General features: G+C 45.2%; 2 protein-coding genes across 4 annotated transcripts; both read left to right on the top strand.

Moving 5' to 3' along the window:
* Nucleotides 1-20,432: 20,432 nt before the first annotated feature.
* On the top strand, nt 20,433-21,356 carry LOC124708802 (probable glutathione S-transferase GSTU6). Its single transcript, XM_047240461.1, has 2 exons — nt 20,433-20,795; nt 20,914-21,356. The coding sequence occupies exons 1-2, from the start codon at nt 20,469-20,471 to the stop codon at nt 21,295-21,297; spliced, it is 711 nt and encodes a 236-aa protein (XP_047096417.1). The 5' UTR covers nt 20,433-20,468; the 3' UTR covers nt 21,298-21,356.
* A 1,999-nt stretch (nt 21,357-23,355) lies between these two features.
* On the top strand, nt 23,356-43,295 carry LOC124706030 (probable glutathione S-transferase GSTU6). 3 transcript variants are annotated; one of them, XR_007004235.1, is made up of 4 exons: nt 23,356-23,847; nt 23,950-24,354; nt 42,256-42,599; nt 42,723-43,090. XR_007004235.1 is itself a non-coding variant. In XM_047237698.1 (3 exons), the coding sequence occupies exons 1-2, from the start codon at nt 23,524-23,526 to the stop codon at nt 24,334-24,336; spliced, it is 711 nt and encodes a 236-aa protein (XP_047093654.1). In that variant the 5' UTR covers nt 23,356-23,523; the 3' UTR covers nt 24,337-24,354; nt 42,256-43,295. The 3 variants fall into 3 exon arrangements, 1 of the variants encoding a protein (XP_047093654.1); XR_007004236.1 differs by having other exon boundaries at nt 42,256-42,651; XM_047237698.1 differs by having other exon boundaries at nt 42,256-43,295.
* The last annotated feature ends 22,926 nt before the right edge of the window (nt 43,296-66,221 follow it).

The raw sequence follows: 66,221 nt of genomic DNA, 5'->3' as shown, positions 1-66,221 counted from the left end.
GGCCTCTAGGGAATCTATCGGAAATTAAGGTGCTCCTTTTAATAGAGCACCGGAGCAAAGCATTAACACTCCGTGAAAACATGTGATCCTCATATCTAAGCCTTCCCCTCCAGTTGTCCCAATTTCTATCACTTTGGGGCCTTTGGTTCCGGACATAGACATGTGCAAACAACTTGTAGATACAATCTAAGCAATAAGTATAGAGCTTAAATCTAAGATCATGCCACTCGGGCCCTAGTGACAAGCATTAAGCATAACAAGATTGCAGCAACAATAACTTCACAAACTTCATAGATAGACTAATCATAATGTAACAATCCATCGGATCCCAACAAACACAACACTGATTACATCAGATGAATCTCAATCATGTAAGGCAGCTCATGAGATCATTGTATTGAAGTACATGGGGGAGAGAATACCAACTAGCTACAACTAGAACCCGTAGTCCATGGGGGAACTACTCACGGAGCATGATGGAGGCGATGGCGTTGATGGAGATGGCTTCCGGGGGCACTTCCCCGTCGCGGCAGGGTGCCGGAACAGAGACTTCTGTCCCCCGAAACGGAGTTTCGCGATGGTGGCAGCGCCCCTGGAGTCTTTCTGGAGTTTCGTCAATTGGTGTCGCGTTTTTAGGTCGGGACGACTTAAATAGGCGAAGACGCGGAGTCGGAGGGGCCTCGGGGGCTCCTCACACTAGGCCAGCGCGGCCAGGGTGGAGCCCGTGCGGCCCACACGTGTGGGGCCCCCAGGGCACCCCTCTGGTCCCCCTCTGACTTTCTGGAAGGTTCCGGGAAAAATAAGATGTTGGGTCTTCGTTTCGTCGAATTCCGAGAATATTGCCCGAACAGCCTTTCTGGGACCAAAAACAACACAAAACAACAACTGGCCCTTCGGCATCTCGTTAATAGGTTAGTTCCGGAAAATGCATAAAAAACATTGTAAAGTGCTAGCAAAACATGTAAGTATTGTCATAAAACAAGCATGGAACATCAGAAATTATAGGTACGTTGGAGACGTATCACCCCCTGCCCCCTCCCCTCTTTATATAAGTAGGAGTTCAGTTGGGGTGGCCCCCCAAGCCCATCTAGGGCTGGCCGGCGGCAAAAAGGGGGAGGGGGGAGTTTTCTTCCACCCCAAGTTGATCCCCCCCCTAGGGTTTTGGGGAAACCCTAAGGGGTCGACCGGCTAGGCCTTGGGGGGCATGTGCCCCTGGCCCATTAGGCTAGGGAGCATCCCCTCGGCCCATGATAGGCCTCCTAGGGTCGTGGGCCCACTGGTGGGACCCCCAGAACCTTCTAGAACCTTCCCAGTCTTCCACCGGAGCAATCCCAAACTTTTCCGAAACCTAGAAATCAACTTCCCTTATATGAATCTTATTCTCCGGACCATTCCGGACCTCCTCGTGATGTCCTGGATCCCATCCGAGACTCCGAACAAACTTCGGTCTCCATCTCATATTCTGAATCTACTTATGCGATATCGAACCTTAAGCGCGTCACCTTACGGTTCGTGAACTATGCAAACATGGTCGAGACTCCTCTCCGACCAATAACCAATAGCGGTATCTGGAGATCCATAATGGCTCACACACATTCAACGATAACTTAGTGATTGATAACCCACAAGTATAGGGGATCGCGGCAGTCTTCGAGGGTAGTAAAACCCAAATTTATTGATTCGACACAAGGGGAGGTAAAGAATACTTATAAGCCTTAACAACTGAGTTGTCAATTCAGCTGCACCTGGAAAAGCACTAGTAACAGGGGTGATCTGAAAGTAGCAGTGATATGAGAGCAGTAGTAACAGTAACACAGCAGCAGTAATAGTAATATGAGAGCAATGGCACCAGAAAACTACTTCCGATGACATGTAGAACGAGTATATAATGATGAAAGATGGACCGGGGTTCCCAACTATCTACACTAGTGGTAACTCTCCAATAACAAGTGTTGGGTGAACAAATTACAGTCGGGCAATTGATAGGATTGAAATAGCATTAAGACAGAACATCAAGATCATTAATCATGTAGGCATGTTTCCCATATATAGTCATACGTGCTCGCAATGAGAAACTTGTACAACATCTTTTGTCCTACCAGCCGGTGGCAGCCGGGCCTCAAGGGAATCTACTGGATATTAAGGTACTCCTTTTAATAGAGTACCGGAGCAAAGCATTAACACTCCGTGAAAACACGTGATCCTCACATCACTACCATCCCCTCCGGTTGTCCCGATTTCTGTCACTTCGGGGCCATTGGTTCCGGACAGCGACATGTGCATACAACTTGTAGATACAATCTAAGCAATAAGTATAGAGCTTAAATCTAAGATCATGCCACTCGGGCCCTAGTGACAAGCATTAAACACAACAAGATTGCAGCAACAATAACTTCATAAACTTTGTAGATAGACAATCATAACGTAACAATCCATCGGATCCCGACAAACACAACACCGATTACATCAGATGAATCTCAATCATGTAAGGCAGCTCATGAGATCATTGTACTGAAGTACATGGGAGAGATGATACCAACTAGCTACAGCTAGAACCCGTAGTCCATGGGGGAACTACTCACGGAGCATTGATGTCTACGTTCCCCCTCCTTTCCTGTAGACAGTGTTGGGCCTCCAAGAGCAGAGGTTTGTAGAACAGCAGCAAGTTTTCCCTTAAGTGGATCACCCAAGGTTTATCGAACTCGGGGAGGAAGAGGTCAAAGATATCCCTCTCATGCAACCCTGCAACAACAAAGCAAGAAGTCTCTTGTGTCCCCAACACACCTAATAGGTGCACTAGTTCGGCGAAGAGATAGTGAAATACGAGGTGGTATGAATATATATGAGCAGTAGCAACGGTGCCGAGAAAATAGCTTGCTGGTGTGTAGTTGATGGTGGTAGTATTGCAGCGGTAGTAACGCATAGAAACAAGTAAACAAGCAGCGATAGCGATATTTAGGAACAAGGCCTAGGGATTACACTTTCACTAGTGGACACTCTCAACATTGATCACATAACGGAATAGATAAATGCATACTCTACACTTTTGTTGGATGATGAACACATTGCGTAGGATTACACGAACCCTCAATGCCGGAGTTAACAAGCTCCACAATTAATGTTCATATTTTAGTAACCTTATAGTGTAAGATAGATCAAAAGACTAAACCAAGTACTAACATAGCATGCACACTGTCACCTTCATGCATATGTAGGAGGAATAGATCACATCAATACTATCATAGCAATAGTTAACTTCGCAATCTAAAAGAGATCATGATCATAGCATAAACCAAGTACTAACACGGATGCACACACTGTCACCATTACATCGTGCAGGAGGAATAGAACTACTTTAATAACATTGCTAGAGTAGCACATAGATAAATTGTGATACAAACACATTGCAATCATAAAGAGATATAAATAAGCACCTCACTATGCCATTCAACAGGTGAATAAGTATTCCGTGAAATATAGCCTAAGAGACCCACACGGTGCACACACCTGTCACCTTTACACACGTGGGACAAGGAGTCTCCGGAGATCACATAAGTAAAACTCACTTGACTAGCATAATGACATCTAGATTACAAGCATCATCATATGAATCTCAATCATGTAAAGCAGCTCATGAGATTATTGTATTGAAGTACATAGGAGAGAGATGAACCACATAGCTACCGGTACAGCCCCGAGCCTCGATGGAGAACTACTCCCTCCTCATGGGAGCAGCAGCGGTGATGAAGATGGCGGTGGAGATGGCAGCGGTGTCGATGGAGAAGCCTTCCGGGGGCACTTCCCCGCTCCGGCAGGGTGCCGGAACAGAGACTCCTGTCCCCCGGATCTTGGCTTCGCGATGGCGGCGGCTCCGGAAGGTTTTCCGTATCGTGGTTTTTCGCATCGGGGTTTCGCGACGGAGGCTTTATATAGGCGAAGAGGCGGCGCAGAGGGTCGAAGGGGTGGCCACACCATATGGCGGCGCGGCCGGGGCCCGGGCCGCGCCGGCCTATGGTCCGGGGGCCCGGTGCCCCCCTCCGGTCCTTCCCGGGTGTTCCGGATGCTTCCGGTGAAAGTAGGAACCCGGGTCTTGATTTCGTCCGATTCCGAGAATATTTCGTTACTAGGATTTCGAAACCAAAAACAGCAGAAAACAAGCAATCGGCACTTCGGCATCTTGTTAATAGGTTAGTTCCGGAAAATGCACGAATATGATATAAAGTGTGCATAAAACGTGTAGGTATCATCAATAATATGGCATAGAACATAAGAAATTATCGATACGTCTGAGACGTATCAAGCATCCCCAAGCTTAGTTCTCGCTTCGTCCCGAGCAGGTAAAACGATAACAAAGATAATTTCTGAAGTGATATGCCATCATAACCTTGATCATACTATTTGTAAACATATGTAGTGAATGCAGCGATCAAAACAATGGTAATGACATGAGTAAACAAGTGAATCATAAAGCAAAGACTTTTCATGAATAGTACTTCAAGACAAGTATTAATAAGTCTTGCATAAGAGTTAACTCATAAAGAAATAAATCAAAGTAAAGGCATTGAAGCAACACAAAGGAAGATTAAGTTTCAGCGGTTGCTTTCAACTTGTAACATGTATATCTCATGGATAATTGTCAACATAGAGTAATATAACAAGTGCAATATGCAAGTATGTAGGAATCAATGCACAGTTCACACAAGTGTTTGTTTCTTGAGGTGGAGAGAGATAGGTGAACCGACTCAACATAAAAGTAAAAAGAATGGTCCTTCAAAGAGGAAAGCATCGGTTGCTATATTTGTGCTAGAGCTTTTATTTTGAAAACATGAAACAATTTTGTCAACGGTAGTAATAAAGCATATGAGTTATGTACATTATATCTTACAAGTTGCAAGCCTCATGCATAGTATACTAATAGTGCCCGCACCCTGTCCTAATTAGCTTGGACTACCGGATCTTTGCAATGCACATGTTTTAACCAAGTGTCACAATGGGGTACCTCCATGCCGCCTGTACAAAGGTCTAAGGAGAAAGCTCGCATTTTGGATTTCTCGCTTTTGATTATTCTCAACTTAGACATCCATACCGGGACAACATGGACAACAGATAATGGACTCCTCTTTAATGCATAAGCATGTGGCAACAATTATTATTCTCATATGAGATTGAGGATATGCGTCCAAAACTGAAACTTCCACCATGAATCATGGCTTTAGTTAGCGGCCCAAAGTTCTTCTCTAACAATATGCATGCTCCAACCATGAAGGTGGTAGATCTCTCTTACTTCGGACAAGACGGACATGCATAGCAACTCACATGATATTCAAGAAAGAATAGTTGATGGCGTCCCCGAAGCATGGTTATCGCACAACAAGCAACTTAATAAGAGATAAAGTGCATAAGTACATATTCAATACCACAATAGTTTTTAAGCTATTTGTCCCATGAGCTATATATTGCAAAGGTGAATGATGGAATTTTAAAGGTAGCACTCAAGCAATTTACTTTGGAATGGCGGATAAATACCATGTAGTAGGTAGGTATGGTGGACACAAATGGCATAGTGGTTGGCTCAAGTATTTTGGATGCATGAGAAGTATTCCCTCTCGATACAAGGTTTAGGCTAGCAAGGTTATTTGAAACAAACACAAGGATGAACGGTACAGCAAAACTCACATAAAAGACATATTGTAAACATTATAAGACTCCATACCGTCTTCCTTGTTGTTCAAAACTCAATACTAGATGTTATCTAGACTCTAGAGAAACCAAATATGCAAACCAAATTAGCAAGCTCTAAGTATTTATTCATTAATGGGTGCAAAGTATATGATGCAAGAACTTAAACATGAGCACAACAATTGCCAAGTATCAAATTATCCAAGACATTTTAGAGTTACTACATGTAGCATTTTCCAATTCCAACCATATAACAATTTAACGAAGAAGAAACTTCGCCATGAATACTATGAGTAGAGCCTAAGGACATATTTGTCCATATGCTACAGCGGAGCGTGTCTCTCTCCCATAAAGTGAATGCTAGGATCCATTTTATTCAAACAAAACAAAAAAAACAAAAACAAACCGACGCTCCAAGCAAAGTACATAAGATGTGACGGAATAAAAATATAGTTTCAGGGGAGGAACCTGATAATGTTGTCGATGAAGAAGGGGATGCCTTGGGCATCCCCAAGCTTAGACTCTTGAGTCTTCTTAAAATATGCAGGGGTGAACCACCGGGGCATCCCCAAGCTTAGAGCTTTCACTCTTCTTGATCATAGTATATCATCCTCCTCTCTTGACCCTTGAAAACTTCCTCCACACCAAACTCGAAACAACTCATTAGAGGGTTAGTGGACAATAAAAATTAACATGTTCAGAGGTGACACAATCATTCTTAACACTTCTGGACATTGCATAAAGCTACTGAACATTAATGGATCAAATAAATTCATCCAACATAGCAAAAGAGGCAATGCGAAATAAAAGGCAGAATCTGTCAAAACAGAACAGTCCGTAAAGATGGATTTTATTAGGCCACCAGACTTGCTCAAATGAAAATGCTCAAATTGAATGAAAGTTGCGTACATATCTGAGGATCATGCACGTAAATTGGCTTAATTTTCTGAGCTACCTACAGGAGGTAGACCCAGATTCGTGACAGCAAAGAAATCTGGAACTGCGCAGTAATCCAAATCTAGTACTTACTTTACTATCAAAGACTTTACTTGGCACAACAAAACTCAAAACTAAGATAAGGAGAGGTTGCTACAGTAGTAAATAACTTCCAAGACACAAATATAAAACAAAAATACTGGAGTAAAAACACATGGGTTATCTCCCAAGAAGTTCTTTCTTTATAGCCGTTAAGATGGGCTCAGCAGTTTTAATGATGCACTCGCAAAAGATAGTATTTGAAGCAAAAGAGAGCATCAAAAGGCAAATTCAAAACACATTTAAGTCTAAAATGCTTCCTATGCATAGGAATCTTGTAAATAAACAAGTTCATGAAGAGCAAAGTAACAAGCATAGGAAGATAAAACAAGTGTAGCTTCAAAAATTTCAGCACATAGAGAGGTGTTTTAGTAACATGAAAATTTCTACAACCATATTTTCCTCTCTCGTAATAATTTTCAGTAGCATCATGAGCAAACTCAACAATGTAACTATCACATAAAGCATTCTTATCATGAGTCTCATGCATAAAATTATTACTCTCCACGTAAGCATAATCAATTTTATTAGTTGTAGTGGGAGCAAATTCAACAAAGTGGCTATCATCATATATAGGAGGCATATTGTAATCATAAAAGAAAATTTTCTCCTCAACGCTTGGGGGACTAAAAAGATCATGCTCATCAGAGCCAGCTTCCCCAAGCTTAGAATTTTCAATAGCATTAGCAACAATGGTGTTCAAAGCATCCATAGTAATAACATTCCCATTAGCATGCATATAAAGTTCCATGGGTTTTTTAATTCTCTCTTCAAACACATCATGTCCTAATTCAAGATAAAATTCATAAAGATCTCTCATATTTTTGTTGTTTTCCATTATGCTTAACTAGTGAAATAAAAACATGCATGATATTAAGTAAAGTAAAACAAGTAACTAATTTTTTTTGTATTTTTGATATAGCAAACAAGACAGTAAATAAAGTAAAGCTAGCAACTAATTTTTTGTGTGTTTTGATATAAGTGTAGCAAACAAAGTAGTAAATAAAATAAAGCAAGACAAAAACAAAGTAAAGAGATTGGGAAGTGGAGACTCCCCTTGCAGCGTGTCTTGATCTCCCCGGCAACGGCGCCAGAAAATAGCTTGATGTCTACGTTCCCCCTCCTTTCCTGTAGACAGTGTTGGGCCTCCAAGAGCAGAGGTTTGTAGAACAGCAGCAAGTTTTCCCTTAAGTGGATCACCCAAGGTTTATCGAACTCAGGGAGGAAGAGGTCAAAGATATCCCTCTCATGCAACCCCGCAACCACAAAGCAAGAAGTCTCTTGTGTCCCCAACACACCTAATAGGTGCACTAGTTCGGCGAAGAGATAGTGAAATACAGGTGGTATGAATATATATGAGCAGTAGCAACGGTGCCGGAAAATAGCTTGCTGGTGTGTAGTTGATGGTGGTAGTATTGCAGCGGTAGTAACGCGATAAAAACGAGTAAACAAGCAGCGATAGCGATATTTAGGAACAAGGCCTAGGGATTACACTTTCACTAGTGGACACTCTCAACATTGATCACATAACAGAATAGATAAATGCATACTCTACACTTTTGTTGGATGATGAACACATTGCGTAGGATTATACGAACCCTCAATGCCGGAGTTAACAAGCTCCACAATTAATGTTCATATTTTAGTAACCTTATAGTGTAAGATAGATCAAAAGACTAAACCAAGTACTAACATAGCATGCACACTGTCACCTTCATGCATATGTAGGAGGAATAGATCACATCAATACTATCATAGCAATAGTTAACTTCGCAATCTACAAGAGATCATGATCATAGCATAAACCAAGTACTAACACGGATGCACACACTCTTACCATTACATCGTGCAGGAGGAATAGAACTACTTTAATAACATTGCTAGAGTAGCACATAGATAAATTGTGATACAAACACATTGCAATCATAAAGAGATATAAATAAGCACCTCACTATGCCATTCAACGAGTGAATAAGTATTCCGTGAAATATAGCCTAAGAGACCCACACGGTGCACACACTTGTCACCTTTACACACGTGGGACAAGGAGTCTTCGGAGATCACATAAGTAAAACTCACTTGACTAGCATAATGACATCTAGATTACAAGCATCATCATATGAATCTCAATCATGTAAAGCAGCTCATGAGATTATTGTATTGAAGTACATAGGAGAGAGATGAACCACATAGCTACCGGTACAGCCCCGAGCCTCGATGGAGAACTACTCCCTCCTCATGGGAGCAGCAGCGGTGATGAAGATGGCGGTGGAGATGGCAGCGGTGTCGATGGAGAAGCCTTCCGGAGGAACTTCCCGGCTCCGGCGGGGTGCCGGAACGAGACTCCTGTCCCCCGGATCTTGGCTTCGCGATGGCGGCGGCTCGGAAGGTTTTCCGTATCGTGGTTTTTCGCATCGGGGGTTTCGCGACGGAAGCTTTATATAGGCGAAGAGGCGGCGCAGGAGGGTCGAAGGGGTGGCCACACCATATGGCGGCGCGGCCGGGGCCCGGGCCGCGCCGGCCTATGGTCCAGGGGCCCAGTGCCCCCCTCCGGTCCTTCCCGGTGTTCTGGATGCTTCCGGTGAAAATAGGAACCCGGGTCTTGATTTCGTCCGATTCGAGAATATTTCGTTACTAGGATTTCTGAAACCAAAAACAGCAGAAAACAGCAACTCGCACTTCGGCATCTTGTTAATAGGTTAGTTCCAGAAAATGCACGAATATGATATAAAGTGTGCATAAAACATGTAGGTATCATCAATAATATGGCATAGAACATAAGAAATTATCGATACGTCGGAGACGTATCAAGCATGATGGAGGCGATGGCGTTGATGGAGATGGCTTCCGGGGGGCACTTCCTCGTCCCGGCAGGGTGCCGGAACAGAGACTTCTGTCCCCCGAATTGGAGTTTCGCGATGGTGGTGGCGCCCCTGGAGTCTTTCTGGAGTTTCGTCAAGTGGTACTGCGTTTTTAGGTCGAAAGGGCTTAAATAGGCGAAGAGGCGGCGCAGGAGGGCACTGGGGCTCCCCACCATAGGCTGGCGCGGGCCCGGGCCCGGCCGCGCCGCCTTATGGTGTGGTGGCCCTCCGGCCCCTCTCCGACTCTTCTTCGGTGTTCTGGAGCCTTCCGGGAAAAATAGGAGGTTTGGCGTTGATTTCGTCCAATTCCGAGAATATTGCCCGAACAGCCTTTACGGAACCAAAAACAGCGGAAAACGAGAAGCGGCACTGTGGCATCTTGTTAATAGGTTAGTTCCGGAAAATGCATGAAAACATTATAAAGTGCAAGCAAAACATGTAAGTATTGTCATAAAACAAGCATGGAACAACAGAAATTATGGATACGTTGGAGACGTATCAGCATCCCCAAGCTTAGTTCCTGCTCGTCCCGAGCAGGTAAACGATAAAAAGAATAATTTCGTAGTGACATGCTACTTACATAACCTTGATCATACTATTACAAAGCATATGAAATGAATGAAGTGACTCAAGGCAATGATCTATAGTTGCTAACAAATAGATAACATATAGCAAAACTTTTCATGAAGAGTACTTTCAAGACAAGTATCAAAAGTCTTGCACAAGAGTTAACTCATAAAGCAATAAGTTCAAAGTAAAGGCATCGAAGCAACACAAAGGATGATATAAGTTTCAGCGGTTGCTTTCAACTTGTAACATGCATATCTCATGGATAATTGTCAACACAAAGTAATATGATGAATGCAAATATGCAAGTATGTAAGAATCAATGCACAGTTGACACAAGTGTTTGCTTCTAAGATGGAAGGAAGTAGGTAAACTGACTCAACATAAAGTAAAAGAATGGCCCTTCAAAGAGGAAAGCATCGATTGATGTATTTGTGCTAGAGCTTTGGTTTTGAAAACATAAAGAGAGCATAAAAGTAAAGTTTTGAGAGGTGTTTGTTGTTGTCAACGAATGGTAGTGTGCACTCTAACCCCCTTGCCAGACAAACCTTCAAGAGCGGCTCACATGAATTATTTTTATTTTTGGGTGGCACTCCTTCCAACCTTTCTTTCACAAACCATGGCTAACCGAATCCTCGGGTGCCTGCCAACAATCTCATACCATGAAGGAGTGCCCTTTTATTTTAGTTTTATTATGATGACACTCCTCCCCACCTTTGCTTACACAAGCCATGGCTAACCGAATCCTCGGGTGCCGTCCAACAATCACATACCATGGAGGAGTGTCTATTTTTGTTAATTAATTTGGGACTGGGAATCCCATTGCCAGCTCTTTTTGCAAAATTATTGGATAAGCGGATGAAGCCACTAGTCCATTGGTGAAAGTTGCCCAACAAGATTGAAAGATAAACACCACATACTTCCTCATGAGCTATAAAACATTAACACAAATTGAGAAGCATTTTGAATTGTTTAAAGGTAGCACTCAAGCAATTTACTTTGGAATGGCAGGAAATACCACATAGTAGGTAGGTATGGTGGACACAAATGGCATAGGTTTTGGCTCAAGGTTTTGGATGCATGAGAAGTATTCCCTCTCGATACAAGGCTTAGGCTAGCAAGGTTGTTTGAAGCAAACACAAGTATGAACCGGTACAGCAAAACTTACATAAAAACATATTGCAAGCATTATAATACTCTACACTGTCTTCCTTGTTGCTCAAACACTTTTACCAGAAAATATCTAGACCTTAAGAGAGACCAATCATGCAAACCAATTTCAACAAGCTCTACAGTAGTTCTCCACTAATAGGCTTAGACTACATGAAAAAACTTAATCATGATCTACTTGAGAGCTCAAAACAATTGCCAAGTGTCAAATTATCCAAGACATGATGAGGCATTTTCTGTTTTCAACCAAATATAAATAAGTGCAATAGCTTCCAACTTTTATCATTGAACATTAAAAGTAAAACGAAGAACAAGTGTTCATATGAAAAAGCGGAGCGTGTCTCTCTCCCACACAAGGATTGCTAGGATCCGAATTTATTCAAACATAAACAAAACGAAAATAAACACCCAGACGCTCCAAGTAAAGCACATATGATGTGACCGAATAAAAATATAGTTTCAGGGGAGGAACTCGATAAGTTGATGAAGAAGGGGATGCCTTGGGCATCCCCAAGCTTAGACGCTTGAGTCTTCTTGAAATATGCAGGGATGAACCACGGGGGCATCCCCAAGCTTAGACTTTTCACTCTTCTTGATCATATATCATCCTCCTCTCTTGACCCTTGAAAACTTCCTTCACACCAAACTTCTCATAAACTTCATTAGAGGGGTTAGTACTCAAAAAATTTGAATCCACCTTGGTCCTGTAGTGGCATATTGCAAGAACTCAATAAAACATTAGCTACAGCTCTCCACGTCTAGAAAACCTCGCTTAAAGTCCACAAGAGACAATGCAAAAAAACAGAGACAGAATCTGCCAAAACAGAACATCCAGTAAAGACGAATTTTAATAAAATACTTCCGTTGCTCAAATCAGAAAACTCAAAAGTTGCGTACATATCTGGGGAACACGCACGTAAATTGGCATATTTTTCGGAGTTACCTACAGAGAAAACAGCCCAGATTCGTGACAGATAGAAATCTGTTTCTGCGCAGAAATCCAAATCTAGTATCAACCTTCGATTAGAGGCTTCACTTGGCTCAACAAAACACAAAACTAAGATAAGGAGAGGTTGCTACAGTAGTAAACAACTTCCAAGACACAAATATAGAACAAAGTACTGTAGCAAAATAACACATGGGTTATCTCCCAAGAAGTTCTTTCTTTACTGACCATTAAGATGGGCTCAGCTAGTTTTAATGATGCACTCGCAAGAAATAGTATTCGAAGCAAAAGAGAGCATCAAGAGGCAAATCCAAAACACATTTAAGTCTAACATGCTTCCTATGCAAAGGAATCTTGTACACAAATAAATTCATGAAGAACAAAGTGACAAGCATAAGAAGATAAAACAAGAATAACTTCAAAAATTTCAGCATATAGAGAGGTGTATTAGTACCATGAAAATTTCTACAACCATATTTTACTCTCTCATAATAATTTTCAGTAGCTTCATGAACAAACTCAACAATATAGCTATCACATGCAGCATACTTTTCATGATTTCCAAACACATAATTTTTATCAAGTTCAAGAATAGTGGAATTAAAACTTTCAAACTTACTTTTATTAATAATATAACAAGGTAGTTGATCAATCTCAAGAGATATGGGACTCCTAAATAAAGTCAATACTTCTCCAATCCCATTTTCATTAGTAGCACAATTAATATTGTCAAGTAACATAGGACCATCATCTAGAGCTTTATCATAAACATTTGCCAAGCAAAATTCTTTAGTACCATGCATTTCGACATCAAGCACAAACAAAGCATTATCATAAGATTTATCAAAGTAGCATGGATTATCATAAATAATAGTAGCATAATTATTCTCACAAGTATTACTCATAGGTACTATTTCAAGAGAATCCACAGGAACATAACATTCAACCTCTTTCGGTAAGCATGGAGGACAATCAAATAGTGTAAGAGATAAAGAGTTACTCTCATTAGAAGGTTGGCATGGGTAGCTAATCCATTCTTCCTCCTTTTGTTCGTCGCTCTCTTCTTCTTTTTCATCCAATGAGCTTTCAGGTTCATCAATTTCCTCCTCGTTTTCATCCAATGCGCTTTCAGGTTCATCAATTTCTTCTTCCACGAGTTCCCGCAAATTGTGAGTACATTCTTGTGCATTAATGTGTCTCTCTTTATAATCAAGGATATAAGGATTCCTACCTGTAGCATTCTATGCAAGAATTAAGGATAGTAGAGACATAATCTTTAAGGTCCTTACAAATAGCACAAGTTTCATAATTCTCAACCATGAAGGATTCTATCTCGGAGGCTCCCATAAATAAGACAAATTGTTCTACCTCTTCGAACCCATAATGAATATAGCAATTCCGATTATAGCTCTTAATAAAAAATTCCTCACTAAAGCCACATTGAAATTTAAGATGTTTAGTACCCTGTTGAGAGCAACAATTTATATCATGGCGTCTAAGCAAGATTCTAGCAATTGTATTTAATTTTTCTTTCATAGCACTCATTATTTTACCAGTTCTTGATTCTCTATAACAATTATAACATTCCATAAGCTCCAAGTAGGTTGTTGGTTCTCCCATAACAGCAGTTTTTAATTTTTTGGTTTTTCAAATTTTTATGGATTTTTGGATATAAAATAAAACAAGACAAAAACAAACTAGATAAAAGTAAACTAAGCAAAATAAAACTAGACAGAAATAAACTAAGCACAAATAAACTAAACAAAAGTAAACTAAGCAAGGCAAAATAAAATAAAACAGAGAGAGAGGTAGAGTGTACTCCCCAGGTGAACTTATGAGTAGAGCTATGCCTCCCCGGCAACGGCGCCAGAAAACAGTCTTGATAACCCACAAGTATAGGGGATCGCGGCGGTCTTCGAGGGAAGTAAAACCCAAATTTATTGATTCGACACAAGGGGAGGTAAAGAATACTTATAAGCCTTAACAACCGAGTTGTCAATTCAGCTGCACACTGGAAAAGCACTAGTAACAGGGGTGATGTGAAAGTAGCAGTGATATGAGAGCAGTAGTAACAGTAACACAGCAGCAGTAATAGTAATATGAGAGCAATGGCACCAGAAAACTACTTCTGATGACATGTAGAACGAGTATATAATGATGAAAGATGGACCGGGGTTCCCAGCTATCTACACTAGTGGTAACTCTCCAATAACAAGTGTTGGGTGAACAAATTACAGTCGGGAATTGATAGGATTGAAATAGCATTAAGAAAGAACATCAAGATCATTAATCATGTAGGCATGTTTCCCATATATAGTCATACGTGCTCGCAATGAGAAACTTGTACAACATCTTTTGTCCTACCAGCCGGTGGCAGCCGGGCCTCAAGGGAATCTATCTGGATATTAAGGTACTCCTTTTAATAGAGTACCGGAGCAAAGCATTAACACTCCGTGAAAACACGTGATCCTCACATCACTACCATCCCCTCCGGTTGTCCCGATTTCGTCACTTCGGGGCCATTGGTTCCGGACAGCGACATGTGCATACAACTTGTAGATACAATCTAAGCAATAAGTATAGAGCTTAAATCTAAGATCATGCCACTCGGGCCCTAGTGACAAGCATTAAACACAACAAGATTGCAGCAACAATAACTTCATAAACTTTGTAGATAGACAATAATAACGTAACAATCCATCGGATCCCGACAAACACAACACCGATTACATCAGACGAATCTCAATCATGTAAGGCAGCTCATGAGATCATTGTATTGAAGTACATGGGAGAGATGATACCAACTAGCTACAGCTAGAACCCGTAGTATATGGGGGAACTACTCACGGAGCATGATGGAGGCGATGGCGTTGATGGAGATGGCTTCCGGGGGCACTTCCCCGTCCCGGCAGGGTGCCGGAACAGAGACTTCTGTCCCCCGAATTGGAGTTTCGCGATGGTGGCGGCGCCCCTGGAGTCTTTCTGGAGTTTCGTCAAGTGGTACTGCGTTTTTAGGTCGAAAGGGCTTAAATAGGCGAAGAGGCCGCGCAGGAGGGCACCTGGGGGCTCCCCACCATAGGCTGGCGCGGGCCCAGGCCTGGCCACGCCGCCTTATGGTGTGGTGGCCCTCTGGCCCCTCTCCGACTCTTCTTCGGTGTTCTGGAGCCTTCCGGGAAAAATAGGAGGTTTGGCGTTGATTTCGTCCAATTCCGAGAATATTGCCCGAACAGCCTTTACGGAACCAAAAACAGCAGAAAACGAGAACCGGCACCGTGGCATCTTGTTAATAGGTTAGTTCCGGAAAATGCATGAAAACATTATAAAGTGCAAGCAAAACATGTAAGTATTGTCATAAAACAAGCATGGAACAACATAAATTATGGATACGTTGGAGACGTATCAGTGATCGATTGAACCATTTACATACGATACCGATTCCCTTTGTCACGCGATACTTTACTTGTCCGAGGTTCGATCATCGGTATCTCCATACCTAGTTCAACCTCGTTACCGACAAGTACTCTTTACTCGTACCGTGGTATGTCATCTCTTGTGACCAAGTCACATGCTTGCAAGCTAATAAGACGACATTCCGCCGAGAGGGTCCATAGTGTATCTATCCGTCATCAGGATGGACAAATCCCACTGTTGATCCATATGCCCCAACTCACACTTTCCGAATACTTAATCCCATCTTTATAACCACCCATTTACGCAATGGCGTTTGATGTAATCAAAGCATCCTTCCGGTGTAAGTGATTTACATGATCTCATGGTCGAAGGACTTGGTAACTATGTATCGAAAGCTTATAGCAAGTTGAACTTAATGACTTGATCTTATGCTACGCTCAATTGGGTGTGTGTCCATTATATCATTCAACCAATGACATAACCTTGTTATTAATAACATCCAATGTTCATGATCACGAAACCATGATCATCTATTAATCAACAAGCTAGTTATACAAGAGGCTTACTAGGGACTCCTTGTTGTTTACATAACACACATGTATCAATGTTTCGGTTAATACAATTATAGCATGGTATGCAAACATTTATCATAAACACAAAGATATATTATAATAACCACTTTATTATTGCCTCTTGGGCATATCTCCAACACTGTTGTCTTTCTCTTAGCATATGATCTGGGTTATGTGTGGTAAATTTTTTTTTTATGTAGCGCATTCCCCCATAGTATTGACCATCCATGTCCATAAATTCTTCCCAGGTCACCCCCGACCGGGCCTTTTACTCCTGGAATCTCTCTAGAATATCTAGAGTGTCCCACAGTTCTTTCTTGAGCACTTTGTCCTCACTCGTGCACACCTAGGATCAATTTCATGTCCAGTCACCCATTCGCAAATTGCTCCCGGCCAAGCATGCTTAGTCTGGGAAATATTTGGGGATGAGATTCCAGAAAATAAACTGCAACTTATTTCTATGAGTATCATGTTAATCCTTTGGAGCCCGGGGCCACTATGTCACACTCATCCCCCTTAGAAGATCGACATCTTTGCCGATCAACCCCAACCCAGCAACTTACTCTCTTGGCACACGTACATGCGTCTAGTGCCAGCACATGTGCCACGAATGGCCACATGTCCGCGTCTCTAACTTGTAGGCACCGGTGTAACCGTGTGGGTTGGATCTAATACCAAATGTAACACCTTGTCCACCCCGACCGAGCATGTTACCCCTGGCAGCTCTCTAACTTAGGATATCTGAACTGACCCAACATATCAACATATATCTTTTCTGCGCCGCTAGGAGCGCTCCAGGATGTCACACATGGGGTCCCCTTAGTTAGGCGATATTCATTCCCACAATGGTCATTATTGGAATTTGTTGGATTTTCAGAAGCAGAAGTTCAATAATTAAACCCATGGAATTCAAGTATATATCCGCTGTCACACAGGTCTAGTTTCACTTGTTCGCGTATGTTAATAGTGTTCAGTGAAAGTTTCCACCTCGTTTATAGCTTGCACACAAGAAACCCTATTTCTTAAAGGAAACGAATTTAGATAGAGGTTGTAAACCCTTACGCGTGACATTGTGTTGGTGGTATAACTCTTGAAAGGGGTTGAAGGCACGTGGAAGGAAGGTTTCCAATGTGTTCCATATGGGATTAAATAATAATTGATCACTTTGATCGTGTAGCCTGAATGGGTGGGGCGTAGCTAAACTAACCTTGTCCTATGTCATATTGCTAGTGGAAAGGCAAGCCCCTAGTACTTTGGCTCTATACACTAGTAGAGATTAGCTTGTAGGAGTTATGTGATCTGTGGCGTGGCAAACTAAAAAATACGCTACATCTAATGTTGGTGGTGAATCATATGTTGGCGCGTCACACAGAGTGATGCCACGCCACAATGTAGGACCCACATGCCAAACCGTCCACTAACTGGCCACGAAAAGAAGTAATAACCCGCACGTGGCCTTCGCCTCTTCCTCTTCATCCCCCGTACGGCCTCCATGCCCCCACACTCGCGCCGCCCCTCCCCCACTTGGCCTCCACGTTACTCTCCGCTACGCCACCCTCCCCCACTCGTTGCCCGCCGCTGGTTCGCCGCTGATTTGAGGTGGCCCATCGCCAATTCGAGGTCGCCATTCCGCCGATTGCAGTGAGCCCTAAGCCTCCACTTTTTAATTTTTAGTTAAAATTTCTAGCTAGCGTGCCCCCCCTCTCGCACGCACGAGGAGTAGCCTACCATCCGCGCTGATATCCTCGATAGTATCTAGTCCGACTGATTTTATATCAGTTATGCACACCGGTCTCTAGATGTACTACTAGATGTACTATTTATGTTTTAATTTGGAAAATGTTCGTATAGTGCAAATCTTCTAGTCTTAAATAATAAGTGCATTGTTAGTGTTTGAAATGTTTAGTTTTATTATCTTAATAGGATATGGTGTCGTCTTGTTATGTCTCGCCATACTAGATGTGCATCGAGCTTGTCGACGGACGCATCCTTGGGTGTGTATCTTTTTGATGGTTTTGCAAATAAAGTGGTAAGTAACAAACTATTGTGCATGCACTTCCACACTTATTAGATGAAATGTATATTGTTCTTGCATTATCTAATGTTTGTTTATTTTTCTGATTTGTGCTTAGATTCTTACGTGAAATCGTAAGGTCACATTTCAATGACTTTCTTGGAGGGAGTGTGTCCTTCTAGACTCATGGAGACACATACAACATCAAAATAAAGAAAAAGTCGACAAGGACCCTTCCGCGTGGCCAAGGATGGAGGCAGTTCATTAGAGAGAAAGAATCTCACTGAAGGAGAGATGATACACTTCAACTTGATAGCTCAAGTGCCAAGGATTACCATTGTCTATCTCAACTTTGGTGGTAATAAGGATAATGATGATGATGTCGCTTGGCAGCTACCCTGTTCGCTCAAAGATGCAACCTTACCGATCCCTAGCAATACCATCTTTTGTAAATTCTACCGCCACTCAATGCCTGCACCGGGGTGCCATTTGAGACCCGACTGTCAAGCATGAGTGTCAACAGAAACACTTTGGTATGTTTCTTTCAATTTGTATGTTTTCTTCCTTTTTGTTGTTGTGTGCATGCATAAATATATTGTGGTGGAAGCTCTCGTTTTACATTGCTTTTTTCTGCTGGCATACTAGAAATTACCACAATAGTGGGTACCTTGGCATCCTTACTAAAGGCGTAGTTGGAGTACGTGTTGGAGCAACCGGTGCCATCACCAACATTGGTTACCAAATGGAGCAAGATGGCCGCGTGATGTTCCTTATCGAGGGATGGAGGGACTTCATCAGTAGCTTACATCTAAAGACGATTGGAAAAGCTCTGCTATTGACTACTAGACCAACAGCGCGCATGAAACTCAATGTGGTGTTTGTCATTGATTTCATCAACAATTATTAGTTGTTCACGTGGCGGCCATAAAGTAATAATCTATTCATGCTATAAATGGTGAACTATGTTATAAGTGCTCTATGCATGTGAACTTAGTTGAGATTTGGATGTATGGGTGGTGACGTCCTATATGTTAAGGCCTCTGTATGTGAACTATGTTGAGATTTTTAGATTGCATTTTGCTGTCAATTTCAATATTAGCAACATAATTATTTTAGTCAAGATAATAACAGTAACATCGTGGCTTACTAACTCACACTACACTAGAGCATTTGGTACATGTGGCCTGTTTCTGGCACGTGGAGACTGTGTAGTCCATTGAAAATAACAATCCAACTTGTAAGCTATAGAGAACCAACGTGAGGTTGGTTTGTTAGGATGGTGGTTGTACCTCCAGCCCACCAGAGTTCAAACCTTGGGGTTTGACTTCTGTGTGTCTCATAACGGTGGAGTATTTTTTTAGTGGGAGGCGAGCGTTCCCGTCAACAGCGAGGCGCTTGTGGTGACTTCATCAATTTCAAGATCTGATCCGCTGGCTCAGTCTTCCGAAGAAGGTGGTCATAGGGGTAAATGTATAAGCGTGTATGCAAACATCTGCATTTGTATTGTGTTTTCTCAGAAAAAAAACTTGTAAGCTATATGATGACAGGCGGCTCGGCCTTCAGCGGCGCGTGATACTCGTGTCCGTTACTTCCGTTTTTTTTTGCAGAGTTGCTTCAATGAAAGGGATTTTCCCCAACCTTTGCTATGGACAGAAGATAATGCATGATTTATTAGCCGAAAAAAGCACCTTCACACAAACGAAAGAGCATCAGATGATTATTGATCTTCCTAGAGGCCTCTAATCAGTACGTCGTCCACCGACAGATCTGATTTCCCACGAATAATTGACGATGATTATGGACTGAATAATATATCCTGGAGATACGGTGTGAAAATATGTGCCGCTCTAGTTTAGTGGATGCTGCATCTCCACGTCAGTAGTATATTGAACAGATCTTTTTTTGGAAGTAGCAGCAGCAATTTTGTTGCCCATAAAAGGAGTACACACTGATAATCGATTACTAGAGAGAGAGAGAGAGAGAGAGAGAGAGAGAGAGAGAGAGAGAGAGAGAGAGAGAGAGAGAGAGAGAGAGAGAGAGAGAGAGAGAGAGAGAGAGAGAGAGAGAGAGAGAGAGAGAGAGAGAGAGAGAGAGAGAGAGAGAGAGAGAGAGAGAGAGAGAGAGAGAGAGAGAGAGAGAGAGAGAGAGAGAGAGAGAGAGAGAGAGAGAGAGAGAGAGAGAGAGCAGCACAAGAGAGCTAGGAGAGCAAAACAATGGCGGGTGAAGGAGATCTGAAGCTGCTGGGCTTGCTGGTGAGCCCATTCGTGGTCCGCGTCCGCATGGCGCTGCACATGAAGGGCGTGAGCTACGAGTACATCGAGCAGGATGTCATCGACAAGGGCGAGCTCCTCCTCAAGTACAACCCCGTGTACAAGAAGGTGCCCGTGCTCATCCACAACGGCGTGCCGCTCTGCGAGTCCCAGATTATCGTGCAGTACATCGACGAGGTCTGGCCTGGAACCAACGGCTCCTCCATCCTCCCCTCCGACCCCTATGACCGCGCCACCGCTCGCTTCTGGGCCGCCTACGTCGACGACAAGGTGCGTGCGTTTATTTTCTCACGCGTTTTCTCCTCCACTTTGCGGCTTCCATTTGATCTGCCGGAGTCATGGTTTTCTCACGCTCCAGAGAGTCATGGTTACTCTTCTTGCCATGCAGTTGTTCCCTGCCTGGCTAGGCATTCTCAAGGCGAAGACCCAGGAAGAAAGGGCTGAGAAGGTGAAAGAAACGCTTGGCGTGGTCGAGCTGCTGGAGGCGGCCTTGGCCCAGTGCTCGAATGGGAAGCCTTTCTTCGCCGGCGACTCCATCGGGTTCCTCGACCTTGTGGTTGGATGCAACTTGTTATGGTTCGAGGCGCTGCGCAGGTTGTTCGGCGTGACATTCGTTGCCGCCGGCAAGACTCCTCTCCTGGCCGCCTGGGCGGAGCGTTTCGGAGGTACCGAGGCGGCGAGGGAGGTTGTGCCGGACGCGGACAAGGCGGTGGAGTTCGCCAAGAAGCTTATGGCTAGTTTATGCTCCGCTCCGGTTGCCAATTCCAGCTAACATGATTCGGTTGTACTCTTTTCATCGTTGAATTACGTGGCAAATCGGATATGTACTTCAGAACATGCATGTTCTTCGTGTAATAAAACATGTATATGTCAACATTTTTACTACAGTAGAAGGAATCACGAGGTCGACTGAAAATGCTTAATATATACTTCGGGCCTCCTTGCCGTAATATAGTGCGCATTAGTTTGTACGAAAGTAAAACTTCACTAATTTTGACCAAATTTATTGAGAAATTATAGATGTCTCCAATATCAAATGTATACTATATTAAAACATACTTATGATGAATCGAATGGCATTGATTTGATAATCTAGATGTTAATGTTTTTTTGGTACAAAATTAGTCAAAGTTCACACGGTTTTTTTTTTAAAATATAAGGCTCGAGAGCCCAGCTTTGAATTAATAAAGCCCTCGACCGGCTAGGATACAGAGGTGCTGATAACACAAACTTGAACAAGATAAAAGGAAATTCGCAAAAAAAAAAAGAACAAGATAGAAGAAAGAGGCAAAGCCCTGGAGGAACTACGAAGAATTCCACCCGGCAGCGCCACCAAAGAACCCTCATGAACAAGCTACGAAGAGCTGCTGCGGACGGAAAGAGATGAGGCAAGCGAAGAGGAGAATCACCAGCGTCAAAGAGATGAAGATCCGGCTCCGAGACCGCCTCGTCGTGTTGCCGCTGAAGGAGGGACCCTTCCCTCCTCACCCAGGCTCGAGGGTGTTGTACCATCAGCCACCACAGAACATAGAGGTGGCTGAGCACCCAAAAAAGCCTTGAACTTGCTGACTGCCGCGACAAGCCTCATCATAGCCACACCCAAACCGCACCACCGTCATTGTCACCACACCGATAGCCCTCTATCCCCTCGACCCAAAGCGGCGCCTCCAAGGAGGAGAACGACGCACTGTGCCATCGTCGCCCGGCCATAGCCTGGGAAGAAGAGGAATAGGGGAAGGTTTACCTCACCAGCCCTTCAAGAAGGAGAACGGCGATAGTATCGTCGTTGCCGATGTGGCTGACTAAGAGTCAGCCAAGAGTTCCCCCGGAAACTCCCCACAGAACTCGCACGGATGCAGAACGGGCAGTCCGAGGACCATCCATGCCGTATCCGGCGCAGAGAGACCGAACAGTGGAGACGGCAATGAACAGACGGAGAAAGCGCCGGAGCACTACTACGCCGCAACCAGCCTTCCGCCGGCTCCTCACCGTCCACACGACCAAGAAGACCGGCCAGCACCAGCGAACGCCACCCGCCTTCCGGTCGACGTCGCCACCCACCGTCCAAGGCCGCCACCCCGGCGTCCAAACTCAGCCCGCCGAAGATCCGAGGGAACACGGTGGAAAACAGAGCAAGGGATTCGCGTCCGTAAGCGCGCGACGGCCAGCAACATCACCACGACCCTGGAAGTGGCCAGAGCGGCACCTGCAGCCCCATGGCTGCCTAAGGTACCACCAGATCTGTGGACTTGATGGGCTCGGCCAGGCCCGGGGCCCCTGCCTCAGCCTGAGCGCGAGGCAGCCGCCCTGGCAGCGCTGCCCGTCCGGCTCACCGCTAGACCGCCATGGCGCCGTGGTCGACCACCCTCGCGCTGTGCCGCCCGTCTCCATCAGTCCGCAGCGGGCCGAGCTCGCGTCGCCCGCCGTAGCAGAAGCTCCCGAGGAAGCCGCCGCCCCGAGCACGCACAACCCGCAGAGCCGCCACGCCGCCATCGAGCGGCCGCGCCACCACGCCCCCTGCCCAGCGTCGCACCTCCAAGCACCGTTGTCGCCCGCGCCGCCATCACCGCGAGGAGGAGAGGAGACGCCCCGTCGCCGCCGACACCGACGCCGCCCGAGCTTCGCCCGGTGGCGCCTCCTGGCGGTGGTGAGGCAGGAGAGGAGGAGGACGGGGCCTGGCGGCGGCGGCGCACCAGGGTTTCGCCCTGGGACTCGCGGGAGCCCAGGACGAAACGCTTTCGGCAGACACCGTTTGCACTAGGAGTTCACACGGTTTGACTTCCAAAAAAATTATAGGCACTGTATTTTGGCATAGGGGGAGTGTGTCTATGTCGCCTCGTGGAATAAAGGTGGACTAACTCGCTAGTGTACACCTCGATTCCAGACTGCGTCACTGGTGACGCACTCAGGTACGTAAACATCAAGAACGAGACGCCGATGAGTCTATCTCTTTGCATAATAGATAAGAGGTTGGAAGAAACATATCGAGAACGAAAGAATGGCACGCGAAGGAGGTCTGAGGCTGCTCGGCTTGACAGTGAGCCCGTTCGTGGTCCGTGTACGCATGGCGCTGCAGCTGAAAGGCATCGGCTACGAGTACATCGAGCAGGACCTGTTCACCAAGGGCGAGCTCCTCCTCGTGTCCAACCGGGTGCACAAGAAGGTCCCGGTGCTCATCCATGACGGCAAGCCCGTCTGCGAGTCGCTGGCCATCGTGCACTACGTCGACGAGGTCTGGGCAGCCACGGGCCCCTCGATCCTCCCAGCCGACCCCTACGAGCGCGCTGATGCTCGTTTCTGGGCCGCCTACGCCGACAGCAAGGTCTTTTTCATATGTGTTTTGCCCCCCAACTTCTTTTCTTCTATGGTAGACTGGTAATATTCAGTCTAACCCGGTGCCAAACTCGTGGTTTTCTATCTGCAGCTCTTGCCTGCTTGGGTGGGCATCATGTGGGCGGCGACGGAGGAGGAGAAGGCTGAGAAAGTCGGCGACACGCTCACCGCCATCGGCCACTTGGAGGAGGCGTTCGGCAAGTGCTCGAAAGGGAAGCCTTTTTTCGCCGGCGACTCCGTCGGGTACCTCGATCTAGTGCTGGGTTCACAGTTGCTCTGGTTCGAGGCGCTGCGGAAGATGTTCGGCGTGGTGGTCATTGAAGAGGGCAAGGCTCCGCTCTTGTCCGCGTGGGTGAAGCGGTTTGGACAAACTGATACAGCGAAGGAGGTGGTGCCAGACGTTGACATAGCGGTGCAGTACCTGAAGAAGCTTCAGTCTCACCGACCAGGTTCTACAGTTGCCCAGTTGTTGTCGTGACAAAAGTTCTATGCCAAAGTCCGTAACCAGGGCTATCAGCAAGATTGCAACCATTATGTATTTCATCTAAAAAACAATCTTGTCTAAGCTAGTTAAATTCATGTATTTGTCATAGTTTAAAATAGCCGGCTATAGCGGGCTATGCTATAGCCCGCTATAGCCTTTCCCGCATGGTGCGGCTAACTACCTGTTGCTTGCCAAAACCCACCGGCGAGCAGCGACGAGCAACACGAAGAGCCGGGAGGCTCCCAGAACTGCTGGTGGGTCCTGGTCCCTCGGGCGACGGCCCGCAAAATTCCGGCACACGTCCTGGCTATTGCGAGGGCGTGCCACCTGACCTATACCTGGTCAGCAAGGTGATGGATTGTTTCAATTAGTTTCCTGCATGGCAGACACGTAAACATTAAATCCGAGCCTCGATCGGCTATCAGGTTATCCTGTGAATCAGCTCAAAGAGCCGATTCACCCATGGTTCGTATTGGATGTACGATAACATGGGGATCCTGCTTGATCAATACCAAGTTAAATCAATCTACGACAGTCTAGGGCTTTCACCGCATAATTGGAACATCCTACACGTAGTTGAGCCTGGCAGATACGAAAGATAACAAAAAACTAATCCTAGAAGAGGCCTAAAAACCAACACAGAGTCGATTCCCGGAACAACCCCTCTTGGATCGGCAAACCATACCTTACGCACTACTGGATCGTTCAACCCGTTTGCAAGGCCTGACCATGCGGATGTCAAACCAATCCTTGGAGAACAAGGAACAACCATAACAGATCAGATATACTAAAATAAAGTCCAAGCAAGACGCTGCCCTTACACCTAAGATAGGTGCAAAGGCAGCTAGATATTTAGGGGTAGCATAACTAAGCAAACGTATCAGAAAAGCATCGATGCTAGCCCAGAAACATCTATGATAACAGTATTGCTCGCCATCAACAAGGCTTCGCATACGAGCAACACAAAACAACGAATAATCGATATCGCCTAGATCGCAAGATGCGATCAAGGCAGCATGTCGCTTACTCCGAAGAAACCCTCGAAACAAGGGGTGGTGATGCGCCTAGATTGTGTTTGTTGTGAATGTGATCGTCCTCCTTTCTCAATAACCCTAGGTACATATTTATAGTTCGTGGACTTTCTATCTTTGGAATAAACCTAACTGTGTACGAACCAAACTCTATCTCTTAATTCTAAACTAAAATACGATCTACCATAATATACAAATATACGGGCAATCTAGCCCAAATTCTCGCACGAGGCCGATTCAGAAACACTGTATGTGCATATCCTCCAAGCCCATCTCAATCACGGCCCATCTCCTGATTTGGCCAAAATTCGGTGATAACACATGCCCCCCTGGTTTTGGCAATAATAATTCCAAAACCACTATGTTTTCCTTCATCGGGTCACGCGTTGCAGAGCAGAACCGCTACAGTGCCTTTCCATCAGGATGCCTTGCCTTCTCAACTTCTCCGTATTGCACGATTTGACAGTTTTGGCACCGCATCCTCGAAACTGCCACAGCATTGAATTATCTTTCACTATATCCCCTTTATTTAACCTCATCCGAGCAGTTCGCCTCTTCATTCTCCTGTTCCGCATTAGCAATCAAAAAAACCCTCCTCTGCAACCATGGACTCCTCCTCTGCCTCTTCGGGTCTCTCCTTCCAATCCTCCTCCTCCAGCGAGCCGGCGCCGGAGTACGACCCGATAGCGGCGTACGAGGCCCGCGCCCCGCTGTGGTGGGACGAGGTGGATTGGGACTTCGCCGTCGGGTCAGAGGATGACGAATCCTTGACCGACGGGGAGGATAACCTCCAGTTCCTCGTGGACGGGGAGTTGGAGGAAGAGAGCGACGACGACACCTTCTCCTGGGGCGAGGACCTCTCCTCCGACGGAGAGGATGAAGCGGAGGACGACACCTCCTCCGATGACTACCCGCCGGCAAAGCGTTTCCGCGCCGGGTCGGAAGACGACGACGACGACGACGACGACGACGAAGCCCCTGCCGACAGCTTCAGCAGCAGCGACGAAGACATCGCCGGCAGCAGCGCCGATAGCGGCGAGGACGGCGACGACGAGGGTAGCGACGGTCCCTAGATTAGGGACTACTAGAATAGGGCTAGTAGTAGTGCATTAGGCAGCAGATCCTCCTTTTGTGAGCAATCAGCTCTTATTGTAAAATTCCCCTTTTAATCAATGAAGAAGGCTTCCATGTTTGATTTTTCTGATTGTCAAAGTGGGTCAACGCACAAAGAGCCGATAGCAACGCATCGGTCTTTACCGTAACACGCCACCGGAATTCACCCCACCGGCTCCCGTGGTCCTCTTCTGCAAAAAACTCGCCACCCTTGAACAAGGTCGTGATGCAGAGCCAGCCGATTTCACCAAAATCGGCTTCCAGGAAAAGGCCGGCTCTGAACTCCGTTGCCCCCCAAACTCCTCGGCATGCAATGAACCACGACCCAGCGCTGTCCTATGTCAATTCCAGCGTCTCAAAGCCTTGCTTTCCTCCCCGATCGAGACGTTGGTTGTGCCCTGAACAAACAGCTAGTGACGGGCAAGGACGAAGGTGACGAGGCCGAGATCGCCGAGGTGGATCGTGTTGGTGCTGACGCCCTCCGTGCCTGCGAGGCATTCCTTCAATAGAGCCTATCCATGTAACAGTTTGTACCTCTAGAGTCGATGGCCGCGCATCGACTTTTTAGTCTAAAGTCGATGTCTGTGCATCGGCTGTGATTTGGATCCTGTTGGTTTGTATACTTTTTATTTTTTTACTGGCCGATTTCATGCATCGGCCCCCATATTTCACTATCCATCATCCCACATACTTCTGAATTTTTTTTTACTGGCCGATTTCATGCATCGGCCCCCATATTTCACTGTCCATCATCCCACATACTTGGGAAATATTTCTTGAGATGCTGACCATTGACAGCCACTGGGAACTTCACGCCGCTCAGCTCCTCGAGCATGTATGCGTTACCCTTTAAAACTTGGTCGGCCCTGTACGGCCCGTGCCAATTTGGAGACCATTTACCATACGTTGGATCCTTAGTCCCCAATGGCAATACAGCTTCCCATACCAGATCACCAACGTGGAACTCCTTTGGTCTCACCTTCTTATTATATGCGCGAGCTACCTTGGCTTTGTTCTCTTTAATTTTCTCAAGCGACCACAGTCTAAGCTCCGTTAGATCCTCAATGCTATCACTCATCAGGGCTGCGTATTCTTCAGTTGTTAAATCATTCTGAAACGTAATACGTCTCGACCCAGCCGTGATTTCCCAGGGCAGTGTCCATAGACCAGGTGGTATGGCGAGGTTTTTATCGATCCATGACATGACATGCGATAAGCCCACAAAGCCTCTGACAATACCTCGTGCCAACGTCTAGGGTGCTCGTCGATTTTCCTCTTAATCAGCTTAATAAGGCTCTTGTTGGACGCTTCAGCTTGCCCATTTGCTTGAGCATAGTATGGAGATGATCGGATCAACTTAATCCCCATGTCCTCGCAGAACTTTCTAAACTCGTGAGACACGAAGACCGAACCTCCATCGGTCGTGATAGTCTGGGGAATCCCGAATCTATGAATGACATGTTCCTTCACGAAATTGATAACATCTTTCGATGCCACTGACTTCATAGGGACGGCCTCCACCCATTTAGTGAAATAATCTGTAATGGCCAGAACCCATACATGGCCTTTGCTCGATGGAGGATTGATTTTGCCGATCATATCCATACCCCAACCTCGAAATGGCCAAGGCTTGATGATGGGGTTCATTGCTGATGCGGGTACCATCTGAATTCTCCCAAACTTCTGACACGCTTGACACCCTTTATAGTACTTAAAACAATCCTCAAGCATGGTGGGCCAATAAAACCCCGATCGCCTGATCAACCATTTCATCTTATGAGCCGATTGGTGAGTTCCACAAGCGCCTTCGTGTACCTCGTGTAAGAGCCGATTTGACTCGGCTGGTCCCAGACATCTGAGAAGTAACCCTTCCAAAGTCCTGTAGAACATGTCATCCCCAATAAGGACATACTTCATGGCCTTGTACCTTATCCGTTTAGGTGCCCCCCGAGCCGAATCTTTCAAGTAATTGAAGATATCGGCTCTCCAGTCATCCGGTTCCAGGAACTGTACCTGAACATCGGCTCCACCTGCTACGTCCTTGTAGCCTGACGCCATCTGTGCGAGATCGTTTGCCTCGGTATTTTGCGACCTCGGGATCCAATTGAAGTTTATGTACCTAAATTGTGCCATCAGCTCACGGCATTGCATCCATAATGGGAAGAGCGACTCGCTCTCACATTTGTATTCCTCCGTGAGTTGGGAAATCACCAATTTGGAATCTCCAAAAAGTTCCACTGCTTCCGCCCTGGCTTCCAATAGCAACTCCATTCCCTTGCGTATTGCTTCATACTCAGCGACATTGTTGGTGCAAGGGTAGGTAGCCCGATGGAGAAGGAATATGTTGCCCCCGGGCGACACGAGTAGAATGCCGATGCCGCAACCATCATCACAAACCGATCCATCGAAAAACATGGCCCATGCTCGCACGTACGATGCTGCTATATCGGTGTTGATTCGTTCAAGCAATAAGATCGGCCAACGCTTGTCCCTTGATCTGCTTAGCAGCTGATACCGGATATCAAATTCGATAACGCAAACATCCACTTACCGAGTCGGCCTTTCAACACAGGAGCCGACAAGCATATGTTTGATGACATCTCGATTTGCATATGACGACAATTTCCACTGACAGCAAGATGTGATGAAGCTTGGTGCAGGTAAAAAATAGGCAGAGGCACAACTTCTCGATCTCAGGGTACCTAGTTTCTGCATCCAACATCCTTCTGCTGAGGTAGAAAACGACTTTCTCCAGACCATCATAAACTTGCACCACCACTGAGGCGATGGAAGTGTTAGCTACTGACAAGTAAATATAGAATGGTCTGTCTTGCTGGGGCGTAACCAACACAGGTGGCTTCGTTAGATACTCTTTAATCTCGTCAAACGCACGCTGTTGCTCTGCCCCCCAGCGAAACTCCTCATCAGACTTAATTTTTACCAATCCCATGAACGGCTCGATTCGCCCTGACAGATTGGAGATGAACCTTCTGACGAAGTTGATTTTGCCGATGAGACACTGGAGTTCCTTCTTCGTGGTAGGCGGCTTCATTGTTCGCACCGCTCTCCGACTTTTCGAGCCGATCTCAATTCCTTGTTCATGAACCAAGAAACCCAAGAATTGACCGGCCGTTACACCAAAAGCACACTTCTTTGGATTCATTCTTAGCCCGAATTTTCTAGTTCGGTCCAGATGCGTCGCAAATCCTCCAAGTGTCCTTCTACTGAAACAGACTTGACTACCACGTCATCAATGTAAATCTCCACCAACTTGCCGATCAGATCATGAAAGATGTAATTCATGGCTCTTTGGTATGTTGCGCCGGAATTTTTCAGTCCAAATGTCATGACTACATATTCAAACAAGCCCACCGAACCTGGTACTCTGAATGCAGTCTTGTGTATATCCTCTGGAGCCATAAAAATTTGGTTGTAACCGGCATTGCCATCCATGAAACTTAAAACCTTATGACCAGCAGTTGCATTGATCAATGTCTCTCGCTACCGGCATTGGATACTCATCCTTCGGAGTGGCTCTATTGAGATCCCGAAAATCTATGGCGACGCGCCATCGGCCGTCCTTTTTCTCTACAGGCACGATACTAGAAATCCACTCAGCATACCTGCATGGTCTGATGAACCCGGCGTTTAACATTTTCTCGATCTCTTTCTTGACTTCTTCTAAAATTTCGGCCTTCATCTGTCGTGCTCGCTGCTGGAACGGCCGAAATCCTTTCTTAAGAGGGAGCCGATGCTCAATGATGCTCCTGTCTAACCCTGGCATCTCTGTGTAATCCCAGGCAAAGCAATCTGGATATTCTTTCAACAAAGCTATCATCAGGTCCCTCAGATGCGGATCTAACTTTTTGATGATAAATGTTGGTCGTGGCTTATCCCCAGGACCAATGTCAATCTCTTCTAGCTCATCAGCCGATGTAAACCCATATCCTAGCTTTCCGTCGCCTGCTAGATCGATGCTGAACACAGGCAAAACGTATGGTGAGGATAATTTGGGCCGATTGCTGGAATCGGCCTCCTTTTCGATTGCATTGCTCAATGAAGGTTTACACCTTATTTGTGCTCTACTACGGAGGGAGTCTCCCTACTACGACTACGTGACATGCTTGAGGTGAGATCATTGCTTTTTATTTTTGGGGCCGATCGCAGGGATCGGCCTGCCACGCTACGTCCATTGACTTTGCTCTCGCTACTCGTCGAGCCGGTGGATAAGACCAGCCTCACCCCGCTTTTTGAAGCTTCGATGCGCTCACAGCCGTCCAAACCGACTCCGCGAGATTGGCTCTTGGTCGTCTCGCGTCCCAAATATTCATGCCAGCTATTGAGATCTCGATCGAGTCATCTCGCATGAACGACCTCCACTTCATCTCCATCCCACCGTATCGTGCATTGGTGCATTGTGGATGGAATGCAGCAGTTGGCGTGAATCCAATCCCTCCCTAGCAGGACAGCGTAGGTGCTTTTGCTATCGACGACGAAGAATGATGTAGGGATGGTTTTTCGGCCCACGGTTAGATCCACGTTCAGAACGCCTTGTGTTTCTGATGCTTGGCCGTTGAAGTCGCTTAGTGTGACGTTGGTTTTGATCAGATCTGCGTTAGAGCGTCCCAAACTCCGTAGCATGGAGTATGGCATTATATTGACTGCCGCTCCTGTGTCAACCATCATCTTGCCGACAGGTGATGTCTACGGGTGCTTCTATTCTTGTAGACAGTGTTGGGCCTCCAAGAGCAGAGGTTTGTAGAACAGCAGCAAGTTTCCCTTAAGTGGATCACCCAAGGTTTATCGAACTCAGGGAGGAAGAGGTCAAAGATATCCCTCTCATGCAACCCCGCAACCACAAAACAAGAAGTCTCTTGTGTCCCCAACACACCTAATAGGTGCACTAGTTCGGCGAAGAGATAGTGAAATACAAGTGGTATGAATAAATATGAGCAGTAGTAACGGCGCCGAGAAAAGTGCTTGCTCGGCGTGCGGTTGATGGTAGTAATATTGCAGGAAGTAAAGATGCGGTAAAACGAGTAAACAAGCAGCGGTAGCGATATTTAGGAACAAGGCCTAGGGATCATACTTTCACTAGTGGACACTCTCAACATTGATCACATAACGAGAATAAATAGATAGATGCTAGACTCTACACCCTCTTGTTGGATGATGAACACCACTAAGCGTGTAGGATTACACGAACCCTCAATGCCGGAGTTAACAAGCTCCACAATATTCAATGTTCATATTTAAATAACCTTAGAGTGCATAACGAGATCAACATAACCAAACCAAGTACTAACATAGCATGCACATCTGTCACCTTCACACTACGAAAGGAGGAATAGATCACATCAATACTATCATAGCAATAGTTAACTTCATAATCTACAAGAGATCACAATCATAGCCTACGCCAAGTACTACACGATGCACACATCTGTCACCATTACACCGTGCAGGAGGAATAAACTACTTTAATAACATCACTAGAGTAGCACACGGATATATTGTGATACAAAACACATTGCAATCATAAAGAGATATAAATAAGCACTTCACTATGCCATTCATAACAACGAATAAGTATTCGTGAAATATAGCCTAAGAGACCCACACGGTGCACACACTCGTCACCTTTACACACGTGGGACAAGGAGTCTCCGGAGATCACATAAGTAAAACCCACTTGACTAGCATAATGACATCTAGATTACAAGCATCATCATATGAATCTCAATCATGTAAGGCAGCTCATGAGATTATTGTATTGAAGTACATAGGAGAGAGATGAACCACATAGCTACCGGTACAGCCCCGAGCCTCGATGGAGAACTACTCCCTCCTCATGGGAGACAACAGCGTTGATGAAGATGGCGGTGGTGTCGATGGAGAAGCCTTCCGGGGCACTTCCCCGTCCCGGCGGCGTGCCGGAACAGAGACTCCTGTCCCCCAGATCTTGGCTTCGCGATGGCGGCGGCTCTGGAAGGTTTTCTCTGGTTTCGTCCAACGTCGTAGGGTTTTCGCGACGGAGACTTTAAGTAGGCGGAAGGGCAAGGTCGGTGGAGTCACGAGGGACCCACACAACAGGGCGGCGCGGGCCCTAGCCTGGCCGCGCCGCGTAGTGTGGCGCCACCTCGTGGCCCCACTTCGTATCTCCTCGGTCTTACGGAAGCTTCGTGTGAAAATAGGACCCGGGCATTGATTTCGTCCAATTCAGAGAATATTTCCTTACTAGGATTTCTGAAACCAAAAACAGCGAAAACGAGGAACGGCCCTTCGGCATCTCGTCAATAGGTTAGTTCCGGAAAACGCATAATAATGACATAAAGTATGCATAAAACATGTAGATATCATCAATAATGTGGCATGGAACATAAGAAATTATCGATACGTCGGAGACGTATCGGAATCCCCAAGCTTAGTTCTCGCTCGTCCCGAGCAGGTAAACGATAACAAAGATAATTTCCGGAGTGACATGCCATCATAATCTTGATCATACTATTGTAAGCATATGTAATGAATGCGGTGATCAAAACAATGGTAATGACATGAGTAAACAAATGAATCATAAAGCAAAGACTTTTCATGAATAGTACTTTCAAGACAAGCATCAATAAGTCTTGCATAAGAGTTAACTCATAAAGCAATAATTCAAAGTAAAGGTATTGAAGCAACACAAAGGAAGATTAAGTTTCAGCGGTTGCTTTCAACTTGTAACCATGTATATCTCATGGATAGTTGTCAATGCAAAGTAATATAACAAGTGCAATATGCAAGTATGTAGGAATCAATGCACAGTTCACACAAGTGTTTGCTTCTTGAGATGGAGAGAAATAGGTGAGCTGACTCAACATAAAAGGTAAAAGAAAGGCCCTTCGCGAGAGGAAGCATTGATTGCTATATTTGTGCTAGAGCTTTTATTTTGAAAACATGGAACAATTTTGTCAACGGTAGTAATAAAGCATATGTATCATGTAAATTATATCTTACAAGTTGCAAGCCTCATGCATAGTATACTAATAGTGCCCGCACCTTGTCCTAATTAGCTCGTATTAACACGGATTATCATTGCATAACATATGTTTTAACCAAGTGTCACAAAGGGGTACCTCTATGCCGCCTGTACAAGGGTCTAAGGAGAAAGTTCGCATTGGATTTCTCGCTTTTGATCATTCTTCAACTTAGACACCCATACCGGGACAACATAGACAACAGATAATGGACTCCTCTTTTAATGCTTAAGCATTCAACAACGGATAATATTCTCATAAGAGATTGAGGTTTTATGTCCAAACCGAAACTTCCACCATGATTCATGGCTTTAGTTAGCGGCCCAATGTTCTTCTCTAACAGTATGCATACTCAAACCATTTGATTGTGAAAACCGCCCTTACTTCAGACAAGACGAACATGCATAGCAACTCACATGATATTCAACAAAGAGTTGATGGCGTCCCCAGGAGCATGGTTATCGCACAACAAACAACTTAATAAGAGATAAAGTGCATAAGTACATATTCAATACCACAATAGTTTTTAAGCTATTTGTCCCATGAGCTATAAATTGCAAAGGCGAATGATGGAAATTTAAAGGTAGCACTCAAGCAATTTACTTTGGAATGGCGGAAAAATACCATGTAGTAGGTAGGTATGGTGGACACAAATGGCATAGTGGTTGGCTCAAGGATTTTGGATGCATGAGAAGTATTCCCTCTCGATACAAGGTTTAGGCTAGCAAGGTTATTTGAAACAAACACAAGGATGAACCGGTGCAGCAAAACTCACATAAAAGACATATTGTAAACATTATAAGACTCTACACCGTCTTCCTTGTTGTTCAAACTCTTTACTAGAAATTATCTAGACCTTAGAGAGAACAATTATGCAAACCAAATTTTAGCAAGCTCTATGTATTTCTTCATTAATAGGTGCAAAGTATATGATGCAAGAGCTTAAACATGAGCATAACAATTGCCAAGTATCAAATTATTCAAGACATTTTAGAATTACTACATGTAGCATTTCCCGATTCCAACCATATAACAATTAACGAAGCAGTTTCAACCTTCGCCATGAACATTAAAAGCTAAGAACACATGTGTTCATATGAACCAGCGGAGCGTGTCTCTCTCCCACACAAGCATTTTATTCAGAGAATGAAAATAACAAAACAAAAATAAAAGCACACAGACGCTCCAAGTAAAGTACATAAGATGTGACCGAATAAAAATATAGTTTCAAGAGAAGGAACCTGATAAGTTGTTGATGAAGAAGGGGATGCCTTGGGCATCCCCAAGCTTAGACGCTTGAGTCTTCTTGAAATATGCAGGGATGAACCACCGGGGCATCCCCAAGCTTAGACTCTTCACTCTTCTTGATCATAGTATATCATCCTCCTCTCTTGACCCTTGAAAACTTCCTCCACACCAAACTCGAAACAAACTCATTAGAGGGTTAGTGCATAATCAAAAATTCACATGTTCAGAGGTGACACAATCATTCTTAACACTTTTGGACATTGCCCAAAGCTACTGGAAGTCAGTGGAACAAAGAAATCCATCCAACACAGCAAAAGAGGCAATGCGAAATAAAAGGCAGAATCTGTCAAAACAGAACAGTCCGTAAAGACGAAATTTAAAGTGGCACCAGACTTGCTCAGATGAAAAAGCTCAAATTGAATGAAAGTTGCGTACATATCTGAGGATCACGCACGTAAATTGGCAGATTTTTCTGAGTTACCTACAGAGAATTCTGCCCAGATTCGTGACAGACAGAAATCTGTTTCTGCGCAGTAATCCAAATCTAGTATCAACCCTACTATCAAAGACTTTACTTGGCACAACAATGCAATAAAATAAAGATAAGGAGAGGTTGCTACAGTAGTAACAACTTCCAAGACTCAAATATAAAACAAAAGTACTGTAGCAAAATAAAAACATGGGTTATCTCCCAAGAAGTTCTTTCTTTATAGCCATTAAGATGGGCTCAGTAATTTCAATGATGCACTCCCAAGAAATAAGAGTTGAAGCAAAAGAGAGCATCAAAAAGCAAATTCAAAACACATTTAAGTCTAACATGCTTCCTATGCATAGGAATCTTGTAAATAAACAAGTTCATGAAGAGCAAAGTAACAAGCATAGGAAGATAAAACCAGTGTAACTTCAAAAATTTCAGCATATAGAGACGTGTTTTAGTAACATGAAAATTTCTACAACCATATTTTCCTCTCTCATAATAATTTTCAGAGGCATCATGAACAAACTCAACAATATAACTATCACATAAAGCATTCTTATCATGAGTCTCATGCATAAAATTATTACTCTCCACATAGGCATAATCAATTTTATTAGTTGTAGTGGGAGCAAATTCAACAAAGTAGCTATCATTATTATTCTCATCATCAAATATAGGAGGCATATTGTAATCATAATCAAATTTATCCTCCATAACAGGCGGTACTAAAAGACCAATATCATTATAATCATCATAAATAGGAGGCAAAGTATCATCAAAGTAAATTTTCTCCTCAATGCTTGGGGGACTAAAAATATCATGCTCATCAAAGCCAGCTTCCCCAAGCTTAGAATTTTCCATATAATTAGCAACAATGGTGTTCAAAGCGTTCATACTAATATGTTCCATAGGTTTTTTAATTTTCGCATCAAACCATCCATGTCTTAAATCAGGAAATAGAATAAGAAGCTCATTGTTGTCCATTATGCCTAACTAGTGTAAACAAGAAACAAAAAGATGCAATTGCGGGATCTAAAGGAAATAGCTTCGAGCACACACACAACGGCGTCGAGAAAAGTACTTTACACGGGACCGGAGTATGAGTGCCTTTTACCTTTCCTCCCGGCAACGGCGCCGGAAAATAGCTTCGTTACGGGATCCGGTGTGTGTGTGCCGTTTACCTTTCCTCCCGGCAACGAGCGCCGGAAAATAGCTTGATGTCTACGGGTGCTTCTATTCTTGTAGACGGTGTTGGACCTCCAAGAGCGAGAGGTTTGTAGAACAGCGGCAAGTTTCCCTTAAGTGGATCACCCAAGGTTTATCGAACTCAGGGAGGAAGAGGTCAAAGATATCCCTCTCAAGCAACCCTGCAACCACAAAACAAGAAGTCTCTTGTGTCCCCAACACACCTAATAGGTGCACTAGTTCGGCGAAGAGATAGTGAAATACAAGTTGTATGAATGAATATGAGCAGTAGTAACGGCACCCGAAAAGTGCTTGCTGGCGTGCAGTTGATGGTAGTAATATTGCAGGAAGTAAAGATGCGATAAAACAGTAAACAAGCGAGCGATAGCGATATTTAGGAACAAGGCCTAGGGATCATACTTTCACTAGTGGACACTCTCAACATTGATCACATAACAGAATAAATAGATAGATGCTAGACTCTACACCCTCTTGTTGGATGATGAACACCACTAAGCGTGTAGGATTACACGAACCCTCAATGCCTGGAGTTAACAAGCTCCACAATATTCAATGTTCATATTTAAATAACCTTAGAGCGCATAACGGATCAACATAACCAAACCAAGTACTAACATAGCATGCACACTGTCACCTTCACACTACGAAAGGAGGAATAGATCACATCAATACTATCATAGCAATAGTTAACTTCATAATCTACAAGAGATCACAATCATAGCCTACGCCAAGTACTACACGATGCACACACTTGTCACCATTACACCGTGCGGGAGGAATAAACTACTTTAATAACATCACTAGAGTAGCACACGGATATATTGTGATACAAAACACATTGCAATCATAAAGAGATATAAATAAGCACTTCACTATGCCATTCATAACGAGTGAATAAGTATTACGTGAAGTATAGCCTAAGAGACCCACACGGTGCACACACTCGTCACCTTTACACACGTGGGACAAGGAGTCTCCGGAGATCACATAAGTAAAACCCACTTGACTAGCATAATGACATCTAGATTACAAGCATCATCATATGAATCTCAATCATGTAAGGCAGCTCATGAGATTATTGTATTGAAGTACATAGGAGAGAGATGAACCACATAGCTACCGGTACAGCCCCGAGCCTCGATGGAGAACTACTCCCTCCTCATGGGAGACAGCAGCGTTGATGAAGATGGCGGTGGTGTCGATGGAGAAGCCTTCCGGGGGCACTTCCCGTCCGGCGGCGTGCGGAACGAGACTCCTGTCCCCCAGATCTTGGCTTCGCGATGGCGGCGGCTCTGGAAGGTTTTCTCTGGTTTCGTCCAACGTCGTAGGGTTTTCGCGACGGAGGCTTTAAGTAGGCGGAAGGGCAAGGTCGGTGGAGTCACGAGGGACCCACACAACGGGCGGCGCGGGCCCTAGCCCGGCCGCGCCGCCTAGTGTGGCGCCACCTCGTGGCCCCACTTCGTATCTCCCCGGTCTTCCGGAAGCTTCGTGTGAAAATAGGACCACGGGCGTTGATTTCGTCCAATTCCGAGAATATTTCCTTACTAGGATTTCGAAACCAAAAACAGCAGAACGAGAGCTGGCCCTTCGGCATCTCGTCAATAGGTTAGTTCGGAAAACGCATAATAATGACATAAAGTATGCATAAAACATGTAGATATCATCAATAATGTGGCATGGAACATAAGAAATTATCGATACGTCGGAGACGTATCAACAGGCTGCCCGTTGATATAACCTTTTAGGTACAGGGCCTTCAAATGTTTGTAGCTCTTCTCTCGTGGCTTTTCAAAGATGACTGGCCGTGGGCCGCGGTCAAACTGTGCTACCGGCACTTCTTCGGTTCTTGGAGCACAAAACTCCGACGGAAGTATGAACACCATATTTGTGCCAGCCGATGCCTTCGCATCGGCTTTTATTTGTTTGGGGCGCCATTCTTTCTTCTGTGGACGAGTGTCCGCCTCCAAAGTTTGCTGAATTTTCACGGCCAGATCGGGCTGCGCTTTCCTCAACGTGTGCAGGTATTGCGCCTCGGCTTCCTCCAAGCTACGTAGCCGCTGAACCCTACGCTTTTGGGAGTGACTGAGTCCATCAGGGCACCACCTTGGCCGATGGTATCTATCTTCTTCTTCATCTCCTGACTCCTCGAAATCTTCCACTCGAGGTGACTCAGCTCGTCTGTTCTGAGATGGGAGAGGCCCTAGACGCTTGAACACTGAAACCTCACCCGTGTCCTTCTTCTGCTGTCTACATTCCGGGCAGTTGTCGATTGTAGGCAATCGGCTCATTCCTGAATCCCAGCAGTGCTTAAAGAAAGGACAATCCCAGTGTCTGTCCATGTCTTCCTGCTCTCTTGACTTCCCCTTAGCGCGGTGCTCATACCCTTCGTCGTCTCTATCATACCGACGATATTTCCCGTTGTCTACATCAGACCGACGATATCTTTCGTCATCTATGCCGTACCGCCGGCGTCGGTCGTACTGACACTCATATTTGTTAAGGAGATGCGCGGAGAGCGGTCGTTGATACCGCACGTTTCTCACTTGTTCCTCGGTGATGTACCGTCTGTCATCATATCGGGGCCGGTCGCGTGGGCCGGCCTCCTCCTTTCCTTGCCACGGGAGTGACCGATTTCTTCTTTGTCCCCGCCATAGTGGTATACAGGCCCTGCCATGTTAACATCGAATGAGAAATCCAGGTCGACGCCTCGTGGAGTGATTGTGTTCCACCATGTTGACGCCGAGGAAACGGTTGCGTGTCCACTTTCATGGCAAACCGACCCAGGATCAAACGGCCTTGTTCTATCGCCGTTTGGATCTGCCGACGCAACTCTTTGCGGTCATTGGTGATATGGGTGAACGAGTGATGCCACTTGCGTACGGTCTCCGTTCATTTCTTGCGCCGTAGGGATTTTATGGCCTTCGGGTAACTTCAGCTGTTTTTCCTTAAGCAATAAATCGAATATCTGCTCAGCTTTGCTTACATCGAAGTCAAACCCTCTTGCTGGTCCTTGTTGTTTCACCCATTTGCAGGACACGGGAGCTGCCCCCCGAGCCCATTCAGCCACGGCTACTTCCTGGTCTTCTGCAAAGTCCTCAACTTCTTCTGTCTTGACCAGGCCTATCGGGCGTTTGAACTTATCTTGGTACAATTCTGGGTGGCACTGCTCATACAGTGTTAATTTCTGAACCATGTGCGTCAGTGAATTGTATTCCACTTGGAAAGCCAGATCCTTGATCGGCGCTGCGAGGCCCAACACTGCCAGATCGACTGCTTCTTTCTCAGTTAAACGAGCCGAATAACATCGGTTCTTGACGAGTCCTGAAACGTACTGAATGTATTCCGACACCGTTTCTCCCGCATGTCACTCGCGCCGGATCGGCAATGCCAGCCTCGGTAGCTTCTGAGTGATATTGAACATGAAACTGCTCTTCCAGTTGCTTCCATGTCGGACTGAATCTGGTGGCAACGAGGTGTACCACCCAAAAGCTGGTCCTGTGAGAGATTGCGCAAAAAACCTTACACGTAACGGGTCTGATGCTGAAATCATGCTCAACTGTGCCAAATATCGGCTCACATGCTCAATTGAGCTAGACCCTTCTGATCCGTTGAACTTTGAGAACTCAGGGAGCCGATACTTGGGCGGCAGCGGAATCAAATCATATTCGTTGGGGTACGGCTTGGAATAGCCGATTGTTCTCCTATTTGGCAGGATGCCGAACTGGTCTCTCAAGATTGTACTTGATTTGTTCCACGGTATGAGCTGCGGAGGCTGAGCTTTCATGACTCGTTCCGGTGGCATATTTAGCTAGCCACGCTTGTTTATCGGCGTCCGCTCCGGAAATCCCTCCTGCTGCGGTGCTGGTTCGTGCGCGCCCAATTATTGCGGTCCGGCACGTATGTGCACACGTATCCATGCGGGATTTCTTTAGGCGGCTCATACAGGAATTGGCAATCGCCAGGATCGCCTCCAACCTTGTAGACGACGTATGCCGGTGAACCCTGTGGCTCTGGAGCTGCAAGCGTGAATGGCAGCTGCGGTCTGGTCTGGAATGGTATTTCTCCCTGGTGAGTCCCTAGGGTAGGCCCTTGACGGAGAGTACTGATGCTTCATGATTTCCTGAACCACGCGAACCGCAATACGCTCGAAAGCGTTCACCAGGCTCTCAGAATGACGGTGTAGAGAATGAGCCACCATGTAATTAACTTCCTGGCGTAGAGCTCTGGTGCGTTCCTCTGAAGGAGAGACAGATCTACTTCATCGAGAACGCCGTCGGGTGAGAACCCTTTCCACCTAATGCCATGTTTACGGGTCCTCTCGAAAGAGCCGATGAGATCGGCTTTGAAGACAGCTTTAATCTCATCATACTTCTTCTTGTGCTCCTCAGGCAGATCTTCGTACGTGATTGGCCCGTCCGCCATCTCAGCTGCAGATGTTGACGTAGTTGCCGTAGAATGTCCCACTCGGGCGTGCCGAGAATGTGTTGCCTGCCAAAACCCACCGGCGAGCAGCGACGAGCAACACGAAGAGCCGGGAGGCTCCCAGAACTGCTGGTGGGTCCTGGTCCCTCGGGCGACGGCCCGCAAAGCTCCGGCACACGTCCTGGCTATTGCGAGGGCGTGCCACCTGACATATACCTGGTCAGGAAGGTGATGGATTGCTTCAATTAGTTTCCTGCATGGCAGACACGTAAACATTAAATCCGAGCCTCGATCGGCTCTCAGGTTATCCTGTGAATCAGCTCAAAGAGCCGATTCACCCATGGTTCGTATTGGATCAACGATAACATGGGGATCCTGCTTGATCAATACCAAGTTAAATCAATCTACGACAGTCTAGGGCTTTCACCGCATAATTGGAACGTCCTACACGTAGTTTAGCCTGGCAGATACGAAACATAACAAAAAACTAATCCTAGAAGAGGCCTAAAAACCAACACAGAGTCGATTCCCGAAACAACCCCTCTTGGATCGGCAAACCATACCTTACGCACTACTGGATCGTTCAACCCGTTTGCAAGGCCTGACCATGCGGATTTCAAACCAATCCTTGGAGAACAAGGAACAACCATAACAGATCAGATCTACTAAAATAAAGTCCAAGTAAGACGCTGCCCTTACACCTAAGATAGGTGCAAAGGCAGCTAGATATTTAGGGGTAGCATAACTAAGCAAACGTATCAGAAAAATATCGATGCTAGCCCAAAACATCTATGATAATAGTATTGCTCGCCATCAACAAGGCTTCAGTACGAGCAACACAAAACAACGAATAAACTGATACTGCCTAGATCGCAAGATGCGATCTAGGCAGCATGACGCTTACCCGGAAGAAACCCTCGAAACAAGGGGTGGCGATGCGCCTAGATTGTGTTTGTTGTGAACGTGATCGTCCTCCTTTCTCAATAACCCTAGGTACATATTTATAGTCCGTGGCCTTTCTATCTTTGGAATAAATCTAACTGTGTACGAACCAAACTCTATCTCTTAATTCTAAACTAAAATGCGATCTACCATAATGTACAAATATACGGGCAATCTAGCCCAAATTCTCGCACGAGGCCGATTCAGAAACACTTTGTGTGCATATCCTCCAAGCCCATCTCAATCACGGCCCATCTCCTGATTTGGCCAAAATCCGGTGATAACACTACCTTAGCCCACTAAAAGGTGCCAAAGTCCTTAAATAGCCGGCTATAGCCAGGCTATAGCCGGGCTATAGCTGTTTTGGAAGGCCGCGGCTATATCCTGTAGCCGGCTATTTTAAACATTGGTATTTGTTCATTTGGGAGCACCAGCTATTAATTTGCTGAAGATGTAGGACACTGAACCCCCGTCGGTGAAGATATATGACACTGAACTCCAGTCCTGAAGACATGGCAATATTTTTTGCTTCCATCACATTTCAGACCATTGCCTGAACTGCAACTCAATTTCATAGCGGTGATACTTAGGCGTAACCAGCATCCAGCAATGATGGCACTTGCGGGAGATTTTGGGCTCTAAGCGATCACAGACTCACAGTGACAGCGATGGCGAAGACACACGGAATAAAAACATTATTATCAGAATTCAGAAAGCCAAACTAGCTGAGATCACAAGGAGATTGGAGGGAGCCAGGAGACAGGACCGCAGTTCAGATATGTGCAGGTCTACTCGTCATGGGTATAACCTCGTTACCTACACCTTGAGAGTGATCTTGGTTTAATTGTGCATGGTAATTAAAACATTTTGTTTTGTGTACCATGTACCACAACAACATGATCCATTTTGTTGCGCTCCTTCCAGATGTTCCACCAAGTGAGTTGAACGAGTGCTGTCCAGTTCTTCTGATTGGGCTTCGGATGCATTCGTTGGGTGGTTATTGGTTAACAGCCAGGACTCGAGTGATTCAGTATCTGGAGTCGGTGCAAGCTGGGAGGGCAGCTGGGCGGAGGTTGGCAAGAGCCTCTAACAATTGAAGAATGTTGCAGGGAATGGGGGTCTCAATACAACAGAAGGGACTGGAGACAATGACATTAACAACGATAAGGAAGCAATGCATGACTCTGAAGATATAGTCAGTTTACTTGATGATGATATGTTCATGATGAACCGTCTAATTCTCAGTCAATGAGTTTTGGCACAAAACTGGGGAATTCAGTCCCAATGTCTCACAGGGTGTTATAACAAACTGTTTTGGAAGAGGAAAATTAACTTGGAGATGAACAGGACACAAAGAGAATCAATAAAATTTCCATGAATCTCACAAGAGAAAATAATCCGGAAAAAAAGGGAAAGGTACTTCTGAAAACATGCCCACTGTGCTTAATTCGTGTAATTCTACTTTGATGGACCTTGCAAATTTAGTTGGGGAAGATATTGGACCTTCTTTTGATATGATTGAGACAAACTTAGATTTAATTAGAGAGCAATAAAATGCCAGAGTTAATAGTCTTTTAGCAAAAGAAAAAAAAAACGACTGCAGACCAATCCTGAACAGGAGATCTTAAAAACGAGGATTAAAGTATCTTCTTCAAAATTTGTTGCCTCTTACTAGAGAGGAACTAGAGGATGTGGACAATAGCAAGATGAAATATATTTCAGTTGGTGGGATCAAGTATGGTTGCTGGTTAAAGTACTGTGATACTTTCAAGAGATTTCTTGCAGTTAAAACCCAATTCGATTAGGCGACTCATATAATTTCTAGCCCGTTTCTTTTTTTTAGATAAAGGGAATATATTAATATCAAAAGATATCAATTACACCCAGCCTCTGCAACAACGCACCACCCTAGTGGTACTACGGATGCACACAACCAAAAAATAGAAAAGAAAACTAAGAAACAAAAGTCCCGCTACAGCATCTCGGACCTAACAACAGCAATACATCCACCACCAAGACAACACCTGAAATACAGACTCTTCAAAAGCGACGCCTCCAAGAAGGGAACAGTGCTCTAACACTGTCGTCGCCCGATCAAAGATCTTAGATTTTCACCCTGAAGATAGTCTCCGCTCTCAAAACAATACCTTCAACAAGGTCATTTGCCAGTTAAGGCCAGACCTTGGGTTTTCAGCCTGAATAGTAGGACTCTGTACTTCACCTGTGCTGTCGCCCCCACTTTCATACCGCTACTGTGAAGCCCGGAACATCAAGCAAGTCCCTCAACAGCGCGGAGACTTGAACCTCCCTTAGCTAGTCCTCCCATCCAGCCTTCATGATATTCTCTTCTTCTGACTTTCATCATGGATCCATAGTCACTTGATGTCAACACAGAAAAAGAGATTCGCGCCGCTTCCTCCAAAACCAAACGGTCAGGAATAAAAGCATGGGTGTGCGCGACCGAATACCACCCGATCCAGCAAACTACATGCAAAAAATGTGTTGTACCATTCGCCGGCGAAGCCTTCCGGAACTCAACACTCCGGCTAGATGAAAAGGATCATCATCCGGTAGATCTTCATCTTCGCAGAAGAAGAACCCTAGGACCACCACCTTCAAACCCGAAGCAGAAGAATAGGCCTCACGCCGCCATTCGCTGACCAACGATGACGAAGGAGAATTCGATGGACGGCGGAAGCCGCAACCACACCATCCTCGCCCCGCACATCGCCGCCCCCTTTCTCGCGCCGCCAGCAGAAGCCGGCGATGGATCTCGGCGGGCCCAAGATCCAACAGTCGCCGCCACCACCATCCATCGCCGAAGGCCGTGGAGGAGCCGCCGCCGCATATCCAGGAACGCCGCCCTAGACGCGGAGCACGCCGAAGCCGGAGGTTGCCGCCCCAGCCGCCTCCGCCGGTCGCCGCCTCCAACAACGCCCCGGGCACTTTGGCGCCGGGACCCGCCGCCACCGTGGCCAGCGCCGACGGCAGCGGTGGAGGGAGAGAAACAGAGGGAGGGGCGGCGGAAGGAGGGAGATCGCCCCCCGGCGGCGCCCTGGGGAGCTCCACGGGAGGGGAGGGGTTATGTGCTCTAGCCCGTTTCTGGCTTAGCCTAGTGTGCCGTGGTGTATGAGTAATTTACTCTAAGCACTGGTTTCTGTACATGTGGTCTAGTTGGGCCTAAATGGCGGCGCCATTATATATGTTTTCTTAGGGACACAATAACATACATTCCTCCAAATTAAGTGATAATAAATAATTATTGTCACTCATATTTGTCTTGTCGGCTTCAACAAGAGAAATACGAACTGACATTATATCACTACAATGATCTGTTCTACAGCAATTGAGTCTGTACTGCGACCGTGTGATCTCTTGATCTCCGGACCTTGCAAGACCCATGGTTAAACCGTGAGACACCTTCAGTTAAGTTGCGTTGCTGTCATACTTGGTTCTCCACACAGGCCAGGACACTCAAATTAATCTGTAACAGACGAACATGTCACCAGCCACACCACCAACATGATGTTAATTTGATTTTAGCAGCCTCTACCACACCCACACATACCTCTACCACGAGCTTCTAAATTACGCCAACATATATATACATCTTACACCTCAACTACGATGAGCTTATGCAGAGATACAAAGCTAACAAAAATAGCAGCAAAAGCAACTTAAATAGCATCGAACACCAGACGAGGAAGGAGGAGGCAAATCAAGAAGCAGAGCGGGCATCACATCATGAAGGCCATGGAGTTAAGCCTGGAGAGGCGGCTCCACATGTCCTCTTCCCGGGAGGTGATCACCAGCCTGGGCGCGGTCATGCTCCGGTACAGCTCCTGGAGCCTGGTGAGGAGGAGGACGATGCGCCGGCAAGGGACCAAGACGAGGGTCAGCGGGATGACCCAGATGCCCAGCTCCACCACCAGCATAGTCGTTGTAGTTCTTCGCCGGCCTCTGCAGAAAAAGAATGTCTGGAGCTAGTGGAGTGTGCTTTGCTCTTCAGCCGCCGGTGGCTAAAGCTCTCCCTGTTCTTTATATATGGTGGAGGTGGAGCTAGGTTACAGTGGAGGGCACGCCATCCGAGCGGCCTTGATTTGTTGATATGATGTTTGCACCATCTACTGTAACATGTGCTTTGTACTCGCTCTATGAGGTAAGGCTAAGCCTGTGGGGTTTCCCTCTCCACTCCACTTGATGGTGATTGATGAGTGATCTGAAATTAACTAGCGCATTTAGGGTCATAAACTGCCCTGTCTTTTCACTGCTTTGGGTAGTCTGGGATAAGCAACCTCTTGAACCAGTGCCTTCAGTGTCTACCACTTGGAAGGTTTGTAGGAGGATGCTTGTGTAAAGAAGCAAACCCCAAAAGTAGCAAGTAATTTGGTGCAGTCTCCTTTGTGCTTTATTGAGAGCCGTCATTTTTCCCCCATTTTGTAGAAGGGCTCTTTTACGGTAGGGACAAAGAAGCCTCAACCGTCCAACGGACTACATCGAAGCGCTCAGATTGACTCATACTAGTCTAGCAGACGACTAGTATTTTTTCACCAAAGTGCAAAACTGTTGTATTCCTGATTATCCAAGGGTACTTTCGGAAGTTGTAAAAAAGGAATTTTTGAGGGATCGAAATTTGTCCAACCGGCTAGCTCGACTGGACTTCCACTCCATTTACGTAGATGGAGGAGACCGGCGACTCGGCATCAACATGGCCATCCGCTCCTCCCGCAGGCTCCAGCCCTGGAGCCGTTCCTGGCCATGTCGCCTGTTTCCGCGTCAAGCACCGCCGATGGAGCCACCATAGTGCCGACCTGCCGTCGAGAAGCCCGAGGTCGAGCCGCCGCTTGCACACCGCCGCGGCGAGGCTGCTGGTGCTGGGCACGAGGGCGAGCTCCTCCGCCAGGCTGCACGCCGTCGTGTACGCCTGCTCATCACCGCAGCACCACGGCCACTCCGACGTCTGGTCCTCTAGCAGATACAGCACGGGATACTGCATCTGTTCCAGGGGGCAACACACTCCACTGACATCCCCATGAGGAGAACTACTATTGCAGGCCTGAGTGGTACTGATCGGCGATAGATGGCAGAGCGGGAGCGAGGCCGTGCGAGCAACGACAGGGCGACCATGGCTCTCTCTCTTTCCGTCGGCGCTGCGTGGAAACTGGAAAGGATCGACCGACCCCTAACCCCTAAATCCAGGACCAAGCTACCCTTTCAGGAAAAAAATCAAAACGTTACCTACCTAAACTACCCCTGCCCCAATACTACTCGCCTCGGGGACAAGTAAATTGTACCGGAAAAAGTCTCTTGTAGAAACACTTAGAGAGGGATGCGAGCAAGAAGATTTGGTGTGCTTTTACTTAAAAAGAAGAAAATCAGATCAGAAAGGCACTGATAAGTTGCAGATAGATCCAATCATCTGTACCAATCAGTGGACACACGGGACCATTTCCAGGAAGAAACAATAGATTGTGTCTTTTTAACTCCTGCAGCAATACCCTTTGGCCACCTAATTCTATCCTGAGTGTTGTTACCACTTACCACCGTGACCTTCCAACAGAAACAAGAGGATAGCTCCAGAGAGAAGAACAATCAAGCATGTAACCAAGTTGCTAGCAGGAACAGGAACACCAAATTGTTTAATTAAGTACTAAGTGCGATGCGGTAGGTCTCCCTTTCTAGATGCCCTTTACCCAAAAGCCAAATCTGGAACCGCACCACCCGACGATTCCGTCACTGTTCGCCATTCTTGGATTTGTGTCAGTCTCAATGACACACAGCTTGCAGATACAGAAATACATAATAATACACATATACGATCGTGCAACAGTGCAACTGAAGCGGCCTACACTACGGGAAAAAAGCTCAGTGCCGTGCACGGGTCTTTGCCGTGTGCTTGCAGCGCCCTTTGCCGTGCGGAAGTTCTCTGCTAGTGGCCCGCGCGCGGCAATGAATTCTTGCAGTGTGGCTCCGAAGGCGACGCACGCGGCAAACAAAGCGCACGGCAAAGAGCCAGTTCAGCGCTCGGCAAAGCAAGCAACGCACGGCAAACAAACCAAAAGCTCACGGCAAAGAAATCTGCACGGCAAAGAGAGAGCAAAGGCGCACGGCAAAGCAGCGGGCACGGCAATGATGCATTTGCCGTGCGTGGCATCTCTTTGCCGTGCGTTTTTGCACGGCACAGAGGGCAGTTTCATTTCTTTTCGTTTTTTGTAGTATTCATATTTATATTAATACTTATATTTGTTGTAAAATTAGTTTTTACTTTTTGTAGACTATTTGTTAGTGTTACTTAATACAATCTGTACACCGATAAAACAAGCAATCTACATCTTCATCGACCCCTCCCCCCAACATATCGGGGTTTCGAGCAAATTAACGGGGTTCGGTGTATCGCTAAGTGTTATCGCCCCACATATTTGGTGCAATTTCTTACAGACTTTAAACCTTACACGGCACTTCCAAACATATTCTTGGTCCACATGAAAGTTTGGGCTGGGATTCAATGCTCCGGAGGTCTTCCCACTTTCCACAACACGGCGGTCTATATATGGGCCCGCGTGATCTACCCCTAGATTTCTCCGGTGCGAGGTTCCACCAATGTACTTTTTCATAGGTTTAGTTTTGTTTAGGCCATATAAACATGGAAAGCTAGGTTTGGCACACTTTGGCACATTATAGCCACTCGTTACTCGCGACGGGACACTTCGACCTACAAGTCGAGGAATCTTCCAAGTGTTATCGCCCGAAAGAGAGGAATGCCACACATGGGAGCTATGCCTTGCACCATTTGGTGAATCACACCTTCCAACACACTTTCACACATATCCTAGGTCCACTTGCAAGTATGGACTTTGTTGGACTACTCGTGTATGAACTATGTTGTTGATGATGCAAATACTCTATATATTGTGCTATATGTGTATCTGGACTGTTATTAGTATTTGTGAATTGCATATGCAGGGATTAATGGGAAACGGGGAGATACAGTCAAATTTGCACAATCTTTGCCGTGCACATGCACACGGCAAGGCACTCTGCTGCAGTGCTTAGCATGCACCACGGCAAGGCTGCCACGCTTGCCCACCTGGTGCTGTCATGCACGTGCACCTTTGCCGTGCGAGGTGGAAGAGAAGCACACGGCAAAGCCAAGTCTTTGTCGTGCGGGTTGAAGAGAAGCGCACGGCGAAGAAAGTCGCACGACAAAGAGGCACATGACGCACGCGAAAGGAACTCGCACGGCAAAAGAGGCCACAGCGCTGCAACAGCCTAGTTGCGTCGCTCGGCAAAGCTGCTCGCCGTGCGATTTTCGCGCGACACTACGGCAAAGACGCTTTCTGCGAGGCGGATCGTTCTGGCAAGCGATCTTTGCCGTACTGCGGCTGCATCGGCAAAGGCTTTGCCGAGCCGATTTGCCCCTTTGCCGTGCGTTTGGGCTGCACGGCAAAGCCCTGTTTTGCCGTAGTGCTACGGTTTTGGTTACACATCATAGCGAGAGGAATCGAAAAATCATCAACCGTACGGGCTCTCCTACCAAAGAGGTGAGATAACGTAAGCCCCTTTTGGTGCCTTGTGCTGCTGGACTCGAACACTTCATGTCGATCCGGATGCCGCGGGCATGTGGCCTGCGGTTACAGATGGAATCCGGCAAGATCGCGTGACATTGCCAGCTGATTTGTCACTGCTCCATTCTGCCTGATCCGTAACACGACGGACGTGTGGGATCCAATATATTATTGGCCTGCTACGAATTGAGGAATTTAACAGGGGACGGTTCAATTCCCACTCTTGTGTAGTTGTGCTCCGAATGGACAACAGTATGCAAAGACCAATCATGCTAGGTTCATCTCCTCAGGGTACATTACATTTCATGATATTGTCTCCTCAGGGTACGTTACATTTCATGATATTTTAATGTTGCGACTCGACGTTTTCTTTGAAATGGATATAGCCATGTTGATGGTGTCAGCCATGTCTGGTCGACTAGTGAGCGGCGAATGACCAGTGCATCAGGCGCAAGCCTAATCAGAATATTAGACCAGACTGGTGGGCGGTGAGCTAGTGACCGGTGGCTCGCGGTGGCGCCGAAATTTGAATTGAGACTTTCCTTTTCAGCTTAACTACCACGGCACTTGCAAGGCCACCATTTTCAGTATGACTGAAGTGTTGACTATTTATTTTTTACATTATGTACAATTACCTCTCTTATTTCAAAATACATTGTGTTTAAGATAAGGTTACATTACTGTAGGCCACCATTTTCAGTATGAGTGAAGTGTTCACTATTTAGATGGTTGATTTTAGTCTCGACTTTAGTCGATGAGTGAGATGTAATAAACTGTAAATGCTGGAGTCTCTTTTAATAAGGTAATAAAGCAGCCATATGCATCATTTTGATGCAGAGGCTGGGGCATTATCCCCATTTCGAAAAAATTTGCTGAGCGAGGCGAGTCATGGCGAGGCAGGTGGTGACGTCGTCCGTCGCTGATGGACCCTTGTCTCTAGGTAAGTTTTGTGCATGCTCGTCCAAGCGAGGATGACGATGCCGGATCATCGCCGGAGTCCGGTGGAACACAGCGATCTCTTCGTTACATCTGTAGGTGTTCGGTGGAACAGAGCGAACCCTAACCTTCTCCGCCCCTCTCCCCCCCCCCGAGGGCGACGGGGCGCCGCAGCCGCCGGCCACGTCAGACCTCCTCCGCCCCCTCCCTCCTTCGTCGTCGTCGGCAGGGGTCATCGAGCGAAGCCCGGGCGACGCCGGCGGCAGAGGATCTTCCTCTCCCGCGTCACAAAGGAGGACTCGGGGCCCTTCTTACTCAATGGCGGTGGGGCATCATCGGGAGATCTGGTTCGGCGTGGGTTCCCGTGACGGACGCAGTGGGTGCCGGCGGCTCCTCAACTCTGACTCTCGGCGCCCCGTCTCAGATGGGTTCGGCCAGGACTATGGGTTCGAGCGGGTCGGGGCTTGGCTGTGGAAGACTTGCTGATGGTGGCTGTGGTGGTTGCCTCCGGCGGTGGACTTTGGTGGCGCCAGAGGTGCAGGGGGATAGGCCGATTGTGTGAAAACCCTAGGTTGCTTCTCCTTGCCCTCTTCACGATCCCATCTGTCGCTGGTGGAGGGCCAGCTAGCTCTAGTGCGTTTCCCAAGGACTGGGTGATCTACGCCTGGTGTCTCTGTGTTGCTTCAAATGGCATGGGATGGTCGGCGGCATTGGGGCACAACCTGAATAAAGGTGGCGGTCCTAGGGTTGCTCTTGTGCAAAGATGAAGACCTGCATGAGGCATGTCCTTCTCGACCTGGCCAAAGTGTTGAGTTCCGGAAGGCACCACCGGCGAATGTAACAGTGAACATATTGCCTAAAGTTTGCTGGACAGGGTGGTATTCGGTCGTGTGCACCAATGCGTTTATTCCGACCGTTTGGTTTTAGAGGGAGTGGCACGAAGCTCTGTTCTTTCTTGCCATATAGCGCATTTTGGTCCAAGGTGAAGTCAGAGGCGGAAACTATCATGATGGCCAGACTTGGAGTACTAGCAATGGAGGTCTAAGTCTATGCGTTGTTGAGGAACTTGCTTGGTGTTCCGGGCTTGCAGCAGCAGTATGAAGTGGGGGCGGCAGCACATGTGAAGTTCAGAGTCTTGCCTTTCAGGATCAAAATCCAAGTTCTGGCCTTAATTGGTTGTGCCTGGCACTGACCTTGTTGAAGACATTGTTTTGAAAGCGTGGACTATCTTCAGAGTGAAATCCTAAGATCTTTGATTGGGCGACGACGGTGCTGGTGCACCGTTCCATTCTTGGAGGCGTCACTTTTGAAGAGCCTGAAGTTCAAGCGTTGTCCTGGTGGTGGTTGTATTGTAGTTGCTAGGGCTGGAATGATGTGCTGGGACTTTTATTTCTTAGTTTATTTTTTCCTTTTTCGGGCTATGTGCATCCGTACGACCATTAGAGCGTTGCGTTTGTTGCAGAGGCTAGGTGTAATTGGTATATTCTGATATTAATATATTCCCTTTATCGAAAAAGGTATCCGGTGGAGTGTGAACGTCGAGATCTCGGAGCAAAGAAGAATTAAAGAGAAGAGAAAAGGAGGATGCGGCGCTGGGAAACATAGGAGTTGGCCGTCTACTCGTCATCATCTGCGGTAAGATCTCCGGTGAGTACTTCTGGACTATGTCGTCCGATCAAACTTCCGGTGATGCCATGAAATTTTGACAGATGAGACCACCCGCCCCAGTGAAATGGCAAAAAGAACCACCTCTCAGTTGAAATATCAAAACTGTCGTGGCGGCAAGCTGGCCAAGCAACACCTGTCACATGCCACCGCCGGTTGTGGCGGCAGGCCTTGCCGCCGTGATGGGTGGCGACACATTTGGCTACCGGAGCTTCCATTAGCGGTGCCGTCGATTGGTGGGCCCTGCCGCCCTCGCCCGTGGTGGCATTCTGGCATGGCAGGGTGTCGCCTTCGGCAGTGGCAGCATGCGTTGGTAGCTGCGACAGGCCTGCCGGCACTGATTCCCACGTCCCTTTTTCCATAGATTACTTCGCTTTTCTACTGATAGCACTGATTGAAGGCACTTCCCGCTTATTTTTCCTGCCTAATTCTCCCGCCAGGATCTGTCGCGTTCTCTATAAAAACAGGCGTCCATATTATTTGGTACACAAGTGCTCATACCTTAGCCAGCATGAGTGTGCCTTGCTCGGACCAGGATTTTAGGTCGATGAAGGGGAAGAATGCAAGCTTGGCACCGGGGGTTAGAGCAGAGAGGTGTTGGTGTGGCCGCCTTGCGAATGTGGAGGTGGTGGATTTTTCTGATAAGTTTGGCATGAAATATTTCATGTGCGCGGATCATGATCCACCCGCATAAGCAAGTTCACCGTCCTCGAGGGCATGCGGTATGTTCTAACAACATGATTAAAAAACATATTTGTATGGCATTTTTTTTATTAACCATCTTATTTGTGTCGCGGTCTCCCCCTCCGATGTGCAAGTGGTTTCACTGGATAGTTACAGAGCAGCCAGATTGGGCGCGCCGTAAGGTGGAGGAAAAACATCGGCGTGCATGGGCAAGGTTTCATGAGGAGAAGCATTGGATGCTTCTAATGATAAAGCGGAGAGAGACATATAAAAAAATTAGTTGCGGAGGAAGCTCGAAATCGTGAGGTAAATCAAAAGCGGATGGATGATGAGGCTGCACGTAGGTATGCGGAGGAAGATGTGCCCAGGGAGACCCTTGAAGTGGAAAGGAAGACATTAAGAGAAAGGGTTGTTGAGGCGCATGCAGCAGAAGAACGCGGCGACAAAACGGGAACTTGGCCATGCTGGATGCAGAGGAAACAGAGTGATCTATTGTAGTACCTATGTATGTTAATTTCAGTTTTACTTTCTCGTTGTATCTTAAATTCCGTTGTAGTGATTAGACGTATTTTAATTTTAGTTATATTTGCATCTTAATTTTGTCAGATGTATTAATAAATAAATGTTGATTTTTCGGAAAAAGTTCACGCCTAATTTTTCTCGTCTAAAGTTCCCGCCTTATTTTTACCCGCCAATATTTCCCGCCTTTTCTCTGAGTCGCGTGCTATAAAACCCCTCCCCGGGCATTCATTTTTTCAAGACAATCGTAGTCGCTCCAAGATTCCTCCTCCTGGCGATCGTAGTTTTAGTAGATTTATGGTTGTCCTCTTCTCTCCTCTGCTTCTTCCGTTATGAGTGCCAATAACATAGACAATGTCGAAGATCTCATCACGAATGTGACCATCCTCATCGAGGTAGGTAGGATTTTTTCTAGGCACGCAGGTATGCCTGGTCGAACTCTAGTGGAAATACGACAAGGGCTTCTTAGGTTGCAAGCTAGCTTTCACAAGCAGAAATCCAAGGATGAGAAGAGACAATAGAATTTGCAAGGCATCCTTTTGACCGGGCTTCACCGACCGAGGAGGACGAAAAGTCTTCATGCAGAGTAGCCTGGCTAGGAGTGATGCATCTTTCAAGGGGAAGAGCGCTGCATCCGCAAGCGTTGACTGGAACTAGAACACATAGCCGTTCTTCAACCTGGATCGACCAATTACTAGAATATTCTTGGGGGACCACTAGATTACCAATGATAGGAAGAGCCGTAATCATGGACACATCTTTTAGGGTAGGTGTCAACTCCCCACAACGTAACTGAAAAGTGTGGGTCTTAGGTCTCCAGCGATCAACAAGAGTTGACATAAGAGATGGGTCCAACAGAAACTTCTCTGTTCTTGATGTAAAGCTTGGAATATGCAAGAAGTCCGTGAGCGCGCAAGTGATCCACATAAAGATCGTGAACATGGAACCTATTTTAGATGTCGCGTAGCCTGAAGGTCTGAGGGGGGGTCGAAGTGGGCGTTCGGGTCTAACCATTGGTGACAGCGGTGATCGACATCAAATGACGCCTCTAAAAGGTGACATCATCACCTGTACACACGTAATAATTATAAACTAGCAGGGTGGCCCGCGCAAATTGCGCGGCTAGCAATGAGAGCTGATTTGAATCTTTGGATGTTTGATATTATATGGACATTATAGTTTGTTGTCTCATTTTTGTAATTTGTATTAAATATATACATTTTATTATTAATTTTTTAGTTTTAGATTTTTGTCGCATTTGTTAACTTATACTAAGGTCATGTTTGGATTATCGGTTATAAGATCTGAATTTTTTTTTGTGCTTTGATTATTCTAGATGTTTGTTATGGGAAATATGACCTCGTTCATGAAATCCTACCTGTCTGGCATGCAGCCAATTTACCGGCGTTATAAACTGTCTGAGAGATGAAAAAGGGCGAACCAAATGATAATGCTGGAAATTAATAAGTGTTTTTATTGCCTTTTTAAATCTTTAAAATTGTATAGCAAGCGTCGTCGTAATATGTAATATGTTTCGAACACTAAATTGGTTTGACGTTTGTATGGTCTTTTTTCTTATGTTTTATTTAAAATACTTATGTGCACCCCTTTTTTTACTCACCTATTTATTCATTGTGTACATTCTCTTGGTCCACTTAGTAATAAGAGCAATGCGACCAGTCATTATTACATCACTGTTGTTGAGAAATCCCCTTTGTATTCTGTATCCTTGAGCCACTCTCCCGATAGTTCTAATCGATCTGGTTTTCTATCCATCTTCCAAGCTTGCCAAGCCATGCTGTTGAGGTCGAATGTTGTCCAAGGCGTTGACTCGTGCTAGAGCCTTTGATATGGCGTTTCCCAACCGGCGAGGCCGCACTTTGAGTTTGCATCTTCAGCCCGCAGCTTGGCCATCTTCAGCCCGCAGTTTGCTTCATCAGCAGTTCGGCGCAGGTACTTGAGGCCCCAAGGTCCATGGCCGATTTGTTCATCTGATTACTTTTAAATTTAGCTTTGGCGCATGAGGTGGCAATTTTATGTATTCCCATCATCCCCTTCCGATGGAATAATTTTTTTTGAGAGTTTATATAATACTGTATAGATTAGGATTTTGTGACTATCCGTGATAGATATTATTTTGAGATTTTTAACAGGACAGGGGGAGTAGTTACACAGTTTTACTTCTACTTCATACGCTGCCAGACCAAGTACATGTGCAACTACAATTCCAGTAGTGGAAACTAAATCTGGAAAAGATAGTTGGCATGGAAAATGGTTAACCAACCAAGATTCAGACATGAATCGCAGTCTTTTAAATTCATTTGTTCTAGAGCAATACAGTCTTTCTTTAGTGAGATGTCACTCTAGGTAGTTTTTTTACCAAAGAATACTAATATGTTCATCACAGACATTTGGTATTCTTTTTAAACTTTTGTGTCTGCTGCATCAAATTATTCCACATGTACATCGATAATATTTTTTTAATAGTTCCTAAATACATCTAAATTTATACCAAATTAAGACAGTCTTCATGGGATGGAAGGAGATTGACCATAGTCTAGAAACATGAAAGTTACTTGCACGTAGCTTAGGAAAAGTTCTTTGTCCTGCTTACATTTATAAATATCTTCTATTCGTTTGTTTATTACAATATCTCCTTATAAACAATATTCTTTGCTCTGTCTTCACTTGGACATTCATTGTCATCGATCAGGAGCTTTAATCCTTCTTTGCTTGTGACTCTTGATAATTCCACATATAATTGCCCATGGCAGAATACTTGCTTATTCAAGTATACTAGAAAATTCCCGGCGCGTTGCTGCCGGACAATATAATTAAAATTTTGAAGTGCCAATCAAAGACAGATGAGCAACTTAGTTCGGCATTGCAGTTAAAAGCACAAATGTAGATGAATTACATATTTGACTCCTGCAAACCATGTATAATAATAGAAAAAAACATAGCAAACGCAAATAGTAATGAAGTATAGGAGGGTGATATATAAAAATATCATTTACATACACTACATTGATCTACTCCATCTGTGAGTTATGAGAATAAATGGGAGCTAGCACACATGAACCAACACGTCAAATCAGCAAGGTTTAGTGTATAAATATAGACACAACCTAGTCTCTGAAAGAGATGAAAATGATGCCCGATGAGAGCAAAAACTATAAACTGGAGTACAACCTTTCTTTGACATTGACGGATCACTCGTCTCCAGATACTCCTTCATATTATCAACAGAATCTGTGTTGGAAGAAAGTTTAAGTTGAGAACTTGAATTCTCTTCACTAAGGTGCAATGCACACAGATAAATTTCTTTTCTATGTTGGCCTTATTTCCTTTCATAATTTCAATAGGAATTTAAAATTCATGTAGAAATCAAGTGAACAGAACATACCTTGTTCCATCTGGAGGTAAAAAACACTTCTCCTAGAAAAGGTTAAATTCATATGTAACTTATGCAGAAGGTGGACATCATATAAGACTCATGTGGTAGCTTTCCAGTCTAATCGCCAGCAAAAACACATCAACATATGTCATACCACTTAATAGAATTGCATGATCTTGAATTCAGGATATGCCACACCATTCATCGATTGATTTTCTTTGAGGGACAACATCAAGTCTATTATAACAACAAAACATTACCTTCAAAGTTCAGTAAACGTATATACATTATCAAGTATAAATAATGAGGGTAACCGAACGGCAGGTTCGGGTAGCTACCTCTAAACAAAATAAATAATGAGGGTATGGGATGTTAGTATGACAATCAGATTATATGGGAGATGAAAGAAAATATGAGAAATATCTTACCAGCTCTATTACCAGCGAAGGCAATTGCAATCTTTAGTCAACATAATTAGCACTATCCATGACCTGCAACTGAGCATAATACCTCGTTCTTTTTTTCAACCAACTGTTTCTTGCAGGTGCTCACTGGTTTATTGATAAACAATAATGGTTAATAGTCAAATTAACGCCGTCGTGATTCTGTTTACCATGAGAGGTGGCCATCACTTACAGTATGTATCTTCAGTAAGTTTATATTTGTTCAGATAAAATCTGGGGATCATCGAAAGGAAATTGCAAATGCTGAATTTAATTTTTTTGTACCGAAGTCTAAATGGGTGTAAGTTCTGCAAAGAGAAATTATGTTTGCACAGTGAGCCGGTAGCCAACCCCTTGACGTTGTCATAACTTCCATTCATGGAGGCAAATTCGTACACACAATTATAAGCTGAAAATAACTTGCCTGATCTGTTGAGGTCGCTGACCACATTACGGTCTGATCCAAAGAGATGAATCTGTTTAGAAGTAAATGGGCTGCATGAAACAACAAACACTACAAGGAAAGGTGGATCCAGAGGAATGCAAAATTGTTAGCCCGCTTGTTGAATAATCAAATTGAGGTTCGTAATTAGTTAATTATACAGACGCAAATGTATTAAGGTTAATTTGGAAAGCTGCATATCGAATACCAAATGTTGACAAAGATAACATACCTTGTCAATGTATCAGATCCTGAAATAAGGAAAAATAGAAAATAGCAACTTGCTAAAACCAACTGCTAGTCTCTGCACTTTGAACAGACTCTCTTTAGCTCCAAAACTATATAAAATATTAAATCCAATTGTATACATTGAATGGTTCAGAATTCATAAGGATAGGGCACCAGACAAAGCATTTGCCTCGTTGATACTGCAATACTTCAGTCCTCCAGATTGTAGCCAGGTAAAGAGGAAAGAGTGGAAGAAAAGGCTCCATGGGATGGGAAGCCATTGGTGTCTGGTTGAACAAATCGGCAGGAGATGAACATGATTCGGCGGTGATTAGGCTAATTCATGTCGTGTATTTCTTCCATGTGTCTTGCGGATCTGGAGGAGATGGAAGCATGTGCCTCGTTGGTGCTTGACTGCTTGTAGTGGGCACCATCTCCTGTCTTTCTAGAATGGTAGATGGAGATGAAGCGGTGGACGGCAGTATGGTGCCGTGGGAGAAACAGACGGGTGGAGATGGTCAGAGGTGGGTGCGACGAGGGGACACACCCATCATGTGGCGGGGAGAGAATTGGACAGACGATTATATACGCTGAGAGAGGGAGTCAGTTCGTGTTCTATGCGCTCTCCTCGGTTCAGCTTCCATGGAGAAGAGAAATAGACACGACAGATAATTGCTGCAGCCGGAGAAGATGCATGGTGGGCCTAAGTGGGATGACGTGGTACGGAAGTAGTGTGATGTGGCAGGGTAGGATTGCTCAAAGATGCTTGATGAGGTGGATGCCTTGCATGTCAAGAGAAATATTCTTAGTGGGGATGAACTTCTTAGTTATATAGGATATGTTATAAAGTATCACGAATAGAAATAATTATAAATATATTACAACACATCATGCATAGAAATAATTACAAATTTATTACAACACATCATGAATAGAAATAATTATACATATGTTACAACACATCATGAATGGAAATAATTATAAATTTATTACAACACATAATGAATAGAAATAATTATAAATTTATTACAACACATTAACAAATTACATGAAGCAGGGTTGTTGTTGCTACGGTAAGGGCATTCCCTTCACGCATGACTAGGACATCTACAAACGCGGCAACGGTGTGGTTCTCCCGACTAATTATGGTCCATGTCATTTCTATGATGTCGAGATTGGCATCGACCATTCACGGTCCTCTTCAACGTCGGGTCCGGAACCCATATGGTGGCTTTATCTGGCCATACATCCCTATAGTGTTGGTCAATACCCCATGTCCAGAACTCACCGTTCCATGTGTGCAGTAGGTTGTACGTGTTGAAGTACGGAGATATGTAGGTCTCCACGCCGATGTTCTGTGCTGAAGCAACCTTGAGGACATGACTACATGGGTATCCTAAAAGTTTTGGCTTGTTACAACTGCACTCACACGAGCTAGGGCCGAAGGTGACAGCCTTCTTTCTTGAGCCTTTGTGGTGGCCTTTCACAAACTTGGCACGTACATGTATTTCCCACTTATTCCTAAGTGCGTCAATTTGACGGAAACCATGGCTTTGTGATTTTGTTGCTTTCTCGTCCAGATGTTGCTACATCTTTTCAGACAATTCCTTGTTCATTGCGTCTCAAGCATTGGCAACCTGGACGCTGTCTGCAAAGTACGACAAAGTCTGGTTCCAAGTTTCAATAATCAGTGCCATGACAGGGAGGGCGCACACACCTTTCAACACACCATTGTACACCTCTGTCATGTTAGTGGTCATTATGCCATACCGAGCCCTAGAGTCGTGAGCAAGCGCCACTTGCTCAAATCAGGGAAACTCACGGCAATCCACGTAGACAAATTTACTGTCGTGGTACGACCCGTCCCATGTTCTCTCTTCCGGCCGTGATGAGTTCTCATCTTCATCTACTTCACCAAAGTTTGGTAATACACTAGGTAATGATATGGTGAGTGGTGATGAAAATTGCAATATTGATATTGAGCTTACTATTGATGATTCTTCATCTCTATCTCATTGCAATGCTTCATCTTCGGACTTAAACACATCTAGCACTAGAAATGATTTACATGCTTGTGTTGATAGTCCTTGCATATCATGTGTAAGTTGCTTGAATAAATCTCATGATGATATGCTTGATTTGTCTTGTGGCCATGATAAAAATGATTCTATTTCCTCTAGTTGCTGTGTGGCTAACAATGTAGATGAAACCAAAGATTCTATTGGTCAAGACAAGATCTTGAAAGGAGCCTCAAGTAACACCTCATCTTTATCTCACGGTTCTCATATATGCCTTATGGCCAAGGGTTCCACGGTACCTCCTACCATGGAACCTAATATTTCTCGTGGGGATAAGGATGAGGATGAATATGAAGAAAATGATTGGGTTGTCTCTCTACGCGATAAGGGTAAGAGTGTTTTCAAGGTTATTTGCAAAGATAAAATTTCTTGCTCTCACTTCTTTGAAATCTTGACTACCGCTATTGAGAGCCAAAAACTTATTTGGATGCATGAGAACACCATTGATAAAAAAGGGTGCTCTTGAACGTGAGTATGCCAATGATGTGGCATCCCTAAAGGATGAACTTGAAGAAGAACAAACCACCAAGGAAGCTCTTGAGGAGACCTTTGCTCTAGAATTGTCTAGAGAAAAGGAAAACCATGATAGAGCTCTTGAGATGGCAAATGAACTAAAGCTAAAAAATGATAAGCTTGTGTTTGTTAATGCTAAACTCCTTGAGGATTTTGAGCAACTCAAAAAGGGCTCAAGGGTCATTGAGAGTGCGCTCACCAAACTCACCGAGTTGCATGAGCAACTTAAAGCTTCTTATCTAAAAGAGCATGCCAACTTGCCTTCTCCTATTGCTATTAATAATGATGCTTGTGCTACTAACTCTACTTCTTGTGAAGCATCTATCTTGAAGGAGAATGTTGAGCTAAGGGCTCAACTTGAATTGCTAACTAGCAATTATGGGAAATTGGAAGAAAGTCATGGAAAGCTTTCTAGCTCCCATGAGGATCTTCTAGCCTCTCAGGCTAAAGTTAGCTCATGAGGCTATCATATCAAAGTCAACACCTTGTGAGCCTCATGTGGATACTAGCACTACTACTCAAAATGCTATATTGCCATGTGCTAGTCCTAGTAATTCATCCACTCATAGTATTGCTAAATCTTGTGATGAATTATCACCCTTGCCTTATTGATCTACCAATGAAGGTTCTACTTCCTCTAATACTTGTGTTGTTACTAACCATGTAGAGGAAATCAAAGAGCTCAAGGCCCAAGTCACTTCTTTGAAGAATGACTTAGTAAAAAGTCATGAAGGGAAATGCAAACTTGACAAGATGTTGAGTGTGCAACAATCCCCCAATGACAAGAGTGGACTTGGATTCAACTCCAACAACAAGAACAACTCCAAGAACAACAAGATTAAGAAGGGCCAACTACAAGTCAAAGACCCGGCCAAGATTGTTTTCTTCAAGTGCAAAATTGAAGGGCATCATGTTAGATCTTGCCCTTTGAAGAAGAAGCAAAAAGGGAAGCGGCCTCAAGCTCAAACTCACATTCAACCTCAAGTTGAAGAAATTCCACTTCCCAAGAATAATCAAGCCAATGCTCCCATTGTGGAGAAATCTAGTGAGAAGAAGGAGAAGAAAAGAACTTGCTACATATGCCGCGAGAAGGGCCACATATCCTCCTTTTGCACTATTGGTACCTCATCCAACTCTATCACCATTGATGATGTTTATTCTCTTCGTAAGGATGAGGGTGGCAACAATCCAAAACTTGATCAATAGGTGCTTGTTGGAGGGCATTGGAGACTTGGCTACATCATGAAGAATTAAGGGATCTTCATCATTTATATTATCTCAAGCCAAGTCTTTTGATTATCTTACTTCTATCATATACCCAATGTTCCTCCTTGCGGTAACATGTGCTCAACTCATTCATATTGAAAGTTACTCGCCCCTTTGCATGTGTTAGTTTTGTTCCTAACATGTGTTTGTATATGTTGTGCATCCTACTTGTTTTTCTTGAGAAATCAAGCCTATGAATGTTAGGTTGCACACCATGTATCTGTGCTTGTGTTGGAGCCTCTTTGCATCTTGTTGTATCTTATATGGCTCTTATGAGAGATTAATGGACTATAACATTTTGGGGGAGTGATATGCCTTTAGGAATTTCACAATCCTAACAATGTGTGTACATGAGGAATATCACTTAGATTTGATATTGCAAGATTATCTAGTCTCTATGTGGTATGTCATCTTCATGAGAAATTCAAATTCTAATGTCCATTAATATCTCTAGTTGGATCTTATTTGCCTCCTGTGAAAATAAATTCCTTATCACATTATGGGGGAGTAATAAGTTTTGTGTATATTACAAGCCTATAAAATTGTTGGAGATATGCCCAAGAGGCAATAATAAAGTGGTTATTATATATCTTTGTGTTTATGATAAATGTTTATATACCATGCTATAATTGTATTAACCGAAACATTGATACATGTGTGTTATGTAAACAACAAGGAGTCCCTAGTAAGCCTCTTGTATAACTAGCTTGTTGATTAATAGATGATCATAGTTTCATGATCATGAACATTGGATGTTATTAATAAAAAGGTTATGTCATTATGTGAATGATGTAATGGACACACCCAATTAAGCGTAGCATAAGATCACGTCATTAAGTTATTTGCTATAACCTTTCAATACGTAGTTACCTAGTCCTTCGACCATGAGATCATGTAAATCACTTATACCAGAAGGGTACTTTGATTACATCAAACGCCACTGCGTAAATGGGTGGTTATAAAGGTGGGATTAAGTATTCGGAAAGTATGAGTTGAGGCATATGGATCAACAGTGGGATTTGTCCATCCCGATGACGGATAGATATACTCTGGGCCCTCTAGGTGGAATGTCGTCTAATTAGCTTGCAAGCATATGAAAGGTTCATAAGAGACCACATACCACGCTACGAGTAAAGAGTACTTGTCATGAGACGAGGTTGAACAAGGTATAGAGATACCGATGATCAAACCTCGGACAAGTAAAATATCGCGTGACAAAAGGAATCGGTATCATATGTAAATGGTTCATTCGATCACTAAGTCATCGTTGAATATGTGGGAGCTATTATGGATCTCCAGATCCCGCTATTGGTTATTGGTCGGAGAGAAGTCTCAACCATGTCTGCATAGTTCGCGAACCGTAGGGTGACACACTTAAGGTTTGATGTCGTTTAAGTAGATATGGAATATGGAATAGAGTTCGAAGTTTTGTTCGGAGTCTCGGATGGGATCCAGGACATCACGAGGAGTTCCAGAATGGTACGGAGAATAAGATTCATATATAGGAAGTCATTTTATAAGTTTGAAAATGATCCGGTGCATTTATGGAAGGTTCTAGAAGGTTCTAGAAAAGTCCGGAAGAAATCACTATGGAAGGTGGAGTCCCGGAGGGACTCCACTAGCATGCCGGCCAACCCTAAGGGGGAGGAGTCCCAGGTGGACTCCACCTAAGGTGGCCGGCCACCCCACCTCAAGGAAAGGTGGGAGTCCCCCCTTGAGTAGGACTCCCCCCTTGAGTAGGTTTCCCACCTATGGGAAGTTTTGTTGTTGGGGTCTTATTCGAAGACTTGGACTACAACTCTTGGGGGCTTCCACCTATATAATGAGGAGCCAAGGGGAGGGGCCGGCCACACCAAAGCCTCCTAGGCCGCAGCCCCCAAGTGGCCGGCGCCCTAGACCCCCTCTCTCCCCAAACCCTAGTGCCCCTCTTCCACATATCTCTCTCGCAGCTCATAGGCGAAGCCCTGCCGGAGATCTCCACCACCACCGTCACCACGCCGTCGTGCTGCCGGGATTCCGAGGAGGATCTACTACTTCCGCTGCCCGCTGGAACGGGGAGGAGGACGTCGTCTTCATCAACACCGAACGTGTGACCGAGTACGGAGGTGCTGCCCGATTGTGGCACCGTCAAGATCTTCTACGCGCTTTTGAAAGCGGCAAGTGATCATCTTCTGCAACAATGAGATCTAATCTCGTAGGCTTTGGAAATCTTCAAGGGTTAGTCTCGTGATCCCCTCGTTGCTACCATCTTCTAGATTGCATCTTGGCTTGGTTTTCGTTCTTGCGGTAGGAAATTTTTTGTTTTCTATGCTACGAATCCCATCAGTGGTATCAGAGCCGTGTCTATGCATAGATTGGTTGCAGGAGTAGAACACAATTGTTTTGTGGGCGTTGATGCTTTGTTGTCTTTAATTCGAGTACTTTGCATCTTTGTGGCATAGTGGGATGAAGCGGCTCGGGGTAACTTTACATGACCGCGTTCATGAGATTTGCTCCACGCTCGACATGCAACTTGTATTGCATAAGTGGCTTTGCGGGTGTCTGTCTCTCCTACTATAGTGAAGATCCAATTTACTCTTTCTATTGACAACACTAGTATCACCGTTGTGGTTCATGTTTGTAGGTAGATTGGATCTTACTCGAAAACCCTAAACCACGTAAAATATGCAAACCAAATTAGAGACGTCTAACTTGTTTTTGCAGGGTTTGGTGATGTGATATGGCCATAATGTGATGATGAATATGTATGAGATGATCATTATTGTATTGTGGCAACCGGCAGGAGCCTTATGGTTGTCTTTAAATTTCATGTTGAGTAGTATTTCAAAGAAGTTGTAATAGTTGCTACATGGGAGAACAATCATGAAGACGGCACCATTGACCTTGACGCTACGCCGACGATGATGGAGATCATGCCCGTTGATGATGGAGATCATGTCCGTGCTTTGGAGATGAAGATCAAAGGCGCAAAGACAAAAGGGCCATATCATATCACATATGAATTGCATGTGATGTTAATCCTTTTATGCATCTTATTTTGCTTAGATCGCGACGGTAGCATTATAAGATGATCCCTCTCACTAAATATCAAGATAATAAAGTGTTCATCCTTAGTAGCACCATTGCTAAGACTTGTCGTTTCAAAGCATCACGTGATGATCGGGTGTGATAGATTCAACATGTGCATACAACGGGTGCAAGCCAGATTTGCACACGCGGATACTAAGGTTGCCTTGACGAGCCTAGCATGTACAGACATGGTCTCGGAACACGGGATACCGAAAGGTAGAGCATGAGTCATATGATTGATATCATGAACACTTTGAGTGTTCGCCATTGAAGTTACATCTTGTCTCGTGATGATCGGACTTGGTGTAGTGGATTTGGTTCGTGTGATCACTAAGACAATATGAGGGATATTGTTTTGAGTGGGAGTTCACTTAGTTTTAAATTTTGTTGAATTAAAATTTGAACTCAATTTGTCATAAACTTAGTCTAAACTATTGCAAATATATGTTGTAGATCATGGCGTCTCCATCAATCAATTTTAACCAGTTCCTAGAGAAAGAAAAGCTTAAGAGCAACGGTAGAAACTTCACCGACTGGTTCCTTCATGTGAGGATTTTCCTCGCTGGTGGAAACCTGCAATATGTGCTCGATGCACCGCTAGGTGCCCCACCTGCAGAAACTGAATCCGATGAAGTAAAGAATGTTTACGAGACTCGGAAAACTCGGTACTCTCAAGTTCTACCATCCTATGCAGTCTGGAAGCCGATCTTCAAAAACGTTTTGAGCACCACGATCCGCATGAGTTGGTCAATGAGCTGAAAGCTATCTTTGAAACTCATTCGGCCGTGGAATGCTATGAAGCATCGACACACTTCTTCAGTTGCATGAGGATCATCCCTTCCAACTACGGCGAAAGGGTGAAGCTCGAGAACTCACCGTGATGGATTCCGCGGTGGTCGGAGTCGCCGGCGATGAGGATTTCGCGCGGTGGCTCGCTGAGGTTAAGAACACGATGAACTGTGCGGTGGCGAAGTAGCTCCGGCGAGACTCCGGCGGGTATTCCGGCAGACTCCGGCACGGCGGAGAAGGAGCTCGAGGGCGGCGCTTCGCAGAGAGGTGAAAGAGGGGGTGAATGAGAGGTTTAGGGTTGACGGTGGATATTTATAGGCCGTGGGGAGGAGATTCGTGCTCCGCATCCTGTGGTCGGAACGCAAGCGTCGCACCGTTGGATGCGTGACACGTGTCAAAACCCTAAACGGTAAAAATGGCTAAGGATAAGTTACCGCTCAAATCGCGCGAAAATGGCGCCAGAATTGGCGGAACCGTTTGAGTCTTTTGAGATTTCGGGTAAACAGCGCGAAGATAAGCAGTTCTCGTTCGCAAGCAGGGGAGTAACCCGGAGACATGTTTTGAACTGTCGATGGATGAAGTCCCGCAGGATGAGAAGATTTTCCGACTAAAGGTTGGGAAAGAAGAAAATGTGAAGTTGGAGTTCTTAAAGTTTCTCCGCGTTACCAACATTGCCGGAGACCATAAGGCGCTAGCAAGGCGGAAACATGAGGTGAAACTCGGAGAACTCTGGGGGCTACTGTTGTGGGTATACTTCATGGGTGTACCATCGACAGTGCCTAGATCCGGCAAGCACTGGGTGGCCCATAGATGGTGATGTGGCATGTGG

Source organism: Lolium rigidum, chromosome 4 (assembly GCF_022539505.1).
Source record: "Lolium rigidum isolate FL_2022 chromosome 4, APGP_CSIRO_Lrig_0.1, whole genome shotgun sequence".
Classification (NCBI taxonomy): Eukaryota; Viridiplantae; Streptophyta; class Magnoliopsida; order Poales; family Poaceae; genus Lolium; species Lolium rigidum.
Note: the sequence above shows the minus strand (reverse complement) of the source record. Positions and strands in the feature narration are given on the sequence as shown.

What these genes read in the sequence shown, in the direction of transcription:
- LOC124708802 (XM_047240461.1), top strand. Translation starts at nt 20,469, where the DNA reads ATGGCGGGTGAAGGAGATCTGAAGCTGCTGGGCTTGCTGGTGAGCCCA. An exon ending in CCGCCTACGTCGACGACAAG is followed by an intron (nt 20,796 to 20,913) that starts GTGCGTGCGTTT and finishes CTTGCCATGCAG; the next exon opens with TTGTTCCCTGCCTGGCTAGG.
- LOC124706030 (XM_047237698.1), top strand. Translation starts at nt 23,524, where the DNA reads ATGGCACGCGAAGGAGGTCTGAGGCTGCTCGGCTTGACAGTGAGCCCG. An exon ending in CCGCCTACGCCGACAGCAAG is followed by an intron (nt 23,848 to 23,949) that starts GTCTTTTTCATA and finishes TTCTATCTGCAG; the next exon opens with CTCTTGCCTGCTTGGGTGGG.